Genomic DNA, 72,089 nt, shown 5'->3' with positions numbered 1-72,089 from the left:
TACCAGAACCCTGAAATCATGACCTGAGTTGAAGGCAGGTGCTTAACTGACTGAGCCACCCAGGTGCCCCAAAAGTAAGAAAGCAGTCTTTTTATTACAAAGGCACCTGGGGAGGTTTCTTCTGCTTCAATATAATTTCTTCTTAATCTTATGTACTAAATTCCTCTTAAGATTAGTTTATCCAAATATTCTCTTGCTGTTTTCTGAGAGGCCATGTTTTACACCTTTTATACATCATGTACAAATGAGCTCAGATGAATGAATCCAATCTGTTTCATTCCATAGCCTGGGAAGAATTTGAAAAAGTATAATTAAGATTTCTGTCCAAGAAATCTTTGCCTATTTCAAGAACATGAAGATTTTCTCCTGTTTTCTTGTAGTAGCTTTATTGTTCTATGTTTTAAGTTTACCTTCGCTATCCATTCTAAATCACTTCTTGGGAATACAGTGTGATCAAGGTTTTTGTTTTGTTTTGTTTTGTTTTTCTCCTTATGTACACCTAAGATTTCTAACACTGTTCAAGATCCTTTTTCTTTCCCCATTTAACTGACTAGGAGTCTTGATGAAATCAATTGACCATATTTATGTGTGTCAAAATATGAACTCTTTATAATGTCCCATGATCTATTTTCTGTCCTCATTAAAATATCATACTGGCTTGATTACTGTGATTTTATAGCAATTATTAAGATAAAGTGGTATTGGGGGGCACCTGGGTGGTTCTGTTGGTTAAGCATCTGCTTTCAGCTCCATTGATGATTCTGAGGTCCTAGGATCAAGCCCTGCATTGGGCTCCACACTCAGTGGGGAGTCTACTTTTCCCTCTTCTTCTGCCTCTCTCTGTGCTAATGTTCTCTGTCTCTCTGAAATAAATAAATAAAATCTTTTTAAAAAGTTAAAAAAATAAAATGGTATTGGTGATTTAAACTAGTTCTCTTTTTTCAATACTAATCTGATGCTTAGAGGTATATAGCTGGCATTTTCTTTAAAATTTTAGAATTTACTTGTGAGTTTCTTCAAAAAACTGCTGTATTTTGCAGTAGGATTATGTTGAACCCAGAGAGCAATATAGTCAACTGACATCTTAACAATATTTAACCTTCCAATTTATGAATATGGTACATCTTGCAATGTTTTTAGGTTTCACATAAAAGTACTAACTGTAAAAAAAATTATAATTTTTAGTATCAAAATTATACGTACTTATCAAAACACACCATTGAGGAAATAAATAGGTAAACTAGCCTGGAGAAAATATTTATAGCATATACATCTGACAAAGGACTGAGACTGAGAATATATAAAGAACTTCTATAAATATCAAAGTATAACTAACCCAATTAAGATGGGCAAGACTTGGGTACTCCACATCAGATAACATATGAATGAATTAAGAGCATATGAAAATTTATTAACATCATAAGTCCTCAGAGGAATTTGAATTGAAATCATGATGAAACACCCTTTCACACTCACTAGGATGGTGAAAATGAAAAAGACTGACAACACTAACTGTTGATGAGGATGTGGAGAACTGAAACTCATATATTTCATATATTCAGTTTCATTCAGGGAATGGAAATGGTGCATCCACTTCAGAAACTCTTTAGCAATATCTTGTGAGATTGAACAAATACTTATTACACAGCCCAGAAATTCCACTTGGGTTTTTTACTGAGATAAATGAAAACATTTGTCCACAGAATCACTTGTATAAGAAAATTCATAATATTCTTATTCTTAATAATCCCAAACTGGAAATAACCCTTCATCAAAAAATGAGTAGATAAACAAATCATGCTATATTTGTACAATAGAATATATTCAGCAAATAAAAAGAACACATTACTAGCTTTGTTTTGCCTGCTATCATTATGGATCAATTTGTTCTAGAATTTTATATAGGTGGGATTGTACATTATGTATTTTTTTAGTTTAATTATATGAGATTCATCCATGTTGATGTATTTTTCAATAGTCGATTCCTTCATTGATGAGTAATATTTCATTGAATGGATAGACCTATGATACCTGGTTGATCCATGTATTTGTTGATGAGCATTTGGATTGTTTCCACATTTTGTCTATTACCAGGAAAAATTCATATACAAGTCTTTATTTTGACATATCCTGTTATTTATTTGGGATAAACACCTAGGTATGTAATGGCTTGATCATTTGGTAGATGTATTTTTTAAAGAAACTGCCAAACTATTGTTAGCCAGGCCGCTTACTCCCCCAAAACCCACAAAAAACCCAAACAAAAACAAAAACTATACTTCAATAAAACAATTAATTCATTAATTTAAAAAAGGAAAAGAAAACCAGGAGACTTATCACTGAGTCATTCCTTGCTTGAGTCCTATAGCCTCTAGCTCATCTATCTTTTCTCTCTACATTTTGGTCTTCTCATGTTTGTTGTATATATGTCTGGGAATTTCAGTTGCACCCAGTGGTAGAAATAGGGAAAAACACTTCTACTCCTCTACTTCTTCCTACATTTCCTGTTTTTGTTTTGGATTTTTTTTAAATCAAAGTTGGTTCAATGACATAAATTAGGACTAAGATTATTAGGGGAAAAAGAAAAAGAAAGAAAGAAAGAAAGAAAGAAAGAAAGAAAGAAAGAAAGAAAGAAAGAAAGAAAGAAACCTACCAGACTGTTTCCCAAAGTGACTTAACTATTTTATATCCCCATGATCAGTGTTTGAGAGTTTCAGTTGCTCCACATCCTTGCCAACAATTGATATGATCAATCTTTTTAATTTTTGCCTTTCTTGTGGATCTGTCCTACTGTCTTATTGTAGTCTTAGTTTACATTTCTCAAAATGACTTGTATCTGTTTATTTGCCATCAGTATATCTTCTTTGGTGAAGCATCTCTTCAAATTTTCCTGTTATTGAGTGGCAGGAGTTTATTCTATATTCTAGATACAAGTCTTTTGTTGATATGTGTTTCAAAAATATTCCCCATAAACATTGAGTTGCTTTTTTATTGTTATGACAGTGTCTTTTGAAAACCAAAGTTTAAAAATTTTGATGAAGTCTAATTTATTGATTTTTCTCTCTTTTTAAAGACTTTATTTATTTATTTCAGAGAGAGAGACAGAGATAGCAACTGAGATAGCACAAGTGGGGAGGAGAAGGAGAAGCAGGTTCGATGAAGGGTGATCCAGGGACCCTAGGATCATGACCTGAGCTGAAGGCAGAAGTTTAACCACCTGAGCCATGTGCCCCTAAACATTTTTTCTATTATAGTTTAGGCTTTTTGTGCCACATTTAAGAAACTTCTGCAAAACCAATGTCCCTTTTCCTTTCCTCAAATAATTTTATCTCTTACATTTAAGTCTCTGGTCTATTTCTAGATAATTTTTATAAATGATGTAAGGGTTAAGGTATATATATTTTTATCATACCATTTGTTGAAAATATTATCCTTTCCCCACTTAACTGCATTGGCATCTTTGTCAACGATCATAACAATGTACATGTGGGTATAATTTAGTTCTATTCCCCTGGTCTGTTTGTCTATCTTTATATCACTAGCACACTGTCTTATTATGTAGCTTGATAGTAAATCTTAAAATCAGCTAGAATAATTTTCTAACAATTATTTAAAATAATTTTGGGTACAGTAGGTCTTTTGATTTTCTATATAAATTTTAAAATCAATTTCTATGAAAAACTTCGGTGAGCTCATGATTTCCTTTATCGTCTTTAATGTATGGACATTAGTTATATGGATTAGAATTACAACAACTGTTTTATGGTCTTTGTCTACCAATTTATCATGTGCCATTTACATTCCTGATTCTATTAATGTTTTATCCCTTTATTGTGGATTTTGCTGCTTCTTTCCATGCCTAATAATTTTTTTTAAATTTAATAATTTTTTGGAATGAAGAATTGAATTTAACCTTGGATATTTTTGCATTTTTATAAATATTCTTGATCATATTCTGGAATGTAATTCAATTGCTTAGAAACAGTTTGATTCTTTTACAGCTTGCTCTTAAGCCTTTTTAGGCATAACCAGAGAAATCTTTAACCTAGGGCTATTCCCCGCCCCAGTACCCTACTCATGTATCACAAGGTTTTTCCACTCTAGCTGATGAGAACACAAACCCCTCCAAGCTTTCTGTGAACCCTACAGATTATTTCATCTGCTCCTTTTTGGTAGTTCTTTACTTGGCCTTAGGTGCTCTGCTGAAGACATGAGAGGAACTTTGCAATCTTTGAAACTCCCACCATCCCGTTCTCTTTCTAGTTTTCATCCATCCGTATACCTGTCCTCTCTGATACTCTGCCCTATAAATTCTAGTCACCATGGCCTTTCTGAGTTCTCAATTCTCTCTCTAAATCAGGAAGACTCTAGGCTCTGTTTGGGTTCTCTTCCCTTGTATTGCAACCCGGAAACTCTCTTCAGTCACTAAGTGGGAAATAGTAGATTTAGTTTGTATGTTTCCTTTCTCTAAAGGATCACTGTCCTGCACTACCTGTTGTCTGAAATCTGAAAATTATTCTTTCATACATTTTCTATGGTTTTTAGTTATTTCAAGTGAGAAAGTAAATCTGGTCCTTGTTATTCCCTCATGGCTAAAAAGGAAAGTTGGGTTTTTAGATTTCTTGATTTAATACTTTCTCAGCTTCATTAAGATAGATATTAATTTACCCAATTTATGGAGTTTTTAGTAGACTTTGTTATTGTCAGGAACTTAATCGTACCTGATTTGCAAGTTGAACAGGTTATCATGAGCTTTTAGATTGAGATTCACTGTTGAGAATTGATTGAAACTGGTGAGTGCAGATTAATAATGAAAACAACACTGATAATATTAAGATCAGAATTAAATTAAATTAGCACTAATTATAATTTCTATGTTATATTTTTTAGCTAAGGAAAAAAAAGCCTTATGAATTTTACTAGCAGTGTAGTTGTGAATATTTGTGTCAGAGAGGGCTAATGCAGTGATGTTAAGTGAGATAGTAAAGCGAAAACTTATCCCTCCAATGTTCCAGAACTGGAGTCTTAGGGTAATTGTCTGAATAAGAAATACTATTCTAAATCCTGACAGCACTAAGAATTTATGAAGTCGTACTTAGAAATAATGTTTTTTCAAGTTTAAAAGTAAGAAGCGATCCTGTGGTTAATACTTTGGGTCAAATTATTGGTCACTGTGGTAGATTGTTTGTCAAGATAGCCCCAGTTTGTTCACATATTCCTCTCTCCATGCCTCTGAGTACTGTTTTCTCACACTAACTTGGGCATTGACCATGTGGCTTGATGTAGCCAATGGATATTTGCAAATGTGATGTAACTAGAAATTTGAAAAGCACTTGCACATTGGTTCTTGGTTTCTTCCTCCCCTTGAAGACTGCTGCTCTGTTTGTAAACTTGGGATAACCTACTGAACATTGATAGATAACATTAAGGAGAAATAAGGGACCCCATATGACCTGATAGCTGGCTTTAGTGACTCCTGGCTAAGGTTAACTCTGTAGGCCCAAATTAGCTAAGCCTAGCTCAAATTGCATTCTATAAGATTGTGTGCTGAATATTTGGTTGCTATTTAAACCGTTAACTTTTGGTGTGAATTTTTATGCAGCAAAGCTAACTGATAAACTTTTTTAGTTGGTGTGACATCAGCTGAGATAGGAAAGTTTCCCCTTCTTCCTGTGTGTAGCACAAATAGTACTGGAATTATGTCTTAGTTTGTTAGGGCTGCTATAGCAAAAATACCATAGACTGACGACTAAACATTTATTTCTCACAGTTCTAGAAGCCAGGAAGTACAAGATTTGGTGTCTGGTGAGGGCCCACATCCTGGATCACAGCCATCTTCTCACTGTGCCCTCACATGGCAGAAGGGGCAAGGATGCTCTCTGCGGTCCCTTTTATAATGGCACCAATCACATTTATGAGGCTCCGCCCCCATGACCTAATCACATACAGAAGGCTACTTCCAAGTACCATCATACTGTGGACCAGGTTTCAACACATGAATTTTTGGAGGAGGACATAAATATTCAGTCCGTAGTAAATTAGGTGGATGCATCTATTTGAGTTGCAGCTTTTACATTAGTAAAAGGCTGCAGCTCAAAGGCTGCTCAAAGGTAGCCTAGTTTTTGACCCCTTCTCTAAAATACGGGGAAATAGAGTTAGGCATTTTGTTTCAATGAACTGGAATTCAGTGCTTTTTTGAATATGCTCTTCCCTTGATACCTATTTCACATTGATGCCAGTTAAAAACCTGAATCTGGATTAGCTATTTCTCCATGGAAAACCTTGTTGTGGCTTCCAGTGCAAAATGTAATAGGTCATTGATGCAAACATTTGTTTCCTGTGCTCAGAGCATCCATTTTTACTTTTGATCTTTTGAATAGTTCCCTGAATTTTCCAAGCATGAGATTTGGAAAGGAATAGCCTATGCTTGGCTCTGAGAATGAGTTTTGATTGGCTTAAGCTAATTAGCATGTCCACAAATCCCTGCCACAGTGACTGGCTCAAGGATGGGCACATGTGCCAAGTCAACTCATGGCCAAAAGGACTCAATTCTATGACTTCAGCTGCTGTTAAAGAAGCAGACTCTTTATTTTTGCACTAGACTCTTTTATTTGCACTAACCAGTAAGCATGAAAGCATGAAGCAAGGCCACCAAAAGGAGCCAACCTGTAGAAACAGAGCTCAGAAAAGAGAGAGGGAATCCAGATGTGGTCACATTGTTTTAACTCCAGATGCACCATCATCTTAAACTGTATTTACCATGGGCTATTCCCTCAGGTGAATCTGTTTTTCTCTCCCTCACTCCCTTCTTCTCTCTCTCACTCTGCTGTTTCCTTCTTCCTTTTTCTTCTGTTTTATTAGGTGTTTTGTAGAAAAGCATACTAAATAATTAAATTTCTCATAGTTTTAACCCAGGTATTTCCCCACGCTTTAGTGACATTTGCTTATTCATTTCCTTCAAACTATCTGCAGTAAGCAAATAATATCATAAATAATCATTTAATGGCATTTGTGCAATCAGAATAAGTAGTATGAAGGAAAAGTGCAGGATTCCAATAAAACCTATAATGGGAGAGCTAATCAAGTCTGCATGTGAGGGAAGGCCTTCTCTGAGGAGGAGCCACTTCTGTGGAGACTTGAAGTCCTAGGGACACTTTCACTCCTTGTCGGTTTTGCTGGAGGAAGGGTTTGCCTTGTGTCTTCCAAGCCTGGATGTCAGGAGAGGTAGGAGTTTTGACAGTGTGGATACTGAGTGAGTAGGCAGGGACAGAGCATGTCAGAGAACACTCTTAGAAATGGACATAAGGGATCCCTGGGTGGCGCAGTGGTTTAGCACCTGCCTTTGGCCCAGGGCGCGATCCTGGAGACCCGGAATCGAATCCCACGTCGGGCTCCCGGTGCATGGAGCCTGTTTCTCCCTCTGCCTGTGTCTCTGCCTCTCTCTCTCTCTCTCTCTGTGTGTGACTATCATAAATAAATAAAAATTTTAAAAAATTATAAAAAAAGAAATGGACATGATACTCAGACATTTGGAAATTCTATTCTGAATGATAAGCTCTCCTCTCTGCTTATCACTCTTTTGAAATACTTTTAAGAAAAATCTGTTCCCATTTTCTTTTTAGATTTCAGCTGCTTTTTGGGGATGTAGAAACAAACATAGCAGTCTTCAGTTTCAAGTAGAAGACAATATGCTCTTTCCCTTCTCTGGTAGCTTCTTTTTATCATTACAGTTTCTCCTTTGTCAGGAGAGATGCATAAAACTGATGGGAAAGCCCAACTTTCAACAGGACATCTTAAAACACATTGATGGGCAGTCAGGTTCTATCATGAAGGAAGCATCTGTCAGCTACTTCCAGAAAATGGGGGTTGCCTTTTGGCAGGTAACTAAGAACACAATGCCACATACTAACTTCTTTAATAAAGGATGCTGGATTTAAAATAGAAATTTCAGCAAATTGCACCACTTTAGCAAGTAGCAGTTAGCATCTTCCAGTGCTGAATACAAATATGACTCCACTCAGTGAGAGCTTCTGAATGTGTCAGATTTGGAGGGCTCCTGTGTAAATTACATTCTAAATTTAAATGTTCTGGGAACATAGATTGGACTACTCTAGGGGATTTGCCTTAGAGATAACCAAATCTGAGCAGAGGTTTCTATTCTGCCAAATGGGGTCAGGAGCTTTCACATCAAATTTCATTTGGGTGGTTCTTTTTTATTTCAGAATTATTTTTACTTTCAAGGTGTATTTGTAATTTCTTCCCAGCCACTGAGTAAAATAAGTTTAAAAGACAGGACGATGCACTGGCTATTCTGACCCCTGTCACTATGGGAGAAACCAATGCTGAACTTTCTGAGTTGTAGAAGTTTCTTTCTAATCCTATTTTGATTCCCTGTTAATGTGGACCCAGTGGGCCTCAATATTTATACCTATTCTTTCAAGATATGCAGGTCTGCTTATGTGACATGTAAAGTTATCCATAGGAACTGTTTATTTATATGGTGACATGTATGCAAGAATTGGCAGTGGAAATGAAGTTTTTCTTGAACCACTGAGTAAAGAAAAATAATATTTATGTGGGTCATTTATGTATAAGAAAAGACTTAGTATTATGGAAAATGGGCAAACATAATCTTGGGTGTTTAATGATAGTGCATGAAACAAATAGAAAGGATGTTTATGTTTTGCTGTTATTTCTGTTCCTAGGTTGGATATTACTAATTGAGATAGCAAGGAATGCTTTTTCCTCATTTTAATTCTTTGAGTAGACATTTACCCTCATGATTAGGTAAATTTTAGGAGGGGTTAGAAGAATGAAATGGTTCAAGGAATTTTTAAATTGTTATTATAAATGTCCGATTATCTCTTGAAACTCTCAAACCCAGGGGGAGAGTTTGTCTCTTCTCTGTTAAAACATGTTTTAACTCTTCCAGTGGACTGATATGGGCTGAGCCATCTAGTAGTATGGTGTTTGACCTACCAAGTTTTGGGTAGAATGCTAAGGTAACATGTAAAACAAAATCACAGGCTACCTGTGATTCTAGAAAATTAAACTTTTATTATGAAATTCTCATTGCCTCGGGGGGAAAATTATATTTGATGGCAGAGCAAGACTATTAGAATCAGTAAAGCAGACAAATTTGAGGTCATTTTTACTAGTAAGATTTGTTAGAGTGAAATCAACAGAGCCTAGTGGCTGTGTCTTTATTAACAGAGTCAGACTTATTAATTTGAGCTCATTGTGGTAGGAGTTTAATACACCTTGGATGAACAAGTAAGTACATGCATAGATGAATTAAAGAGTAAATTACAAAAATATTTAGTGAAAAGTGTATAGAAGATTTTGTTATGATTATTTTAATATAGAAGTATGAAAAGCGTTAATAGGATTTACTGTCAGCTAAAGGCTTTCTATATCTACTTTCATAAAAAAATTAAAATTATATTTAGTATACATTTCACACTTGGAGTTTGGTATTTTATGCGGTATTATTAAAGCCCTTGAAAGAAATTGTCTCTTCAGCAAGCCAAAATCTTGTACACAATTTACTAAGTTCATAAACAGTTTTATCTGCATAAATAGTACAAAGTATTGCCTTGTTGAAATGATCATAAATCACATGAATGATTTTTATTTTTTAAAAAACATTCTCTTATTGGAAAGGATTGTGAAATAAGTTGGATAGGAATGACTATTCTTTTATAGACAATTTAAAAGACATGGGGAATGCCAAGACATTTGCAAAGACATTTGTATTCCCCAAGACCCCTGACACATCAAACTTAAGCCAAAGCTGGAATCTAGAACCTGAGCCCAAGCATAATGGACACCCACTGTTATTTCCATTCTAATACAATCATCTTTATTTTCTCTGTTAACAGCACTTTTACTTTTCTTTTTTTGGGGGAACCTCTCCTTCCCAATTCCCTACATGAGATTCCATGATGGCTCCAAACACTTCCCACCTCCTTCAAACCTGCAAATGGACCATTTGTAGCATTTCACCAGCATAGTGTCATGGCCAAGGGCAGGTATTCATAGACCTTTCCCTAGAATGTTCTAATGCTGGGTACTGGTCATAGTGAGGCTGTGTCCTTTCCAGTTTAGTAGTGAAAGTAGGTAATTGGGAGCCTGCTCTCCTTGACATGTGGTCATTGCTAATGTATAAGAGGAGAGGATACAAGAAGATTTTGGTGAAAAAGAATTCTTGATTTTATTTCCTGTCCTCTTTCCTGCCTTTGTGAGGCATTGTTATGTTCTTCCTTTGATTTGTGAACATCTCTAGTTTTCTTCTACTACATTTCCTTTCTTTCCCAGTGGCATCAGTATCAAACTATCTCATTTCTAAACTCAAACCATCACTATCTAGCTGTGGGTGTGGACAAGTACCTTGAGCTCTCTAAGCCTCATTTCCTCATCTGTCAAGAAACAGATAACAATAGTCATTGCTCCATGGGATATTCTCTGAGAGCTAATATATGAGAAATACTTAGCTAGATGCCTAGAATACAGAAAGTTCTCAATAATCATTCTTTTTCATTGCTTTCCTCAGTATTGTTTAAACTAGCCTTGTTGGATTTTTGTCACTTCTGACCAAAGGATCATTTAGTTTAGTCAAATATTTGCTATCTTCGTTGCCTTCCATGTAAATGCTAGATTTGTAAAATCTCAATTAATGGCATATTCTAGAGGCCTAAACTATAAGAAACTCAACTCTAGGGAACAAACTGAAGGTTGCTGGACAGGAGGTGGGTGGGGGGACAGGGCAGTTGGGTGATGGGCATTAAAGACGGTACTTGATGTAATGAGCACTAGATGTTATATGCAACTGGTCAATCACTAAATTCTACCCCTGAAACTAATAATACATTATATGTTAACTAAAATGAATTTAAATTAAAAATTGATAAAATAAAATAAAATAATATTGCATTAATTAACTTCCAGTATTTTCCAAATGGGAATTTCACACAAGGTCAATGAATGGCTATCCCATTTCACATCCAGTCATGGCATTTTAAAAAAGGACATAAAATCTTTTAATTACTAATTTTTTATCTAACTGGGGCATTAGAATTTTAAAAAAATAGGCAATATACATAATTTACCTAGTAGGCAGAATAGGAACTTAGCATCTAGCCTTTCTTTTTTACAAAGTCTCTCACTGATACACTGCCATGGAATAGCATCACACTCAATAGATGCTGTCTTCACTCTGGACAAACTATAAAAATATCAATGCAGACATTGTGTTTACATGATTTTTCCCTTTAGGTCCACAGACACAACATGTATATCACCAAAAGAGGAGGGAACAGAAGTGATGGGAACATAAAACATTAAGCAGAGCTGTAGAGAGAATGAGACTTCTCTTTGACACATATTGTACAACATTTCCAAAGTCTTGGAAATATTTTTGATATATTTAACTGGTAAAAGATTTTTTAAAAGTCTGTAGCTCTTTTCTTTTTTCTTTATCAGTGACAATACATGTCTGGGCTGACAGTACTCTGCACACCTATAGCTTTAATTACATGTCTGATATGTCTCCATCAGTCTGCTTGCACCATTTCTATTTTTATGCTGGCTTGCTTGAAAAAAATCTTTGAAAATAATATTAAAAGATGGCATTTTATACCCTATTCTGGTTCCTGAAGTTAATGATTTTATACACTGGAAAGACAAAAATGCTTTCTTACTTAACATCAACTTCACCCTCTTGCTTCTTTCTCTAACTGTAAACTTGGGACATAGATTAAAAAGGGGTCAAAGAACCGAGTTGTCAAGGAAGAATGATGATGAAGTTTAGCTAAGCTTTGGGATGGATATTCTAATTTTTCTCTTAGAAGTTAATGTACACTGACATATAGACAGCCAGAATAAAACAAGTTAACGATACAGAAAAGACAGGGCTAAATTAATCTAATGTGTTTATAATGGACTCTTGTCTCTCTTGAGGAGATGAGTAGATGTAAGAGGGTGTGTGTGTGTGTGTGTGTGTGTGTGTACATAAGCATCTGTGAAATCATATGTATTGGGAAAGGAAACAAGACTATATCACTTTTTTAAGTAGTTTTATTTTTTTAAAGAAAAAATAAACTTTTTTCTGAATCTACTAACTCACATGATCTGTTACAAAGCTTTGTAATGCTATCTACTTGGGAGAGATAATTTACTGAATTATATATGCAAGAGGTGATTATTTGCCTCTAAGAATCATCAGTGTATCTGAAATTGCAGAAGTTTATTATGTTTGAAACAAGTCTGAGTTTCCTGGTGAAATTTTAAATTGTTATTATTACTTTTTCTTTCTTTGCTTGGGAAATAGAGAACAAAAAATTTTATGGAATATCCTATTATTAGTATAAACTATATTGCTTTTCAGGTTCTAATGAGGAATTTGAAGTTTCACCACAAAACAGTTTTGTGACCTTATTAAAACCACTTACTATCTTATTCACTGTGGTTCTCAGTTCCCTTATCTATAAAATGGACTAAAAAAATCAGTCAATCAAAAATTTTTTTAATAATGATTAAGTAAGATATTACATGTAAGTGATCTGCCTTCATTCTGGCACAGACTAAGTGCTCAATATAAGAAGCTTAGAGATTCTTAGAAAGCTTGAGTTACATAATTTTTGGAAAAAGAGTTTCTCTCTTCTTGCTTTAACATGACCTTGTTTGAAATGGCTCTCCCTTTGGCCTAAGGTGTCAGAATCTGCACTCTTAGGGAAATAGATCTGTTCAGCCTCCTTCCTCTTTCTCCTGTGTTGCTCTCTGAGAAGGGCTACTTAATGGTCATCTTCCCTTTATTCTTGCTTCCGCTTAACTACTAGTGCCCAAGCTCCAGGTAAACTGGAGTCGGCTTCTTCTCTGAGCATCCAGCAACCAGTGCAGTTCCAGCCATGCTTAGATAGTAAAGCCTTAAAAAGTCCCAGTGGCTTGCAACTCATCAAATGTGAATTTTTGACAGATGGTTTTTATATTTCCATTTTGGGTTCTGTGTATCAGCTGTTGTCATCAGGACTCTTGTCCTTTTCATTGTATTTCTATTCCTTGGGCTTCATATGGAGGTTTTTCCACAGATTTCTGCTTGGAGTTACATAAGGTTTGGCAAAAGACTATATCCAAACTTTGAATTGTGAAATCCTAGTTATAATTTAAACTTAGATTTGCAATAGAAACAATGTTAAAAACATTTGGCTCATATTATCTGAGAGATCTTTGAAGGCCTTAGCCCTAGATTGAGTTCTGCACCTTAAGACTCACTGGTTCATTTTGTGCAAAAGAAAGGAAGATATAGAAGGGTAAGGAAGTGGCTGTTTCCTTCCGATATAATTTCAGTCATGGCCAAGATTTTAATGATCAGGTTAAATGTTTCTTGACACCATGCCACATTCCACTCTGTACTTTTCTTCTGGTGCCTTTCCTTCTTTCACTTTGTACCTTCCTTCACTTCTGAATAAATATTTCTTCATTCTATATCACTCTAGTTTTTCCTTCTTCCCTTCTTTCCTTCTATTAGAATTTCTATTGCCTCAGTTAATTTGTTACTAAAGAGATGACAGGGGCACCTGTGTGGCTCAGTCTGCCTTTCTTTGGCTTAGGTCACGAACCTAGGATCCTGGGATCAGCCACATGGGGCCCTGCTTCTCCTTCTCCCTCTGCTGTTCCCTCTGCTGCTCCCCCTGCTTGTGCTCTCTCATTCTCACTCTCTCTCAAATAAATAAATTTTAAAAAATAGAGATGATAGAAGCATGGTTCAATAACAGTAATTCACATACTATCTTTAATACCACTTCATACATATTAGGCATGGTTCTGAGCAATTTCTGTAGAAGAATTCATTAGTTCCACAGATATCCAATGAGGCAAGTCCTCTTATTATCACTTTTTACAGGTGAGCAAATGAACACAGAAGAATATAAAAGTGTGTTTATAACAAATACCTTGTGAGAGTAGAACTGAGATTTGAATCCAGGTTGTTTGATTCTAGAGTCAAAACATTTAACCATTGTGTTATCCTGTGTTAGACTGAATAAATTATTGTCATTTTAGGCATATCAAGCAGTTTGTGGAAGATATTTTGGGGTAAGTGGACTACCATGTCATGCGTCCAGCCCAAACCTAGACTTCAGGATCAAGTTCCTTTTTGTGTTCCTATTTTCATATCATTCAGTTTCCATTTCTGAATTCAAAGAATTGCTTTTCACAAAGCTTGAGTGATGGGTGATAGGAAATCTCACACCAGGTGGGCAACGACCTTTTAAACTTTTTTTGCAAAGTGAATGTTTATAAATCAGAAACTGGCCTGGTTTTGACCTTGAGCTCAGCTTCAATGACCTAAATTTCAGATATAGTAATTGTTGATATCATTAAATCTACTTATGCTCTTAGAGGCTTTTTAGCAATAGTAGAGGGAGTTTTTTTTAATTTTTTTATTTATTTATGATAGTCACACACACACACACAGAGAGAGAGAGAGAGGCAGAGGGAGAAGCAGGCTCCATGTAGGGAGCCCGACATGGGATTCGATCCCGGGTCTCCAGGATCGCACCCTGGGCCAAAGGCAGGCGCCAAACCACTACGCCACCCAGGGATCCCTGAGGGAGTGTTTAATAATAAAACAGCCTAATTTACCTGGAGGAAAATTTATCTCTGTGGACAGAGGGCTTTGCAGCCAAAATATACTACTGTAGCAGAGAAAGATGAAGAAATAAGGGACTGTACTGAAAAAAAAAAAGATTCCAATTTCCCCTTTCTAAATTTCAAACACCTGTTGAATATATTCAATTTATGATATTTAACTCCCTCTGAATGACCAAAGGCAATATCACCTACAAGATCTAGTAGACAAACTCTTACATATCTATGAGTTACCCTGATTGTCTTTTTTAAAAAAGTTACTGTTTTAGTAGTTTTATAAATCCTGATTGTAGAGGAGAAACATTGAATTGTAGAAATCCAAACACTTTGGCAATTATGCTTTCTAATACTCACAGCTTAATTATGTATTAATTGGGGGTTGAAGCAAGTGACTTAAGTAAATGCATCAGTAACTAAAATATTAATAGAATAAGCCTAGATGACATTGGATGTGGTAATGCATTAAGATGAAACACCAAAAACAGGATCCATGAAAGAAATAATTGATAAGCTGAACTTTATTAAAACTAAAATACTTTCACTCTGCAAAAGTAATATCAAGAAAATAAGGCAAGCTACAGACTGGCAGTAAATAATTACAAAGACACATTTGATGAACTATTATCCAAAATATACAAAGAACTTTAAATCTCAACAATAAAAAAATAAACAAGCTGATTAAAAAGTAGACCAAACACCTTAGTGAACCTTAACCAATATAGGTATACAGATGGCAAATATGAAAAGATGGTCCACATCATATGTCATCATAGAAATGCAGATTAAAACCACAGTGAGATAGCACCATGCGCCTATTAGTATGGCCAAGCTCTAGAACACTGACAACATCAAATGCTAGCAAGGATGTGGAGCAGCAGGAACCCTCATTCATTGTTGGCGGAAATGCAAAATGATGCAGCCACTTTGGAAGACAGTTTAGCAGTTTTGTACAAAGATAAACATAATCTAACCATATGATTCAATAATCACACTCTCAAAGGAATTGGTCACTTCTGTCCACACAAATACAGATGTTTATGATGGCTTTATTTATAACTGCCAAACTTGGAAGCAACCACAATGCCCTTCAGTAGGTGAGAAAACTGTGATGCAATCAGAAAATGTAATATTTATTCAGTGCTAAATGGAAATGAGCTATCAAGCCATGAAAAGTCATGGAAGTACTTTAAATACATATTACTAAGTGAAAGAAGCCAATATTGAAAGGGCACATACAATAAGATACCAACTATATAGTGTACTGTAAAGGGCAAATTTATGGAGACAGTGAAAAATCAGTGGTTTCCAGGGGTTGCGAGGTATAGAGAGGAGTAGAGATGAATAGGACACAGAGGATTTTTAGGGCAATGAAAAATACTCTGTATGATATGCTATGATAGATATATGTCATCATACGTTTGTCCAAATTCATAGAATGTACAATACCAAGAGTAAGCCCTGGTGTAAACTATGGACTTTGATTGATTTTGATGTGTCCCTGTAGGTTCATCAGTTATTAGAAATGTACACCTCTGGGGGTGGGGGTGATCATGGGAGAGATCAAGCATGTGTGGGGGCAGGAGGTAACTGGAAAATTTCTATGCTCCTCAATTTTGCTTTGAACTTACAAACTCTTCTAAAAAAAAATAGTCTTAAAGAAGGAGCAGCCATGAAATAAATACCTCAAATTGAGATTTGGAAATAAACAAGATATATATATATATATATATATATATATATATATATATATATATATACAGAAACTGGCTTCTTGGTATAAAAAATGGAAGTTTTGTTAAATTCCAGCAGTGTTTAAATACATAACCAAAATTTGATTTGTTGTAGGTCACTAATTAGATCCAATACAAATATAAAACCATCAACATTTAAATGATTAGTTTTATTTAGATGGTTTCATCAGTAGTCTCACAATAGGCAAATAAACCTAAAAATTATGAGTCAGGATAAAGCTAGGTAGAAACATAAGCTTGATGTTCTTGAGAATCACAAATGAAGTATGGCTACTTAGGGTGTTTTGAAAGATTTTCATTAGGAAAGTGACATCTAAATTGCAACCTACCCTCAAAGAACACATAGGCCAGTGTGGGACACAGACCAGGAATCAATGACGAGTGATTGGGTTTGATAAGGATTACCACAAACAGTGGTGATGAGAAAACAGAGTGGGAAGCAAATGTTTTTTGTCTAGAAAATCTCCACAGGCCTCGTAAATATTTGGGCTGGGACACAAAGGGTAAGTACGAATTTGCTGGATGTCAATTTGTGTTCCCTATAATTTTACTAATATCAGGGGTTTCACAGAGCAGATACATAATAAGTTTTTAGTAAGTTTTATGCCGTGTCACCCAGACCTTCAATACCATTCCAAGGAGTCATTCTTTTGGAGCTTTCTTTACTGAGGAGAGCTTGTATTCAAAAACTTGTTGTTGAGGGTGAGAGAGATACAAAAGGCCCAGTTTTCCTGCCTCCATCTGAAGGTTTCTCTCTGGAGGTGAAGTTCTTCCAGTGCAGGGCTCTACATGGAATCTAGGATCATCAAAGGCCTAAGTTGTGACTTAACTGTTCAGCTTCTCTTTCCATCCAGTGCTGTTACCTTCACTCCCTCACAAGTTTTGATCTTCAATAGATTCCTGCCTGCAACTATCCATCACAGAGTTTGCTTCCAGGGAAACCAACCTGCAACCACTTCTCAATAAATACTTACTGATTCATTGGTTGCTAAGATTTATTTAGGAATAAAGACTGGAATAAAGCATACATTGTACTTATTACTGACTGCTACAAATATTAGAGGTAGATTATTAAGACAGAAATCCATATGCCTCAGTAGCATTCTTTTTGTGTTGTGTGTTCTGCGCATATCTTTGTACTGTTTTGAGTAAAGTTAGGCCTCCTTATTACTTGTAATGTTGATGTTTAAGGATAATTAAAGTAAATGGCTCCCATCCTGTCTAGCTCCCACCTCAAGCTCTTGAGTAGAGTTTCAAAAGCAGCAAATGACTAGCTCTCCTCTGATGGGTAATTTGGTTTTATGCATTATGAATCACTTCCATAATGCTGGTGAGGCATAAATGGAATCTGCACTAAAGGGATCACCACGGGCCTCAAGATGAACTTCAAACTACATAATTATATTTAGGTGTGGCCACAGATAAACTTTAGTGATTGGTTACCATTCCTTTAAGTGTCTATTTTTCTAGAGACAGTCTTCCTTGTCATGGTTTTGGGATGTCAAATATTTTGAGTTTGTGATAAAGGAACTCCAGTTTTTAAAATTGTTGATATCTCATTGCAACTTCTGATTTTAGTAGTTCTACACTTACTGGAAATGTTAGTGCTGATGCTTTTTGATCGCATAATTAGAGACGGCCCCCTGAAGCATTGCTATTTGGCTTTCCTTTCCAAGCTTTCTGGAGATTTTGAGAGAAGATGTCTCGCCTCCCCTAGGTGTGTCTGTCAAACACTGTTGATTGTTATTCAGTGTGAGACTGAGATGACTGATAAAATAAATGAGTAGAATAAACACCAGAATTAGTTTTTAATTTCCTTTTTCCCTTGATTGCTCACAGTGTGTGTTTGTAAAGGCATGAAATTATGGCACCTCTTTTGTATCAGAAATGCCAAGAGCTTGTTTAGTTTGCTGTGCTAAAAACGATGATTTTCAAGACTTATTACAAAGAAGGTAAAATGAAAGAGAAGCAAGGGGGAAAATAAAAACAAAATGGTTTTGGTTTTGCTTTTCTTAAGCTCTCTTCTGTTTGGTCATCTTACTTTTTTTTTTTTTTTCCTAATGAATAGTTTGTAATTAGAGTTCAGATGTGCATTCTGAAAGCCTCAGCAGTCTTCTTCCCCCCGCCTTTTATTTACCTCCCCTCCTTTTTCCTCTTCCTCGTCTCCTTTTTCTTCTCTTCCTCCTCTTCCTCCTTTTCTGGTGATATTTTAGAAATGCCAATTCAATCTGGGTTAATGATATTAATGATTAGGAATTGTGGATGCATCTGGCAAGAAAGATACTATTGCCTTTCTTTTTCCTGGTCCATATTTAGCTCAATTCATCTCTAATATGTTAATGATGAGATTAGTCTGGACTCTGCTAGAAAATTTTTAGGGTCTTTGATTTGGTCTTTCCTACTGTTGTACTAAGAGTCTTGAATAAGTCACTTAGCTACTAATTTATCAATTTTTATATATTTGGCACCACCCAGGTTCTAGGGATTTTGGAACACACTAAGAATAAGATGGGAACAAAATAGCCTGGCATTTCCCTCACAGACACTGCAGACTAGAAAGCATAGAGAATGAGGAGTATATAAGCTAAGATGTGTCAGAAAGATAGATAGGGCCCTGATCCTATGGTACCTTCAAGATATGTTAAGAACATTGTTTTTATTCTAAAATGGTTAAGAAACCTTGGAAAGATTTTAAGTATAAGAATGATTTGATCAGGGATGCCTGGGTGGCTCAGTGGTTGAGGGTCTGTCTTTGGCTCATGGCATGATCCTGATCTTAGAATCGAGTCCCACATCAGGCTCCCTGCATACGGAGCTTACTTCTCCCTCTGCCTGTGTCTCTGCCTCTCTCTGTGTGTCTCTCATGAATAAATAAATAAAATAAAATCTTTAAAAAAAAGAATGATTTGATCAGATATGTTTTATGTAAATGTGGAGTCTGGCTAGATAATGACCAATGAATGAGGAGGCATATGATCAAAAAATGGTTGCAGTGAGAGACAATGACAGTGTAGACTGAAGTCTGGCACAGGTAGTAGTGGTGTTTTTGAAGATGAAGAGAAATGGACAGATTTTAAAAATTTGAGGTATCCTCAGTGAGACTTGACGAAGGAGAAAGGGGATTAAAGAAACACCTTTGATTTCTGACTTAGGTATTGGAATGGATAGATGGCTCTGCCATTTGTTGAGATGGAAAAGTATAAATGAGAATTAGGTTTGAAGAGGAAGATAAATTTAGTTCTCAGCATGCTAAATTTGAGATGCCACTGAGGCATTCAAGTGGGGATACTAAGGAACCAAGTTGGAATTTAGGTTTGGAACTCAAAAGATCTTAGCTGGAGATATATAAGAAGCTGATAATATATGAATAGTAAGTAATGCTTTGGGCATAGATGTTGAGAGTATCCTGAGGGGAAAAAAAAGCATTGCACAATAGTCAGAAGGAAGAGAGTGTAGGCAAAGGAACATATGTCCAAAGCCTAAAGAACATCAACATTTCAGGAGGAGGGTGTGCATGTGTGTGTGTGTGTGTGTGTGTGTGTGTGTGATTGTGTAAATCGCAATACGGGTATCTATTAAAGTAAGAAAGAACTGATATATTCAGAGATTTGAGGAGAATTGAGGAGGTCTGAGAAAGGTCCTGCAGAAAATAGATTAAGAATTATCTAAGAAATACCACAGAATTGTTTAGGTGTTTAGACCTATTGAGGTTATTCATCACAAATTTAAACCAGTTTAAATCTGTGTAAATTTTTCATACCAATGTTTGACTTCTTAGGCATAAGAATGGAGAAAAGAGGTTTGAAATGGTGTAGGATTTTCTAGATGGGTTTGACTTAAAAAAATAGAGCAGGAAGGAAAGATTAGATTTGGCAGAGGAGTTTTAAAATGAAGAGTATGAGTTCTAAACTTGGATTAAAAGTAATTAAAGGCAGGAGGAGAATAAAATTTTTAGGCAGAAGTATAAATGAAGTGGAGGTGCTGATGATTCCACATGACTTTGAGTAAGCAAGATAGAACAGGAGATGATTGTCAGAAAAAAGGATGCTTAAATTAGTGATTCGGGAGCAGAGAATTTGGATAATGAAGAGACACAATTATGACTATGGATGCTGAGGTGAGTGGAAGAGAAATCTTCAGGCCTGAGAAGGTCAACAAACTGTGAAGTGTGGGTAGATATTACAATCACACAAGATATCTGCAGAAATTGGTTAGTGTAGACTCTAAGTCAGGTGCCAAGAACTTTATAAATAAGAAGAATGGCATGAAAGTAATTCTTCTGTGATACCAGCAGATCAATAATTGCAAGGAAAACGCTAATAATATTTAAGATTTACTGATCATTTTTTCTCTGCTATGAATTATTTGCTTTATATACATTATGTCTATTAACCTTTACCATAAACTAAGGACCTTATTATCCTCACTTTATTATAAGGGAATGATTACCCCCCATTGAAGAAACTAAAATCATAGGGAATGTTAGATTAAAACCAGGATCTGTCTGACTACAGAACTCACAATCTGATTCATTATTTTATACCACCTATTCAACAGCTATTGGAAGGATTAATTGTGATATGTAAATGTGGAAAATATAAGTGATTGTTAAACTCCAAAATAAATACTAATGTGAAGTGTGAGGCATATTTACTACTGCGGCTGCTGCTACTACTACTACTACTACTACTACTACTACTACTACTAGTATTTGCTTTTCCAAGCTAATTTCTCCTCTTCTGCATACTCAAGTAACTAAACCCATGCTTGGATGAACAAGCTCATTAGTCATGGCCCATTAGTCTACAGCCAGAAAATGTCTTTGGTCAAAACAAGTAGAGTACTTGGATCCATAAAAAGAGTCAGTGACAATGTCTCTTATATTCATCCCTATGGTGTACTGAAAGCCCAATTTACATATTTTTTAAAGAAAACCTTGTGATGCCATAGAGCTGGTGAAGATGAACAGGTCCTGAGTTCTAGAGAATGTTTTCTCCCTTCTAATCACACTAGTCTGAAAGGCAAAGGGACTCTCCATGAAACACCAGAAAACAGTGAAATGCACACTGTTTTCATAAGCTGTAGGTATGACTATAGGGTATAGATGGCAGATTAGAGCGGGAAGAAATGAGGAGAGGCTTCATGGAGAAGATGAAGCTAAAGCTGGACCTCGACTAGGTGTCTTTAGGATATTTTTACTGATTTGTACTGGAAATAAAAACTGTACCAGATTTCTTCAGAATATTCTAGATGCTCTAGTATAGATTTAAAAATTAGTGAAAGGCTACATTTATGTACGATTATTAGAAATAAATAGACATTGTATCTTATACTACTGTATAGTAGTATTCTTGGTTTCAAATAGCATATCATAATAATACTACAGTTTTGAAAATGAAGAATAGAAACAGATGAACCAATATATTTTTTTTTTGTATCTAGACTCTCTGAAACTACTGGTTTCAGATAGATAGACAGATAGATAGATGGATATCTCTGCTGGGTATTTACCTCAAAGATACAAGTGTAGTGAAATGATCAGACACCTGCACCCCAATGTTCATAGCAGCAATGTCCACAATAGCCAAACTGAAGAAGGAGCTATGATGTCCTTTGACAGATGAATGGATAAAGAAGATGTGGTACTTCTTTGGAATATTACTCAGCAATTAAAAAGGATGAATACCCACTACTTACATCGATATGGATGGCACTGGAGGATATCATGCTGAATGAAATAAGTCAATCAGAGAACCATAGTTATATGGTTTCACTCACACGTGGAATATAAGAAATAGTGAAAGAGACCATAAGGGAAGGGGGGGAAACTGAATGGGGAAACTTTAGAGAGAAACACAAACCATGAGAGACTCCTAACTCTATGAAACAAAGGGTTGCAGAACAGCAGGTGGATGTGGGATAGGGTAACTGGGTAACTGGCATTAAAGACACCACACGGTGAAATGAACACTGGATGTTATATGTTGGCAAATTGAATTTAAATAAAATTTTTTAAAGATATGGGTATATCTATATATATATAAAATATATGAATTATATATGTATATATTATACATATATACATATAATATGCATATAAATAATATACATATTAATGTATATTATACATAAATAATATGTATATTATACATAAATGATATACATATATAATATGTATATATAATATATATGCATATATAATATGTCTGTATGTATATATGTAAAATATATCACACATATATACATATATGCATATATGTATATATATATATAAAATGCATTTATATAAATATGTGTATTTTTTTTCTTCAGACTATCCTTCTTGAGAGGAGATATAAGAGAGGGAACAGAAGAATGGTCTAAGAAATAGAGAAGTAATTCTTACTAAAATCTGCCCCATTTCTGGAAATAGAAAATCCCATGACCTCTCTGGGTCTGCAGTACATCAACAAAATGAAAGATTAGATCATGATTCTATGTTTTTGATTCGATGTTAGAGCATCTATGAGCCTCCTTTGTCCTGCCTCGGCCTGGAGTGATACTGAGAGGAAACAACCCCTGTACCTCATGTCATGATTTTCCTGAGTTTCTGGGATATTGCACAAGGAATTTCTGAAATACAGATAGATATTCCCAATACATAATCACTCCTGTTTAATTCAATGGCTTGGCTTGGATGAATTTGCCACTTGATTGACTTTCTATACAGAAAAGATGTGTTCACTGTGACATTGTTGTGCTCTTTATTGAGATGTCTCTCTCATGTAGAGCAAGACTATTGGTGATGCATATTTGCTGCTTTATGGTGACAACTGCACAGGTATTCCATTATGTAGCTCATTTTTTAAGAGCTTAGACCTTTTCAGTCAAGGTCCACTTTTGGCAAATCATGACACGGGCTCTTGGTTAAGGATATTTAATTTTAGAATGTTGGCAGAAAGCCTCACAGTACTCTCTCACTTTCCCTGTCTCTCTTACACACACACACACACACCCCACAAACAAATTAAAAACAAAGACGTGAAACCACTACAGATACAACATCTAGTACATGTGTATGCTATAGCTTCACAAAGAATCTGAATTAAAATTAAATTTGCCAGACCCCTATTTCTCCATTGTTTTAATGATGATGGACACATAAATGAATGCAACATTTGAAGGACTTAAATTTAAACGTTCAGAGGCTTTATTCTCTGAGCTATTATTTCATTGGGATTTGAAGCATGAAACCTAAAAAAAGTGTTTCTTTCCCCTTGGAAACAGGCACATGACTCCCATTAACTCCAGAATGGAGAATTACACATGAGAATGAGGACAGACAATGGACAAATAAGTATGCAGGTTCAGTTGCCAGATTAACCCAATAGCCTATGATAGATCTTCGAGAGCTTTTATAGTCCATAAGATCAATAATCCATTATAGCCCATACTGATGACTAAATGACTTCAGGGATTGGCAATGGCATCTGAAAATTTTTACCTTGAAGCCATGGCTTGTAATAAATCTTAAGTTCCTCTCAGACATCACCACCTGGTCGCAATAAGGGTGTCTTAGCTTCAGCACCTTGAGGAAGGCTGGCAAAAAATAGGACTCAATACATAGATACTCAGTGAAAGGATGAACAAAGAGAAAAATATTCTTTCCTCTGTACTGAGATCTCTTCAGATTCTCACTTCCTCCTGGGTGTGGCGTATTCGATCTGCCTGCTACCTGGTTATTCCTTCTCCCATCTCTGACCTTCTTCCCATGCTCTGCTGAGTATACCTGCTTCTCTTCTTCTCTTTTAATCATGGTGTTTCTTCTGCCAAATCACAATACATTTTGTCATTGGACTTGCTGATCAATGACGCTTTTTGAAAGAGAGGGTTTGAGTTGTTGAATCGTAATCTGTGGAAGCAGGATATTGATAAGGGCTCTTAGCCTTTGGAAGCGTCATTTCTAAAGTGAGAGGCAGAAGAGACAAAAGGCCAGTGTCCAGCACAAAGCAGGTGTTCAAATATGACTCAACAAACATATAAACAAATAAAAACAAAAATGATAAAGCTAATATGTTTAGAACATCTATCTGTGGCATGATAGTGAAGGTCTTATTTACATTTCTTTTTAGTCCTCCCAAGAATACTAAAAAAGTATATCTCGGGGGCCCTGGGTGGCTCAGTTGGTTGGGCATCTACATTCAGCTCAGGTCATGCTCTCGGGGTCCTGGGAGTGAGCCCCACATCAGGCTCTCTGCTCAGTGGGGAGTTTGCTTCTCCCTCTCACTCTCCCTCTGTGCTCTCTCTCCCTCTCAAATAAATAAAAAAATATATATTTTTAAGTATATTCCATCTTCATATTAAAAATCAGAAAACATTAAAAGAAATTTAAGAACTTTCTCCAGACCACCCATCTCAGGTATCTCTGAACCAGAACTCTAGTCCAAGTCAGTCTGACACAATGTAGTTTTTTTTTGTTGTCATGTTGTTCTGGATTGTTTTTTTTCTCCCACTATTTTTATGTCCCGACTTTGGAACAGTAATTACACTGGCAGCACGAGGCAGTGTGTGAGCCTTGCTTGTGCTTTCATAGAATTTATGATATCAGGCACAAGCTATGCCAAGTCATAGTAACAATGGCTAACCTGTTTAGGGATATCATATCTATTTGCTTACATTTATACTTTAACATATATGATGCTATTTGATCATTATAACAAGCCTGTGAGGAGTGAGGCATGTATTTCTCAGATGCCAAAACTAAGATCCACAGCACTGACACATCATAATCATAATGACCCAAATCCATAATTTACATTAGAATTCACTCCTGGTATTGTACATTCTGTGGGTTTAGACAAATATACGGTGACATATATCCATCACAAAAATATCATATGGAATATTTTAACTACTCTAAAAATCCTCTGTGTTCTGGCTATTCATCCCTCACTTCCCCAACCCCTGACAACTAGTGCTTTTTTTTTCCACATGTAAGCAGAAAATACTCTTTACAGAAAAGTACCTCTGAAAAGAAAGGAGCTATGTGTCATGAAGTCAATAGCAGGCCTTTACTTTTCTTTAAAATAAAAGAAGTTATTCATTTATATGCAACAGGGGAGTAGTATGAATATACAGAAGGGAATACGTCAATTAGTGGAGTAGGAGTCTAGAAGAATTGAGAGTACAGTACAGTCTATATCAGGAGGTTGAATTGTCCTTCAGGAGTTTACTATGAAAGAAGGATTTCCATGCTAGTCACTTTCCAGACCTCTTTCTCTTTCTCTCATGCATGTGTGTAAGCTCATGCATGCGTGCACACACACAGAGTCGCTCAGACCTTCTGTCTATGTAGAACATGACACTCTGTTGCCACATTTGCTAATAGCATTCAAAGGATTATTGACCTTTTGGATCCTACTTCTCATCTGACAATACAATAGAATAAAGTTTGTTAACAAACACGGCTTCCATCTTTGTATTTCACTTGATCCCTGTGGCTTGAAGAAAGTGATATGTAATTCAGAGAGTTTCATTAAAAACCTTTCAATAGCTGTATAGATAGATAGATTGATTGATAAATAGATATCCATTATATATATCTATGTATGTTTTCCTTTGAATAGCAAAGGAAACCACCAGTTAAATGAATAAGCAACTTAGTGAATGGGAGAAAATATTTGCAAATCATACATCCGACAAGCTAATATCTAAGATATATAAAGAACTCAAACAACTCAACAGCACAAAAAATATTCAATTAAAAAAAATGAGTAGTAGATCTGAATAGACATTTTTCCAAAGAAGATATATAGATGGTCAACAGGTATGTGAAAGATGCTCTATATCATTAATCATCAGGGAATTGCAAATCAAAACCACAGTGAGATATCACTTCACATCAGTCAGAATGGCTATTGGCAAAAAAGGCAAGAAATAACAAGTGTTGGCTGGGATGTGGAGAAAGCGAACCCTTGTGCACTGTTGGTGGGAATGTAAATTGGCACTTTGGAAAATAGCATGGAGGTTCCTTATGATCCAGCAATCCCACTCCTAATTATTTACTCAAGATCAACGACAACATATGTCCACATAAAGACCTGTATATGAATCTAAATAGCAACCTTAGTCATAATAGTAAAAATGAGAAACAGCCCAAATGTCCACCAATATATAAATGTTTAAATAAATTATATAATATCTATACCATGGACTACTACTCCACAATAAAAAATAACTATTGATAATGTAAAACCATGTGAATAAATTTCAAGAATTATTAGGCTAAGTGAAAGAAACAGGGCTCAAATCTATACACTGCATGGCTTAATTTATATGACATTCCAGGAAAAAGAAAAACTGTAGAGATGGAACACAGATCAGTGGTTGACTGAAGTTGGGCCTGGGATTAGTTTACTATAAAAGAGCATTGTGAGGGAATTTGAGGAGTAACAGAAATGTTCCTTATGGAACTGTGGTGATGGTATACAACTCCTTGCATTTATTAAAACCTATAGAGCTGTGTGTCACAATGAGGGAATTTTACTGTATGAAAATTGCAAACTATTTTCCAGGTCATGAGAGCTACCTAAAATGAAAAGCAGACTATTACCAAGGAATCTAACTATGTTACAAATGACTCATAACCAGACTGAAGGGAATAAGAAAAAAAGGAACCATCCCACATAATTTTGAAAAGCAGTATTTTGATTAGAAACTAAAAGCTAAAGACAAACAATTAAACAAAAAATTCTCCACCAATCGTGTACTCTAATTGGTAAAAATCACTTCTCAGAGGGGTATGTTTTAGTAATTCCAAAATTACTTTATATATATACTAGGGTTGAACAAATAAATAAATATATTATAGATATTAGAAGCCATATTTCTCACCATCTGAGAAAGAAATTACTAAAAAGGACAGGAGTAAAGTCAGAATGAACCCTGTGATAATGAATCAGAATTGGTATTAGCAATAAAACTCATTCTTCAGAAGAAATGAGTGCTCCCTGTACCCAGACCTTGGTTTCCATTGGTCTCCATTACAATGAATCAAGGCTCCTTGGAGAATTTAGTGACTCCCTGGAATAAGCAGAATGGAGCCTCTTAGGCATCTCTGGGGTAGGTAGCTCCCATTAGCTAAGGGCAATCCTGAGATGGGTGCAAGTATGAAAACAACAACAACAACCAATCTCTTCTCTGTATCTATGATCTTTCTACCATCTCCAGAGTTTTACCTTTTACAGAATGTCATATAAGTAGAATCATATGGTATATAACCATTTCACATTGGCTTCTGTCAGTTAATAATATGCATTTAAGGTACCTCCATATTTTTCATGTCTTGAAAACTTTTCTTTTAGTGCTGAATAATATTCAATTTTCTGGATGTACTACAGTTCATCCATTCACCTACTGAAAGACACCTCAGTTTTGGCAATTACGAATAAAGTTGGTATAAACATTTGGTATAAACATACATGTACAGGTTTTTGTGTGGACATAAGTTTCCAGTTCATTTGGGTAAATAGCAAGAAATGTGATTGCCATATTATATGCTAAGAGTATGTTTAGTTTTTCAAGAAACTTTCAATGTTATTGTACTGTTTTACATTTCCACCAACAATGTAGAGAGACCCTATCATTCTACATCCTCAATAGCATTTGATATTGTTCATGTCCTAGATTTTGGCCATTCTAATGTCAGGGCACTTTATTTTCTTTTTTTTTTATTTTTTTATTTATGATAGTCACAGAGAGAGAGAGAGAAAGGCAGAGACACAGGCAGAGGGAGAAGCAGGCTCCATGCACCGGGAGCCTGACGTGGGATTCGATCCCGGGTCTCCAGGATCGCGCCCTGGGCCAAAGGCAGGCGCTAAACCACTGCGCCACCCAGGGATCCCCCAGGGCACTTTATTTTCTTACTTGAAATGGTAACACTAATATGTAGTCTCCTGACACTAATTCTTGTACTCACTTTACTACACCAGATCCTGCCCCAGGAAGATCATGATCACTGGCACTACAATGCCTCTGAACCCTCAGTTATGCTACTGTTTTGCACCCTACCTTTCCTCCCTTCAATATTACAGAGTTTGAAGTAATTTCTAATTATCACATTGCTGGGAAAAGAACATACGCTAAGAAGTCAGAAGACTTTAAACATGGCGCCAGGTCATGCAATAATAACCTGTGTGATTCATTTAAAGAAATGTAACCCTTCTGAGCCTCTATTTCTCCATTAAAAAAAAAAAAAGCATTTGTTCCACACAATATGGTGAGGTGAAGATGAACTGAGGTAGAACATGTGCCTTCAGTTACTGGAATCACCATGTCAATATAAGATAGTGTCATTATTTTGAAAAAGCAAGAACAGGGACACCTGGGTGGCTCAGCAATTGAGTGTTTGCCTTTAGCCTTTAGCTCACAGTGTGATCCCGGAGTCCTGGGATTGAGCCCCACATCAGGCTCTTCACAGGGAGCCTGCATCTCCCTCTGACTGTGTCTCTCCCTCTCTCTTTGTGTCTTTCATGAATATATAAAGTTTAAAAAAAAAAAAAAGAAAAGAAAAAAACGCGAACAAACCATGATGAAATGTTTCATGGGGGTTTGCAGTTAGAGTACAGATTTCCTGTCCTTGCAGGAAAGGTCAGGATGTTGCAGGCCCAAGCTCCTAATGACTCCCAATGCCCAGGGATCTTAGGTATAGGAAATGTGTCTGTTTCATGGTTGTTTCTTTTGCATAGAGAAAACCAGGTAAGTGGGTGTGGAATGAAAGGAATTTGACTCCCTGGAGGATAGTGCTAGTTCTGTTTCTGCTAAGATAAAACAAATGTTTCTCAACTGGATTCTAATTCAGATAATGAAAATTATCAGAACAATAAATGGATGATATAATAAAAAAATGATACAATAAAAAAGTGATATAATAAAAAATGGAAGGAGGGCTATATGGAATAGAAATGGAGAAAAATAGAAAACACTTTTGCCCTCCATGTTAACATTTCTATATTCAATAAGATTCATTTGTGAAAAATCATGGACCTAGAACACATGATTTTCCTGTTGAGGGGATTTTACACAATCTCAAAATCAGCCCTTTGATCCTAGAGAATTTACAGTTTTGTTATAGAGATAAGATATATTTACAGAGAACCATGAAAAATAAAGCCAAGATAAATAAACGTTTTGTTTATTGTTCACTACTAATAAATATTGTAATGGGTTTTTAAATGTGTGCATATATGTATGTATATATGTTCACAATTCTTAAAATAAAAATCACAGTAACCCTAGTAAATATTGTAATTACCTAAATTACACAGAAGGGAAAACAGGGTTAAAGAGGTTAGGTGATTTATTCATAGTAATCCAACTAGAATATGGAAGATCTCAGATTTTTTTTTTTTTAAGAGAGGGAGAAAGAACAAAAGAGGTGGGGGAGAGGCAGAGGGAGAGAAAAATATCTTAGGCAGGCTCCACACCCGCTATGGAGCCTGATGAGATAGGTACTCAATTTCATAAGCCACCCAGGTACCCCAAGAAAGATCAGAGCTTTATTTTATTTTATTTTATTTTATTTTATTTTATGTTATGTTATGTTATGTTATGTTATGTTATCTTATCTTATCTTATCTTATCTTTTCTTATTTTTAAAGATTTTCTTTATTTCTTAGAGAGAGAGAGAGCACATAAGTGAGGGGTGCAGAGGGAGAGGGAGAAGAAGAAGCAGACTCACTGATTAGCAGGGTCCAGGATCATGACCTGAGCTGAAGGCAGACACTTAACCAACTGAGCTACCCAGACACCCCAAGATCTGAGATTTAAATCCCAGTCTGCACATGGCCAATTGTGCAAGCTCTGCCATGCAAGTTTTGCAAGTGAGTAAGTGTAAAATTCTGGGCTTCTTACTAAAATATCAATGACAGTAAATGGTATGGGCCATTAGTGAATGTTTTCAACTTAGGTTTGAAAAAAAATAATACATTTTATATACAAGTTAGTAAGATATTCATATTGTCAGGAAAGGTATGAGGACATCCTTTTAATAGAGAAAAAATTGCCAGATTATCTAAACATTTTCAAACTTAAGGATTTTTTTCTGAATTTAAATTATATCATTTGAATTATGGCCATCTTCCTTATTTAATATGTACTCATCTAATCCTCAAAATCAAGTATTACTATGTACTAGCCATGCAGTATTTAGGTATAGAAATAGACTGAATAAAACATAAAAATCACTGCCTTGGATATCAGAAAGAGCCTGCCTTTGATGGGCAGATGTGGGAGACAGGCAGACCATAATATCTGTTTCTCTGACTCTTTCTTCTTAAGAAACAGCCTTAAGACCCTTGTGGGGTGGTAGTGTAAGAGAATGATACATCCTCTTACCCCTTACCCCTGGAGGAGGAAGCCCATATGTTTCTGAGGAAGGATAGGAAACCCTCCAAATTTTATTCACTGTGTCATAGCATTCCAAAAACATTGACGTAACAGATGTAGAGAAGTATTGGGCTCATGCCTAGAGACTTCACAGGCCTTAGAGGTAGCCTCTTGCGCCAAAGCAACTCTTAAAGATACAGTTATACCTCAGGTCATGTGATGGCACCTTGCCACTCAATGGTATTATCAATATGTTGTTTATACTTGGTGACCTACATATGAAATAATTTCTCCCATTGCCAAAATATGAGGATCTAGGAAGCAAGAGGTAGAAATGGGAGTGGCTATGCTTACCTCTAGTCAATATCTTTGAAACAGTTTCATTTCTGTTTTCATGGTATTTAAAGTTTTTTTAGAAACCATTATTCCCTAGAGAAATTATCAGCAGATATAGGAGAAGCTGCATGAGTTTTTTTAGCAGCTTCTTGGACACGATCCTGTATATGATGTATCAATGGTGTTATACACCATTGGGACCATTGGTGGTTGCTTCCTGGAGATTCTTGACATTTGCAGTGCCTTCTGGGAAGCCCACTTCAGTGCTGTAAGTAGCTAGGCTCATTGGTAGCTACTCCTCTGACCTTTGTTCTCAGCCCTTCTGATGGTTGAATAAACCTGTAATTCTGTATTAAGCCCTTCCTTCTTGGGCCATCCATAATGGCTTCTGTTTTGCTGCCTGAGCACCAATTGATAAAGGGTCTTTGTAATTGGGATGTGTTCCCAGGGAAAGAAAACAAAACACCAAAGTGTGTAGAGCTTAGGGGATTGGTGTGAACTGGTGCACATAACAAATTGGGGAAAAGCAAATGTGCATGTAGTCATGAGGCCTAGTCCAGTGGAATGACACTCTAAGGAAATCCTCATATGATGGATATAATAAAGTCTTTACTTATAGGAAACACAGTAGTAAATCTTACCCATTATAGAGCTGTTCAGTTTTCAAAACAATTCCACAAACATTAACTCTCTTCAATTTGGGTAGAGGTCATAGTGAAATATATATCCTCTGTTCACTCCATTCTACCCAATCATCTTATCTCAACACCATAGAAACTCTGTGAGTGGTAGGGTTGGAACTATTATGTCCTTTACAGATGATGAAACTGAAGCTTTGAACCATTAGATTCTTTTCATTCACTTATTCAATGAACAGATGCACACTGGTCATTCATTGTGTGACAACCATTGTATTAGAGACCAGGGATAAAAGAATAAACAAGACAAACATCTCCTGACCCTCATGCTGCTTACTTAGTGAGGAGCACTGGCAGGACATAAATGATGTTTAGTATGTTTCCCTTTCACAAAAGGGAAAGCAAAGGGTACTATGGAGTGCTCAGCCTAAATGAGACCCAGGGAAGGCCTCTCTGGGGAGCCAATACCCATCCTGTTACTAAGACCTGAAGTATGACTGAGCAGTGGGGCCTGGCCCATACTCCCACAGGCAGAAATGGAAAAGCCTGGAATGCATTTCAGTTTCAGGTTCCTGAACTTTTTTGTTGCAATGCTCACTTCCCTACACAAGGTTGATGGAGTTGCAACTACTTTCCTGACTCTGAAGACAGAGACTGTGCAGTAGCTGTATCAATCTGGAAGTAAATAGCATCTCTAATCCTCTACTGTTAGGTTAGTTTGGCTATTTTGGCTGTTGTGTCCTTATAAAGAGTATAAATCTCAACATAATATTTAAAATCTATGTCAGGGCATGGGCAGTTCTAATACTTCATACACACTCATTTCCTTTCTAGGGCATGTAAAAGGAGAGTAAACTATTAGGTTGAATCATATGGAATTGCTGGTATTTAATCATTTTGACTTCAAAAATGACAGTTTCATAGGATTTTTACCTAATACTGAACTACCCAACCCGGTCCAGGATTGGAGTGTTCTCAGTAAATTTTTTAACTTCTTTTACAGACAGAAGGTATACTTCATTAAAAAATAATTGCTGTAGATAAAAACAGTATTAGACCCAGATAATCATGAAGTCTGAGAGAACTCACAACAGTTTGATAGCTGCCGTTATAGTTACGGAGAGAAAGCACTTTTTAAAAAGTTGTCTAATTACAAATTGATTTGACCAGGTCAGTAATTTGAGAACTAAAGAAGATCTACAGGATATAATTGACCATTCTGGTTGAATCGATAGCAAATTGACTTAAAAACAGTCTAAATTATAGGGAGAACCATGATGGCACTTAGAAGCATACTTTCTAAATGTAAATTGCCTGAAAGTTTGAAATGAGCCTTTGTCCCATTATTATGGGAAGCAAGTAAACATTTTAATTTTTAGCATTTAGTGCTAAAGAGTATTTATAAGCAAATTATGTAATTTTAAACTTTGCATTTAGAAACTTCCATTTTTAAAAATATCATGTATTTATTTTACAAACCCTATTTGCTGGGAAAGTGGAAAAACATATTTCCACATGTTGCTGATAAAACTTGAAACTGATAATCTCTTTGAAGAGAATTTGGTAATATGTGATGAAAACCAATGAATGTTTATGTCATAATTTTCAACAGTGATATCACCTCCAACTAGGAGACAAATTTGTGGTGGGGGGAATCTAATTATTTTAATTCTTTTAATGTATGAAGTGTGTGTGTGTATATGTGTATATTTATATATATATTAAAATTACATGAGGGGGTGATCAGGAATATTAAAATTACATGAGGAAATGATTAGGAAAAAAAATCTTAAAAAACCCTTTGGTGAGTAATAATGAAAAAAATGTTCAGAAGCATTGACTTACACCTGAAGTCAATAGCTGAAAAAATATATTAACTTTTAGAAAATTATAAAAATTTAATTTTAATGAGAATGCCTAGAAGATGTGCAAATATAGGGCTAATCTTCATAGTAATGCTATTTATAATAATAAGTAATTGGAAGATATCTAAATTTCCAAAAATAGAGGATGATTAAATAAATTGTGACATATTCCTAAAGTAGAATGATATGCACTCACTGTATGTGAAAGAAATATGTGTGGTATAGAATATGTTCACTATTCTGTAATTGAAAAGAAATTTCATTCTCTTGTCACTTTGTCAAGATGTATATTAGCACTTATACACAAAACAAAACTGACTAAAAGCGTTCATACAAGGATGCTTTAGAATGATTGTTAATGAATGGGAAATGGCAAATAATTTTGTCTTTTCATTTCTCAACTGTTTTTTTCTTTCCTTTTAATTAAGTACTTTTTTCTATCCATTCAATACACATGCATAATTTGAAATTTCAAATAACACTAAGTGGATTAAAAATAAATAAAATTTTGCTTTTCCCCCACCTCCTTATTCAACTTCCCTGAAGCAACAACTCAACTTTTTAAAGCTATTTTTCCTTGTGATTACCTCCATGTAAGTTACTTGCTATTTCTTGACTCTGTTGTTGATTCCAGATGTATTCTATTGACTTCTTATAAAATCACATTAGGATTTATCTTCCTTTTGTTTCACTCAACAATCACAAACACTTCCCCTTCCATCAACCATATCAATATATTATATCATAAACTTTGAATGCTCAGTATTCTGTGTTGAATTTATTATAGTAAAAAATAATGTTTATTGTTAAACTGCATAGTTTACTATGATTACATAGTCTTTCTTATTCATACTTTTTTTTCTTGAAGCTAGTAATTGTCTTGTTAATTTTTCATGAGCCTAATCTTTGTAACTTCTCTGATAGAAATATAGAACTCCTCTTTCTATGCACAGATATAATAACATACCAGTTTTGTTGTTTTGTTGGGTTTTTCTTTTTTTTTTTTTTGAGACTTCATTTCTGGAATCTTCTATCTTTCTATATAATTGTTATGAACTGATGGGGATTATTCACGGCTGTTGTAGAACTTTTATTTATTCCTATTCTGGAAACTTTCTTTATTCTCTCCTACTTGAAATAGTTTTGTTTGTTTTTTCCTCTCCATTTCTTAGCTTGCTGCTTTGTGTTAGTAAAGCGCAATCTTTAGTGGTTCCATGTCAAAGGACACATAGGAGATAAATTATTTGAAATTATTCATATCTGAAAAAACAGTCATTCTGCTCAAATACTTGATTTATAATTTGGTTCGATATTGAATCTTAGAGTGTTGAAATAATTTTCCCTCAGAAGTTTGAAGACATACTTACATGTTCAGCTTCCACTTTTGGGGTTGAAATATCCAGTGGCATTATAATTACTAATGTTGCACATAATACATTTTTTTCATCTAGGTATCTTTAGAATATTCTTTTTGACTTTTGTATCCTGAAATTTCACAATAGTGAGCTTTCTTGAACATTTTTTTTTCATTTACTGTGTTGGATATTTAGTGATCTCTTTATTCTGAAAAATATTATGTCCCAGTTATGGAAAACTTCATTATTTGTACTTTCTCTCTTTCTTATTTGAGTTAGATGGTGGACTTCTTGAATTGAGCTTTTGATTTTCTCATCTGGTTTCTATCTCTTTTTATTTTATTTTTTCTGGTTTCTGGAAGAGTTCTCCAAGTTTATCCTCCAATCCTCTATTGACTGTTTTAGTCATAGTTCTTAATTCAAGAGCTTCCTTCTTATGCTGTTACTTTTTTAAAGAAATTAGCATATTCTTTCAACTTTGTATATATCTTTCTGAAAATAGGCAGATTAATTTTTGAAGTTATTGCTTGCTTTCCATATTTTTTATTTGTTTCTTATTTCTCTTCCCTTTTGCTTCTGTCTTTTAGGTTAGAGGCTTTCTTGAGATAGGAAATGTCTTTATAATTAAGTTGGAATTGCTAAAAAACAAAAGGTTATTGTAAGATCTTTATGATGGTACAGAGCTTCTTAATTCATAGGCTTCACTGTGAATAGATGGGTGGAGAACTGACTTTTTGTTGAATCACTTCTGAGCGTATCAGTGGGTGCTTTTTCTCAATACAAATCTTCCATTTTCTTATCTAGGTGTAAGGAGTCACCAGAGATCTTGGAGGAAATAAATTCCATCTTTCTTTCAGGTGGCAGAGGGGATCTGGTTTCTAATAACTTCTTATACAAATTTTTAGCCTATTCTCCTATTTATGATCTCTCCATATCTTCTTGCATTGATAAATAACTGGAGCCTCTTGTTCCTGAGGTTCAATTTTGTATTTAGGAGAAAAAAAATGAGTTTCTTTCTGCCTTCCTCATCTGCCTGCACACAACAAATCTAAGAAAGTTAAAGACTAACTGTGCACTAGTTCCTCTTTCTTTCTTTCTTTCTTTCTTTCTTTCTTTCTTTCTTTCTTTCTTTCAGAATTTTGTTGAAAATTCTGCTTTGCTATTCCACTCTGTCTGCTCTCTTTAGCATTGTCGAGTTATAACATGGCAATTTCTTTAATATAATATTTGTGGGATTTAGAAGGAATACGTATATAAGGTCTCGTTTTTAGTTTACTACATTTATCTTGAAGTTCTTCATAAATATTTTCTTTATTTTTTTCAAGAATCATGTTTTACTTTGGTAATTATGATAGTAATAAATAAAAAATATAATCTTGTTTCAATTATAATACCTAATACCACTCCACAATGTCTATGAAGCCATAAACAAAGACATAGATAATCTCTGCACATTGCTTCTCTAATAGCCAATTATGGTCTTCATCGTGACTGGACCATCCTTCTCTACTCACTCATTGATTAGATTCTGCCATGCATTTCTCTCTCCTACCAGAATAATTGCATAGGGGAGGGTGGCAGGGAAAATGGACTAAACTTCTGTTTCCTGTTCTCTCTCAGGTAACTCCCAGTAGTGGAATACTTACGTTCATAGTGTTCCATGTTCATCTTGAGGAAACACACTGCTGTACAAGGTTTAGAACTTAGGCTTTCATGTTCAAAAACCTGTTCATGTCAGTGTTCCAGAGATGGGTGCACCTGTGGAACAGTGGCTTGTGACAACAAAGCTTCAGGAGAATAAGGCCAGACTCTTAAATTATAGTGAAAACTGTAATTGCTTAAGATAATAAATAATAGGACAAGACTGAGGTATTTTTTTAAGATTTTATTTATGTATTTGAGAGAGAGAGAGAGATGAGCAGGAGCCTGATGCAGGGCTCGATCCCAAGACCCTGGGGTCATGACCTGAGTTGAAGGCAGATGCTTAACTGACGGAGCCACCCAGGCGCGCCAGCACTAAACTGAGTTCTACTTTCAATCCCCATGAACAAGCCACTATGGAAACCAAATTATTGGAAGTTTACTGGTCAAGCAGGAAATCAACAAGAGGAATTAATTACAAGATTTGAATATTTAATGGTAGGAGGCTGAGATAACCTGATGTACTATTATATCAGTAAAGAAAACTCCAGAAAAATCCAAAAATCATATTGGTTCCCTTGAATGGCACCTATAAAAGGCCCTACCGACATTGCTTGAGTTTCTTGCTCCCTCTGCCCCTCTGCTCATGCTCTCTCTCTATAAAATAAATAAATAAATCTTTAAATAAATTGTAAATAAATGATATAGAAAATCAGTGAATGTGTTTCTTCTCTCCTCCTGCCTCCATGCTTCTACACTGTCTTCTCTTGCATCTTTTTGATGTTCTACACTGTTCCCCATCTGTTGGTGGGGGGAAGCTAGATACCAAAAAGGTGCAAGGTGCTTTGTGAAACAGATATACAAAGAGAAGAACAAGAAAAAGACATACTGGTTGATCCAGGGACATTTTGTAGAGGAGGAGTGGCTGCAGAACCACTCGGGTCCCTCATTTTCCTGAAGCTCTGCAGTTACTCCTAACTGACTTTCTGCAGAGTCTGTACCGTCTTGATGTTAATTCTTATCAATTTGTTCCCCATTACTAACTCCAGGTTTTATTCCCTGATATTGTTTGCAAGTTTCTTTATAGCAATTGACTAGCTCTGTTTTAGATTACCTCCCCCCAGGTACATCAACTCTCATCATTCTGCAAGTTGAATCTTGTTACTATAACACTTGCTGAGGATAAAATGTACCTTCTGCCTTTCTTAGATAAATGATTTTGTTTCTCTTATAAGACACTATTTGGGCCCAAGACGGTATTTCAAATAAACAATCTTGCTATTTCTTCTAAATTTGGGCAACCTCCAAATTTACAGTTTTGTCAATGAACTATAAAGAACCCAAGAGAAGGTACCTGAATCCTTGCTTTATCCTTTGGCAGTTGCTAAGTGTGGTGCATCTGCTAAGTGTGGTGGGTCTGGCATAGTTGCAAAGACTCCACTGGAGTTTCAATGAGAATGGGAACCAGGGAGCTATTTTTAGAATCTAAAATTAATTTAGTAATCAAATGATTACTGATTTCAAAAACAATATTTATAGTCATACTAAGATACAAAAAAGGAAAACATGTCTTCATTGTGTATTTATACAAAGTTAGAAATATGTGTACAGAAGCAGCTTAATTTTTCAGTATGTTTATGGAAAAATCTAGCACCAGTCTTCTTTGTCAGCTATTTATGGTGGATTAACTTCAGAACCATTTTCTTTTCCCACAAAACCCAGTGAAGATTTTTTTAAGGTCCATAAAATAAAAGGATTGTGTTGGAGAACCATGGGGATTCTGATTTTTCTCCTTAACCTCTTCTTTTACTTTATTTATTATTAGATTATACAAATGTTTTACTCACCCATTCAGTCAACAGTTGTTATTGTTGTTTTGAGTTCCTACTATGTGAAAGACAGGATGGACACAGATCTCACTTTTGGGGTGCTTGAGGTCTTCATAGTAGATAGACATTACACATATAATTTATCATAAATATAGCATAAGTCCAGTAAATATGAAAAGATATAAAAGGGGACCTACTTCCCTACCCTTTCTACCCAAAGAAGGCTTCTTTGAGGTAATGATGTTTAAGCAGAGCCTAAAGGATAAGGCATTGGTGATTAGGACATTTGTTGGGAGGCAGCTTTCCAAGAAGAGGGAAGAGAAACATGTTCACAGACCTCTAAGAGGCCTGATGTCTTGCAAGGGATGGGGAGAGTGGCAAGGAAAGAGGCCAGAGAGGCATGGAAAGCTATGTAAAGAACTTGCATTAAGGAGGACACATGATGTAAAGAGCACTGGGTGTTATACTCAACTGAAAAATTATTGAAAACTACATCTGAAACTAATGATGTACTATATGTTGGCTAATTGAGTTTAAATTAAAAAAAGGAATTTGAATATTTGTTACTTTGTTTTTAACTTTCATTTCTGTTGTATTTTGCCATTTTCAAAGTACTTTCATACAAAATGTCACTTTTTTGACCTGGATTTTGTGAATTCAGGTGGGATGATCAGAGGAGACAATAGGGGGCTATCCATACTTGCAACATAAATCTAGTTACTTGAAAGAATTTCTTGGTTGCCAATTCATTTTTAATAGTGAGAACCTAGTTTAGGTCCTAAATTAGCACTCTGTTCTCTATAATAATAGCTAATATTTATATCTAAGTACTTTATGTATGTATTAATGCATTGATCCTCTTATCCTTACAAGGAAGATACTATTACTACCCAACATTTTAAAGAAAGAAAAAGGAGGCATGAGCCCAAGATTGCACAACTGGTACATATTAGAGGTGAAATTTGAATACAGATGTCTGGATGCAGAGCCTACCTGGTGAACTATGATGTGATACATTTTTGGTTTTTATTCCTGTCTAAACTCTCATGCTTTCCTCTTTGTTAGAAGCCTGATCTTTATCTCTTCAAAAAAAAAAAACAAGACAAAACAAAACAAAAAACCAAAGGATTATTCCACATACTCCCATAAAATCTCAGATTTTCTTTTAGAATTACAGGTTTCAATTAACCCAAAGAGGGAGAAATTGACATATGATGAATATACATATATATGCATTCATATTAGTGTCAAGATGAATTATAGTTGATTTATCTGTTAAAGAGAAGATGCATTTTTTGTAAATGAAAAGGTTAAGTAATAGAGGTTCACACATATTAAAAATTGTTTATTCTCTCTTCTGATTTGTTCTTATTATACAAGCATAGTAGTTTTCCTTTGTTCCAGGGTCTCTGTGAGTCAGAGGTAAGTCAAATGTGCCATGGATTTTCTATTTCAGGACACTTTAGAGTATACTTCTAATTAATATAAATCATTCTTCCCCACCTGCCAGTGACTTCTTCCAAATCTCTCAATTTATGTTTGTATAAGGATTAGCAGAATATAAATGGTTTTATTAAAGTTTACCAGTTTAGAAAAAAGATGTGATTGAAACTCAGTATGATTATGGGAATCCTGGCATTATTCTCTGAAATTATGTTTATATAGTCAATCATTATTTGATCAGTAGATATTATTAAGCAGATATCACATTACAGATTACTGTGAAGGCACTGGAGAATCCATGATGATCAAAATAATTATGGTCTATCGCTTTATCGATATTTGAATTTAGTAGGACAGATGGACGTTAACGGTTATGAGTATAATAGCTAGTAAATAGAAGTGTAGGGGAACATAAAACACATTGAATACATTGATCTTAGATATTTTTTACCTCTAGCATTCTATCATTCTACACCTCAGTTATACATGAGTAAGGAGATACATGTTCTCATCTTTGGTCTATTAGTGGTGTTTGTGCAACCTGAAGAAAGTCAAGGAATCAGAATATTCAAGGCACAAGGGACTGTAGTATCTCTCTGTACTTTGCTTGCCCTTGTTTACAAAAAGATAGGTAGAGGATGGCCTAGATTAATGGTTCTTAGACCTGGTTGTGTGTCTATTACCTGGGAGAATGTTAGAACATAGTTTGATGGATCCCCTTACTTTCCCCACAGAGCTTCTGATACAGAATCTGGTCTTGGAGCACACTCTGTGAACCATTGACCCAGACAATCTTTAGGAATATTTTTTCTCTGAAGTGCTATGCACTACAAGAAATAGTGCTATCATAAAGTTTCCAAAAGCCAGTCTTTTAGTTAAATGTTTTCTCTGATGTGGTGGTTTTATTATCAATTTTTAAAAATGCTAGTTGTTTTATAATTCCAATCATATTTTAAACTATTAAGAATGAGTACATAAAGTCATATAATTCAATGCCAGGTATATGTACCCCTCAAAACTTAAAGCCCACAAGGTCTTGAAGAGGTACTTTGGAGACAATCCAACTAGAGTAGGGTCAACATAAATTTATAATATGAAAAGTCCTAAGTCATATTCACTTATGTCAATGATAAGGAACAAAAATCCGGCATCCGTCAGCCCCAGGAAGAGGAAAAGTGTTAAATTAAGAAGAAATATTTTCAAGTTGATATCACAAATGATTTTCAAAATCTTTGAGTCAAAGTATTTGTAATGTCTCAATATGGTTTTTGAATCTTTCTTAAAATGTATGTAAGGATATAGTAGCAAAAATTGTGTAAACAAAAATAAGTTCTTATAATGCAAAATATACTGAAGTAGTAAAAGGGAGTTATACATCTACATAGGCCTAAGGGAGGACTTCTCTGGCAGGTTCTAGATAAAAGAAATTGATGATCAATACATGAAAATCAGAAGTATACTATGTTAAAAACAAACAATATGGTAAATCACTCTTTGGGTTCTAATTTTCTGTTTCTTTATTTTAAGTATTTATTTATTTGTTTATTTATTTATTTATTTAAGAGAGAGAGAGGCAGAGGGAGAAGCAGGTTCCTCATAAGGAGCCTAATGCAGGACCTGATCCTGAACCCCAGGATCACGCCCTGAGCCAAAGGCAGACACTCAACCGCTGAGCCATGTAGGCATCCCAGATTTTCTGTTTCTAAAATGAAAAGTCTGGACTTGATGACTCCTAGTATCTTTTCTGGCTTTAAGTTCTTACTACTCTTTGTGTTAGACATAAAGCATTAATATTTATTTATTGGATTATGTCATATTTGATGATAAGCCTGCTGGCCGGCAGCCTTTGAATGAAATGTATTTGGCAAGAATACAGGCAATGGTGTACAAATTATTGTAAATTGCCTTCTCCTGCTGAGATAAAGGCATCATCTCTGCCCTTGTTTCTCTCACATTGAACTTTCTTCTGTTTCTATTTAGTCATTAATGATCCAAAGATTTTATAGAACAGACCAAAATCCAAGACAGATCTCAACTTGGATATTTTGTTTGCATGACTATGATGAAAGCCACAGTTGTAAAAGTAACTGGATTTGTTTGTTTGTTTGTTTAATTTTTATTTATTTACTTATGATAGTCACAGAGAGAGAGAGAGGCAGAGACACAGGCAGAGGGAGAAGCAGGCTCCATGCACCGGGAGCCTGATATGGGATTCGATCCCGCGTCTCCAGGATCACGCCCTGGGCCAAAGGCAGGCGCCAAACTGCTGCGCCACCCAGGGATCCCTGTTTGTTTGTTTTGTAATTTCAGAATAGCATGGACTTGTGACCTCTCTTTCCACTTGGCAAGATAGAATTACCTGGAATATCTGGACATTTACATTATTCCACAGCTAGCCAAATGTAAGTGGAATAAATGGAGGACTTTGGCACAGTACAAATCTAGGAAGAAAAGGTGGAAGATCATAGAATGTCTGAGTGGTAAAGGATATTCAAGATCATCATAATTATTTAAACACTCTTTATGTAAGTGAGGAAATTGAGGTTCATAATTTTTTTTATTTTTTTAATTTTTTTTTGAGGTTCATAAAATTTTATTATCTTTCTAGAATCATATTTACATGTTTTATGGGGTTAACTTGCCATACTGATGAACCTAAATAGGATGCAGCACCATAATAGTTTAAATCATACTAACCAAAAGAAAGATGGTGTAGCTTACTTAATATACAGACAGTAGCCTTTAAGGCAAAATTAATTCCTAGGTATTTATCACTATGAAGCCAAAGCATTTTTAAATTATATACATGAAATGACATAATATTAAAATATATAAAGCAAAAACTTGACAGATACACACAGAGAAAAGGACAAACTTACCACCATTATGGGAGATTTCAATATACTTCTCTCAAAAATTGACAGATCTTATAGATAAAATCATTAATAAGAGTAAGGAAAATATAAAAATTCAAAAAAATATTCATAGCACAGTTCACCCAAGAATATTTTACACATTTTTCTCAAGTGTATAATCATACCTTCCATATTCTATGCCATAAAGCAAGGCTCAACAGGTATTAAAGATTGCTCTTTAAACTTTCATTTTCTGACTTTAAAGCATTTAAGTTATAAGTCAATAATAAAAAAGATGACATAAAAGTATACATTGGAAGATTTTAAAAACATACTTCAAAATTACACATAAGTCACGAAGTTTTGTACCCAATTTTCAAGCTCCAATCAATCTCAATGTAATACAAATAATTCCAGAGACTAGAAAAAGTGAGAACATTGGTCATATTTTATCAGGGTCATAAAACCTTCAGAGCAAAACCAAACAATTAGAGTGAAAGTAGGAAAAATACTGATCAGTCTCACTTAACAAATATAGATGGAAAGTCCTGAAAAAGAATCAGTAAAAATATATCAAAATATATCAAATATATATATATATATCAAAATATATCAAAATACACCACTATTGGGCTTACACAAGGAATGCCAGAATTGTTTAATATTAGACAATCTGTTACTTCAATTTTCTATTTTAACATCTTATCATCTTACTACATGTAAAAATATCAATTCAACATCTACTAATGATTAAAAACTCTTAAGTAGGGTAAGAAGGAAAAATATTTATCTCTATAATGGATAAATATATCCTTATAGCAAGGATCATATTCAATGATGAAATTTAAGAAGCATGCTCTTTAAAATCAGAATGCGGCCTGTTGTTATTTGCTTCTCCTAGGTTTGCAGTTAGACGAAGTAAAAGTACAGAACTTAGAGGAAGATATGTAGTGGAATTTATAGACAAACTTTAGAAATACAGAGTTCAGCATTGTTCCTGGTATATAAGCTCATTATACAAAAATCACTGACAGTCCAACACACCAGAAATAACCAATTTATAGCAGGAAAAAATTCCATTTGTAATAACTACTAAAATTCCATGGTGTGAAGGAATGAACTAGGATTCATGGACTTATTTTGGAGAAAGTTGCAAAATAGTATTGGGAGTATTAAGACAGAAGAAAATGAAAATGATTAATAATACACATGGATAAGAATACTCAAAAATGTCAGAAGATGACAATTCTCCTAAACTTGATCTATAAATTCAATCCAATGCAATTAACCCATCAACTGGTTTTGGTTTGGTGGAATTAGACAAAGTGATACCAAAATCAATGGATGAGGAAAAGGTCAAGAACAGGGCTTATTCAAAAAAAGCAAAGAGAGACTCATGGGTAGCTTAGTGGTTGGGTGTCTGCCTTTGGCTCAGGGCATGATTCTGGGGTTGGGATGGAGTCTTGCATCGGGCTCCTTGCTGGGAGCCTGCTTCTCCCTCTATGTCTCTGCCTCTCTCTCTCTCTCTGTGTCTATCATGACTAAATAAATAAAATCTTTTAAAAAAAAGCAAAGAAGGGAAATCTGTCCTATCAGATATCAATGCCTTTGACACATTTTAGGATTTAAACAATGTGGCAAAAAAAAAAATACAAATAAAAAATAAATAAACAATGTGGCATATGTGTTCATATGCACAAACTTGTACAAATTTCAAATTTTAGATTTGGTGCACAAATTTATCAATAGGAGAAAATAGAGCTGTGTGCATATATAGCAAGATAGAGGAGGAGAGCAGAGGCACAGCCTACCCTGGCAGTCCGGAGTATTTTGTGACTGACTTTGTTTAAAATTGTTTATGCATGATAAAAAAAAAAAAAGAAGAAGTTAGATCCAGTTTTATTATTGATTTAAAAGTTTTTTCTTTTGCTTTCTCCAATGGAAGTCTGTACCCTTGCCTCCCTCCTGGTGGACCAGAAACATGGTACACATCTGTATGGAAGCTTAGTATAAAATCACAGCATTATATGTTGGTGGAAAAAGAATGTGGATTAGTCTATAAATGGTTAAGGGATAATATTTTCACGTAGAAAATATCAAATAAGTATTAGAAAACATTTTTATAAATTCAGAGTCAGAAATGATTTTTTTAGACAAAATCACACATCATTACGGAAAAGACTGACATCGTTAACTCTGCTGAGAACAGAGGGGAAAAAGAAAGATGTTACTGACAAAAGATTAGTATCCAGAATGTATTAGAAATTCCAGTACGAAAAAGACAAGCAATCTAGTATAAAATAAGCAGAGGATATAAATAGGCAAGTCACAGAAAATGAACCAGAATAGCCAAAAACATAAGAAGCGATACACAACCTCACCAATTACAATTAAGGACTCACTAATAATTAAAGATATGTAAATACAAAGGAAAGCAGAATATTTTAAGGTGATCGAATTACCTGAATTAAAAATTTAACTAAATTATTAGATTTACAATACTAAATTTTGATAAGAATATGAGGGAATGAGAATTCTCAGAGAATATTGTTAGGTATGACTGCTTTGCAAAACTCAAAGTATAAATTGATACAACCACTTTGAAAGACATTTTAACAATTTTTTAAAAGATTTATTTATTTATTTATTCATGAGAGACATACAGAGGCAGAGACATAGACAGAGGGAGAAGCAGGCTCCCTATGGGGAACCTGATGCAGAACTTGATCCCAAGACCCCAGGATCACACCCTGAGCCAAAGGCAGACCCTCAACCACTGAGTCACCCAGGAGACCGAAAGACATTTTAATAAAACCTAGGAAAGTGGAAAATGTACCTGCTCTATGACCTAGTAATCTCATCCCGAGAATTATACCTTAGATCTATTTTTATTTTCAAACTTTTTCTTGAAATCACAACATACAGTAAAAAAAAAAAAAATCCATGTTGCGTCAATGTAAATATAAACACACAGATGTGATGTAGTTCACCAGATATTACTAGCTCCCTGCCTTTTTGATACAGGATCTTTATATAAGGCCTCTCTGCTCACAATTCTTGGTCCCATTAAGCCTAGATGAATCATATGATGAGTTTTGGCCAGTGAATTGTGAACAGAAGTAATGTGTATCACTTCTGTGCTAAAGCATTTAATTGTCTGCAAGATTTTCTATATATTTTTTTTCTTTCTGCCACAGCAACTAGAAACTTTTGAGATGTTGCTTGCTTACTCAGCCTGTGTCCTTGAGTAAGAACACATAGAATAGAGCCCTCAACCGACTCAAAATGGACATATAGACTGACTAATAAATAAGGATTTGATTTTACAAACCACTAAGATTTTGAAGGTTTTGAACTTGCAGTATTACATAGCCCATACTGAATATTAACAATATTCTTTCTTTTATTATGTACAAGAACTAATACAACTGACCTAAAATTTATCATATATTTTTTTTAAAAACCACCACATTTATTTACTCGATTCTATACTCTAACCTGGACCCTACTGGGAAGGTCATATTTTAGTCTCCCAGGTCATTCATAAAGAAGTGTCACCTGGAGGTTAGATGGGATATCTGATCAAAGTTGGATTTCTTCCATGTGCATCAATCAAAATCGCTGAACTATCTGGGAATATAGGAAACTCCAGCTCTTCATGTAGCATAAATGGATTTCTTCACATTGTAGCTTAGGTCTCGGAGAATAAAAGAGGAATATGCCAGACCTCTTCAAAGCCAGCCTTCAGAACTTGGAAAACACACCTCATCCCATTTTATTGGCTAAAGCAACAGAAAGCCTGGCCATATTTAAGGGTAAAAGGAATAGATACTGTCTCTACACAGGGAGGAGGCATGAATATACTGGGCCAGGAGGAAATGTTGATGATCATCTGAATGGACCATCTACAACATTATGTGTTATGAATCCTGATATTCTATTCTATTCTATTCTATTCTATTCTATTCTATTCTATTCTATTCTATTTCATTGTCTTAATCTATTTTGGCATTGTTTAGAATGATGTTCTTGATAGAGGACATTGACTTGATAACACTCTAATGGGTTTAACACAAACAATGCCCTAGAAAAACCAGTACATATGGACCATGATTATAGAAGAGTGCTGTAATGTCTACTGAAGCGTTGTTTGTAAGAGCAAATTTTGAAAATATCTCAAATGTCCCTCAACATGGAATTAAATGTGTAACATAATATTTGTTCATATGCTAGAATATTGTTTATTGCTTTAAAATGACTGAATGATAAATACATTAAAAGCCAATATATAGGTAGATAAGTAGATTGATGGCTAGATGTCAAAGACAATGCTGAATGAAAAAAATCACATTTTAAAATAAAACATACAGTAGTATTTACCTTATTAAAAACATGAAAGATAAATAAATAAATAAATAAATAAATAAATAAATAAATACAAACCTATAAGTGGGCAGCCTGGGTGACTCAGTGGTTTAGTGCCTGCCGTCAGCCCAGGGCGTGATCCTGGGACCCAGGATCGAGTCCCATGTCGGGCTCCCTGCATGGAGCCTGATTCTTCCTCCCTGCCTGTGTCTTTACCTCTCTCTCTGTGTTTCTCATGAATAAATAAATAAAATAAAATAAATATTAAAAAAATAAAAACATGAAAGATAATGCCACATTATTTATGGATATGCAGATGCACATGTAAAAGACTTCATACCAAATTAATAAAAGCAGTTGTGTTTGGAGAGGTAGGGAGTAGAATGGAAATGAATAGAGAAATAGAATTTAAAATTCTTATCATATTCTTCCATTGTTTCAGTTGGAATTAAAAATAATAAAATGTAGATGAAATCAGAGAAAGAGACAAACCATAAGAGATTCTCAACTATAGGAAACAAACTGGGGCTTGCTGGAGGGAGGTGGGTGGGAAGATAAAGTAACAGGGTGATGGGCTTTAAGGAGGGAACATGTTGTAATGAGCAATAAGTGTTATATGCAACTGATGAATCACTGAACTCTACCTCTGAAACTAATCCTATATGTTAATTAATGGATTAAACTAAAATTTAAAAAAATAATAAAATGTCAAAATTTTAAAATTTGGGAATGTCTAATAATTTTGATATTCAGTTTATTTTATTTTTTATTTATTATTTTTAGAGAGGGAGTGTTCACACTATGGGGGAGGGGCATAAGGAGAGGAAGGAAGAGAGAATCTTAAGCAGGCTCCATGTCCAGTATGGAGCCTGACATGGGGCTCGATCCCATGACCCCAAGATCATGACCTGAGCTGAAACCAGGAGTCTGATGCTTAACTGACTGAGTCATCCAGGTGCCCCTGTTTTTCCAGTAGTTTTAAGAATTTGAACAATGACAAAGATCAGAAGAGTATTATAGAAATATATAAATAATAGTGGAGATACTTCTTTTTGCAGATAATTATTTTTATTAACTATATTTTGACTCATCCTAGTGGGGCCAGAGAGTCTAGCTGAAGCACTGACGCTTTCAAGAATTTGAGAACCTCAGCTGGTGGGTATTATTCCAAAAATATCAGTTGCACAAAGGACTTAAAACAGTTTTGAGTTCCTTAGAGGGAAAAGGGGTCAAAAGCAAGGAAGTCAATGTCAGCTATTAATCAGTGAATGATAAGGTGTCAGAAATGGGAGACAAAGCAATCATGAGCTTTGTGGGTCAGGTAGGGTAGGAAATGAAATGAAACTGAGTCAGAGCATTGTCAGAAATGAAGATCCACAGTTGGAGAATGGGACTCAGCTGCACTGAGTTTTGTGAGAGGATACATCTTTGAAGACCTTGGGCTGAGCCTGGCAAAATCACATTCTACACTGTTTCCTTTTCTTTTCTTTCTTCTTCTTCTTCTTTTTTTTCTACAGCGTTTTCATGAGTCAAGTGTTTGCTGTCAGAGTGTCTCTGGAATACTTTGTTCAGCAACCAAGTTGCTATTCTGATGGGAATTATCAAGGTGGGTGTTGAGAGAGACTCACATGTTCAGAGCTCTAAAAAAAGTGGCAATGTAGTGATTTCCTATCCAGGTAAGATACAGGCCACTTGTTCCCAGCAGACAGAATTGGCAACAGTGAGTGAAGGCAATCATGTTAGTTTGCAGCTGGATCTCATGGACTCTGAGATGTGGCATCTGCCAGTGGTGTTTAGTCTTTCAAGGTGAGAGGGAGGTCATTTAGTGATCAGTCTGAAAAAAGACCAGGGGCAGAGGGAAGTTGTCCATTTTCTCTCTTTTTCTCAAGATTTCTGAGAATTATGTTGATACCAAAAGGTGTGCCCAAGGGAACACGAATTACTGGCGAATTACCAATCAAGGTGAAGAAAGAGAAAATGTCAGGTAAATGTTATCTGTGTGTTGTTTACTTAGACTGTTCCCTGAGGGAAGAGGGCTAAATCATTGAGATTGAGTGAGTGGTTTTGCAGCTCTGTAATTCCTCTCTGCTGACAACTGTCGTTGTAACCTTGTATTTGACATTTAAAAAGCACAGTGCTGAAGAGACATGGTGAAGGTTCTAGAATGCTTGGTTCTGCTTTGCCTTACTGACTGCCTCCACCTGAATTTATCATTAATGCACATTGCCTTTCCTGCTGCAGTCCAAGTTTTTCCCAATTTGTGATTTTTCCACTGGGATTTCTCACTAATATTTTCTATTGTTATTTTATTAAGGCATGAATCCCCAAGCATGTTTTGGGAAGGAAAGTCCCCTTGTCCTTAATTCTTGACATCATTTCAGTAGTAGTGGGGGAATTATTCTCCAGTAAGCAGCATTCTCTTCCTCATGGCTTGGGAAAAAAGAGTGGCTTAAATAATTTTCAAAAGAAGTCTTGTGATCTATTTGCTGGTTTATATATAGTAGTTCTGGTTCATTAATGTATTAATTCATGTAAATAATTATTAAAGATTTATTGACTACCTACAACAAGTGAGAATTTCACTGTAGTGTGTATAGGCACTGTGATTTACTTAATAAATAAACACATCCATGAGAAAATTGAACTATTTCTTACAACTCATGAAATCAGTGGAAGGAAGGTGCTTTAAGAACTCCAATTTGTAACCCATGTCATGGGATAAGAAGTTGCTTTCATAAGGAACAGATATCCAGACTGAATGAAGCCTAGGAGAGAGATGCAGCTTTGGCCATAGGAGCTATCTTTATGAGTTTGTTTGATAATTCAACGCAGGAAACTTCACCTTCTAGGAAGATAAAGTAGATGACCTTTTCTCTATTCCTCTCACTAAGTAGAACTAAAATCCCTGGATATTATGTATAAAACAAATATGAGGAGACTCTAAAAGGTAGTGAAAAGAAGACAGACTGCTAGGAATATGGGAACCAAAGGAACAATATGGTGGTGAGTTCTCTCTCTCTCTCTCTCTTTTTTTTTTTTTTTTAAGATTTTATTTATTCATGAGAGACACAGAGAAAGAAGCAGAGACATAGGCAGAGGGAGAAGCAGGCTCCCTCCAGGGAGCCTGATGTGGGACTCGATCCCAGGACCCTGGGATCATGACCTGAGCCAAAGGCAGACATACAACCACTGAGCCACCCAGACGTCCCTCTCTCTCTCTTTTTTAACCTCCTGTATTTTGTGACAGGCACTGAGGAGGCCACTTGATCTGATGAGCACTGGGTGTTATACTATATGTTAGCAAATTGAATTTAAGTTAAAGAAATGTAAAATAATAATAATAATAATCTCCTTTATTTTGGGTTTAGAGTTGACGAATCCAGTATCTCCAGAAACACGGAGGGATTATAGACACAAACAGCCCCATCAAAGGCCCGCTCTTCTAGCCAAAGGGACATCTTAGTAGAAAATGTTTAAACATCAACTTCTACTGCAAACACCACAGAAAATACTCTGGCTCCACCCCACCTGCACCAAGCTGTGATACTATTGCTTAAAAAATGACCTGGGTCTTTCCCTCTGAGCCTAGACTCAGCCTCCCACTCCTCAATACCATGCTTCAGGCAGATGATGCCATCCTACCTGTACTGACAAAAGTGGTCAACCTGTTAGTCTGCGCCTCTCTGTATCTCAACCAAAACAGCTGTTGCTTTTAGCACCTACATGGGGAGCTGGCCATGCAAGTGGTTCATCTTGTTTCCTTTAGCACCTCTAGGATACATCCCCCATGTTTTACTCTTTGTTCATCTTTCACACCTGTTCTCGTTTCAAGTGATGGTTATTTGTGAGATAATTTATGTTTTTCAGGGAAACTTAAATTTTAAAACAAGGCTTGAGAATTCATGTCTTAGAGGCACAGAAGTTAAAACAATCTCTAGGAGAACCAGAATTAGGTACATTTTTATTTTTATGGATACAAATACAAGAAGATATCTTATATTTCATGTTTTTAATGAGGACTTTAGAGTCAGAGAAATAAAAGTGCATTTATTAAAAATATGTTGAGAGAGGACCATAGTTTTTGATTATTCTCTAACTCGTTTTGGGTTTATGAAACCTGCCCTAGGCTGTTTCCTTGGTGTGGCTAACTGTGTGAGTGCTTGCAATATCTATTCCTTCCTCCCCTATTTTACCAATAGAAAAATAGAAACTGTTTTAAGATGGTAATGAGGGGATCGAACTAAAATTCCTTGCTGTCCTAGTCTTTGTGGCAAACAGCTTGCAGGATAGATATGAGATATGATCAACTCCAGTGAGATGTAAATGGGATTACACAGGACTTTCTGAGAAAGATTGATCTTCAAGGCTCAGATGCTGTCTCCTCTTCCTTCCCTTCTTCCCACCTTGAATGCAGACTTGGCAGCCTCATCTGCAGAAGCCACTTACAGATCGTGATGGAAAGGTCAAGAGAATCAGACACATTTACTCTAACATTGAAGTATTGAGCCGATGCCAGGAGCCACTTACTTCCAGACTTTCATTTTATGAGAAAAACAAACCCGTATTTTTCAAGCCAATGTAGTCAGTTGCTTTTTTGGTTTTGGGGTTGTTTTGTTTTGTTTTGTTTTTGTAGCTTGCAGCGGGATAATAGACTGGGCTTATTGTAAATGTCCACAGGAGATTATACTCTTTTCTAAAAGATAGAGGGACTTCTCAGCTGAATAAAAATTGAGACAAACTTTCACAAAGGAAGTTGAGAATGTGATCACAGAATAGGGAGAAATATCTAAAATAACTCCAAGTCAGAAATTAGTAGGCTGACTCCGAGACACATGTAAATCATATTGAGTATGTGAGCATATAACCTCTCTGCCCTCCCTAGGAGAGATTTTATAACTTTTGTCATATTTCAAAGAGTTCTGAATCTCTAGCAAATTTAAGAACTGCTATAAAAGTTCTGGCATCCACCACTAGAAATAACTAATAATTTGTTCAATATTAAATCCTGTAAAATTAACATTTTTGAGCATTTTCTGCTTTTCAGTACTGTGCAGAGCATTTTCTGCTTTTCGGTACTGTGCAGAGTGTGGCATTGACCTTTTTTTTTTTTTTTAATCTCATTTACTCTTTAGAATAACCCTCTGATGAAAGGATCTTTCTACTCTCATTTACTAGATGAAGAAAACTGAGACTTAAAGAGAGAACTTGCCCCTGACCCTCAAGCAGTGTCTGTTTTGCCTTGTTTGACTTGTCTCCTCAACACCAACAAATGTAAACACTAAGTAGTGAATATTTTCAATGAGTAATAAGTGCATACTGCTTCTGTACATACTATACAGCTTTATTGAGCACTTATTATCCTCTGACCTCATTCTGAGGTGTGTTAGAACATTAAATAGCCATAAGAGATTTTCCTTGTACTTAAGGAAATAGCAGTTTAGTGCATCAAATTTGATGTAAACAGGTAATCTGAATGCTATAAGCAACATCTAACTTAATAAAGGACAAAATTCTAGAATTGGTAGACTTTGAGCATAGCAAACAAAGACAATAGCAACTGCAAAGCACAGGCTCATACAAAAACAAGGATGAGTGAGTAAGAATGAGAGAGTGGTTAATATATAAAATATAAGGAAAACAGTGGCAAGAGAGGAGTTAGATTTATATTAAATTATGAAGGGTGTTATATAGTGAGCTAAGAAGTTGGAATTTTAGGATTTTATTCTCCCGCTAATGAGGAATTAACATGGATAGCTAAGCAGTTAAGTTAAAGCTCAAATTTGTTCTTAGCAAGGCAATTCTGGAATCAGTGTGGAAGGAGGACTACCTACAGAAGAGACACAAAACAGAATATTACTGTAGTTGTCTCGGCGTAAATGTCGAGGGCATTTGGTTTGGGACTCAGAGTGGTTAGATATGGATGAGTTCTTAGGTGGGATAGTATGTGACATATTATGAAAAGCATAAGAAAATAAAATAGCATTATTGGACTTGCAGCACTTTGGGTCATTTACAAATATGCATTGAGTGGCAAAAAATTTGAGTTGCCCAGCATGCATGGTACCAGCTGAAATGGAATAAGGTGATGTTCGACCTTCTTTTAGCTTTTATACTGCAAACAGGTATCTTTTTCGCAATCCATTTGGTGCCACATTTCTCACATTTTGTGCTTTTTGTTGTTGATTGCACCATTTAAAATGGCTCCCAAGCATAATGCTGACGTGTGGTTTAATGCTCCTAAGTGCAAGAAGGCTGTGGAGTGCCTTAGTGAGAAAATGTGTATCAGATACGCTTTATTCAAACATGAATTTTAGTGCGTTGGGCCATGAATCCAGTGCTAATGAATCAATACTATCTATTAAATATGGTGTCCTTAAACAGAAACACACATAAAACCAGGTTACATATTGACAGGTTGACAAAAATGTGGCCAGAGGCTTTCAGGAACCTAACCCTGTTTTTCCCCTTGGAGCAATGGTTCAGCATTTGCTAATTCATTGTTCGTAGCAATTTCATAGAATATAACTACTAATAATGAAATCAACTTGCAAATATCATAGAATGTTCAACCTAGAAGAAACATTTGAAATGATCAAATAAATGCCATTATTGCACAGAAGAAACTATAGTCTGAAAATGTACAATGAAGTACCCAGGACTGTATAATTATTTATCAGAAACTGGGCATAGCATTAGGACTCTTAATTATGTCTTTAGTGGTTTTTGCACTTCACAAAAATATAAACCTTTAAACAGAATACTGCCATGGATAGAATGTTTAAATCTAAATATTAGCTGATTTGATTTCCTCTTATTAATTGGAAGGAGGTCTATGATAAACATGAATTACACGTGAGATATAGTTTCTCCTCTGCTTCTTTGCCTTCATCAAGACTGATAATAAACTTGTATGATTTCAGTCTAAACATACCCAAAAACTGAGAGCCCTTCAAAGATGACTAGAAGGAACTCTCATGCACACACACCTGAGCTAGTGAAAATACCACAGTTCTAATACCAACCATCAGCATTTTTGGAAGGTCATAATCTAGTATAGGCGTCAACCAACTATGACCTATGGGTCAATTTTGTCCCACTGCCCATTTTTATAAATAAAGTTTTATTGAAACTATCCAATATTTGTTTATGTATTGTATATGGCCATTTTCATGCTGTGACTGTATAACTGAGTAGTTGTAATAGAGATTGCATGACCCTTAGTATTTACTATCTTGCCCTTTATAGAAAACGTATCCTGACCCAGGGTCCAGCATATAGCATGATCTTTGGTGTCAGTTTTCCATGTAAATGGTTTGTGATGACAGTCTTTGAAAACATTTCATCAGTTGTTTTGCCCTTAACTTGTGGTTTAAGATATTACATTGAGGAGCCTTAACAAAGTGTCCAGGTGACATGAGAGGATTATCTTTCACTATTTGGTGTCATCCAAAAATCTGAATCAATTTAACAAAAGTGATCCATAACTCATTTTAGCACTTACTGAGTTACATGTCAGTCACTTGACTCCCTCAACTCAAGGACTACAGTGGTAAGATTCTAAACCTACAATGCATTGCTTGCTTTAGCCCATCCTTACCAGCTGTCAACACTACCTGAACCAATTGTTATTGTGGCTGTCAGAGCTGACATTCGAAATCAGCAACAGGACAGAATTAACTTCCCAAGTGTCTTTCCTGTTGCATAAGCATATGTAAGAAATGCTTTTATTTAGCTTAGTGACATTTGCTACCCAAGTACTGACAAAACATCGTGTCTAAACAAATGTTGATTGCACAGATTCATCTTCCCATGATAATGAATGTTAAACGCATAGAGATAATTATATAATAATCTCAAAACCACACACAGTGACTTTTGCTTAATGGAATTACTTGGCAGAGTGTTTTAATTTTGTAACCTGACACTTCGATGAAAAGAATACTGTGGTAAACATTTTAGCAGAGCTTCTTCTATATTCAGATTCTTGTTGAAATGAACATTGTATGGAGGCTTTCTGAATGTTTAAAAATTTCTTTTTTAATTAGCATATTATGGCTGAATTAACACATCATTTCAGTTTCCTGTTAGTCTCAATAGATATCTTCAGTAAAGAAGTTTTAGTGCCTCAAATGGGTCTTTTATTAGAATTAAGAATTTTATAAAATCTTTGTCTTAGAATCTGCTAGGTGTGATAGAGAGAAGTGGAATAGTAGGGCTTGGGGTAATCAGAAAAAGTATGAATACTGCAATTCTTTCCTGGATATAGATCAGAGAATATTTTTTCATAGACTTTTTTTTTTTTTTTTTTAAGAAAGAGGGGAAGGAGGGGCAGAGGGAGAGAGATAGAGAATCATAAACAAGGTGCCACCCCAAATGCAGGGCTCAATGCAAGGCTCGATCTAACCTGAGATCATGACCTGAGCTGAAATCAAGAATCAGGTGCTTAATCAACTAAGCCACCCAGGTGCCCTTTTCATAGACTCTTTCTAAGGATTATAGGAATAGTAGAGCAGGAATGAAAAGAAAAGCATAACCATGGGCAAGGAATGCGGAAAGATAAGATGTTTTAGGTTCTTTTGGGAAAGAATGACAAGCGTATAGGTCAACACTGAGGGTGAACGTACACAAAATTAACTTGATATGCATTAAAGATTCAAATGTAAGACCTAAAATTGTAAAACCTAGAAGAAAATATCGTAAGTAAGCTCCTTGACATCAGTCTTGGCAATGATTTTTTGGATTTGACACCAAAAAGCAAAGGAAGTGAAAGGAAAAATAAAGAAGCAGGACCATGTCAAATTTAAAAAACTTCTTCACATGAAATGAAAATCAACAAACCATATATCTGATATATATATGCAGACCATATATCTGATAAGGGGTTAATATCCAAATATATAAGCAATCCATACAACTCAATAGCAAAAAACCAAACAACTCATTAAAAAATAAGCACTAACCTGAATAGACATTTTTCCAAAAACATACAAATATCTAAGAGGTACTCAACATCACTAATCATCAGGGAAATGCAAAGCCGAACCACAGTATCACCCCACACCTGTTAGGTGTTATCAAAAAGAGAAGAGATTAAAAATATTGAGGCACCTGGATGGCTCAGTGGTTGAGCATCTGCCTTTGGCTCAGGTCGTGATCACGGGCTCTTGGCATGGAGTCTTGCATCAGGCTCCCCGGAGGGAGCCTGTTTCTCCCTCTGCCTATATCTCTGCCTGTGTCTTTCATGAATGAATAAATAAAATCTTAGAGAGAGAGAAAGAGATAACAAATACTGGTGAGGATATGGAGAAAAGGGAACATTCATGCACTGTTGGTGGGTAGGCAAGCTGGTACAGCCACTCTGGAAAACAGCATGGACTTTCCTCAAGAAATTAAAAATAGAATAGTCATTTGATCTATCAGTACCACTTATAGGTGTATATCCAAAGGAAACAAAATCATCTTAGAGGAATACGTGTACTTTCACATTCATTGCAGCATTATTCACAATAACCAATGTATGGAAACACCCTAAGGGTCCATTAACTGATGAATAGATAAAATGTGACAGATAGATAGATGGATAGATAGATAGTAGATAGGCAGAGATAGATATGTACATACGTGGACAGCCTGGGTGCCTCAGTGGTTTAGTGCTGCCTTTAGCCCAGGGTGTGATCCTGGAGACCCAGATAGAGTCCCATGTTGGGCTCCCTGCGTGGAGCCTGCTTCTCCCTCTGCCTGTGTGTGTGTGTCTCTCTCTCTCTCTCTGTGTCTCTCATGAATAAATAAAGTCTTTAAAAAACAAAATATGTACATATAATAAGATATTATTTAACCATAAAAAGGAAGAAAATCCTATCTTTTATGACAACTTGTATGAAACTGGAGGATATGATGCTAAGTGAAATAAACTAGACAGAGAAAGACAAATATCACATGGCATCACTTATATGTGGAGCCCCTGCAAAAAAGTCAGGTAGTAGGAAAGTGGTTTCCAGGGTCTTGGGGCAGGGAAAATAGGGAAAGGTTGGTAAAAAGGTACGAACTTTAAATTATGAGATGTAAAATGTCTGAGGATCTAATGTGTAACATGGTGACTATAGTTGTTACATTGTGTTGTATTATTGAAATTTAGTAAGCAGAGCTTAAATATTCTTACGAAAATTTAAAGAAACAAACAAATATGTGAAGTGACAGATGTGTTAATTACCTTGATGGAGGGAATCCTTTTGCAACACATACATATATCAAATCATCACATTGTATGCTTTAAATATCTTACAATTTTGTGGTCAGTTATACCTCATTAAAGCTGGGGGGGCAGAGAATGAGGGTGAAGACATAGGTTGGGCTAGGCTATATTTATAAAACAGATTGTCTTGTGCAGAAATGATCACTTTTAAATATGACATACATTTAAGAAGTATAAATGAGATTAAGTAAGGATACAGAAGATGCCTTGGCATTGGGAAAAGTGGGCTATTTGAGAAGAAGCACAAAATATGAAGATGGGTGTATTTAGAATATGAGACTCTACCTCTAGCTTCTACAATTTTATATTGGGTTAGTTGACCTATGGTTCTAGTTGTAAATCATCAAAAATCATGACAAAATGCCTAAGGGCATGTGTAGTTGTGATCAGAAAGGACTGTCCACTTCAGAGCTATTCTCTTCTGTAGTTTCAACTAACCTTAGCTGAGCCTAAACTTTTTACCTGTTCACAGGCCAATTGTGAAACCTGTAACCATCCTGACAATAATCTGTGATTTGGGGATCATTAGCACATGAATTTGATCATTCCAACCATCTAGCTTCGAGTATGTGGAGTGCTGATCTTCATCTTCTGAAGATCCATTGCTCAGTTCCTAACATCATGGCCTTTAAAGTCAGAAAGTTATAAATTTTATATCCAGCTTTGTCATTTATTAGGTCTATGACTTTGGGTGCTTCACTCAACCCCTTCCAAACTACACTTTAATTACGTTAAGATAAAAATAATAGTTCACAGGCTTGGTTTTCTGATTAAATGGGGGGGAAAAAAAGAAACTACCTAGAATATAGGAAGCATCAATAAATAAGTATATAAATAAATAGTTTGACCCTTTGAATATGATCTTGGGCTATATTAAGGGGCATGTATTCCATATTCTATAAGCAAGTAAGAGAGATAGGCAAAGAAGAGCAAAATAGCCAGTCTTCCAAGGTGCTCTTTGAAGCTAGAGTTGAACAAAAACATGGGTTTTTTTAGATTGCTATATTAATTTGATGTTCTCATGGCTTCAGCAGAGATCTGTTGCTTTTACACCATATCGTTTCACCAGATACAGTTAGTAAATCTGCGGGATTTACCAAAAGATGACTCTGCAAGATGTAGACATATAGAAATTTTAATGTCTCTGCTCTCTTTACAAATAGATCTAGACAGCAACTTGTGACAGTGTTTTGCTGAAGTGACCCTTAAAGCCAGTGTTTATCACAACTCAGCTTAATACTGCATGATGCACTAATAAATACATTTTAGGACTATTCCATTTAAGAAAATAAAATCTATAAAGTTCAGCGGCGAGACTGTGACTCAGTCTCTCAAGTGTGATGTTTGTGAAGTAGCTTCTTAAAACAAAACACAGGAAAAGATTTCATGGTCAAGTTTAGCCACTAGGTTTCTAGGGAATTAGAACTGTGCCTTGATGTCGATGTCAAAGTGTTGTTGTTGTTGTTGTTTTAAATTCTTATATGTGTATCAAGTAAAAAACAACTTGCACTTCAGTGCTTTGTTTGCCTTATTCTTTTAGAGCTTTTTAGTTAGGCTGCCTTCCTTTGGTTCTTTAAGAAGAATCTCCAAACTTTCAGTTTGGTGAAACAATGTTTTCATATAATTTTTTAAAAAGAGAAATTTTAGGATTTGAAGAAGATATCTTCTCAACCTCTGTTTTATGGCAGAGATTGACCTATACCAGAATTTTCAAAATTGACCTCTCTAGAACTCTAGCTGCTCCTTAATATGCTTTATGAGATTGAAAGTAGTAGCACCATCAAATTTAATTTAGAGATTATGTTCGATTCCTGTACAATCTCATAAAAATTATGAGAAGCTTCATGATAAAGAATCTTGTTTGCTCATTTTTTAAAATTTAATTTATTTATTCATGAGAGACACAGAGAGAGAGGCAGAGACACAACACAGGCAGAGGGAGAAGCAGGCTCCTCGCAGGGAGGCACTAAACCGCTGAGCCACCTAGGCGTCCCTTGTTTGCTCATGTTTAACCTATTGTTTAACTCAATGTTAACCCCAATTTTCCCTCCCCCCCCCACCAGCTACAATATATTGTCATTATGTGAAACTGTTGTTTTGTTGGATGTACTTTGGGAAGCATTAATATACCCATCATTGACAAAGAATCGCAGAAAGATGAGGATGAGTATTTAATTAATTACCTTATCACACAGAATGAGGTGGCACCCTTAATTGATGATAATTTTATATCTACCTTTTTTTTAATTGGTGCGGTCGTTTTCTCTGTGATGTGGGCTGCATTTTGTATTGGTGAGCCTACAGAAAGGGATTAACTTGTGCTGAAAATAACCCTTCTTACACATGAAAACGAGGAGACTTCTCCCTTTAGGCTGTCTCCAGGCAATTGTCCAGAAGGCTTCCATCCCCTTAAGATTTCCCTTTAGTCTTTTTTTCTCCTGTGATTTTCTCCACATCCTTTTAAAGCAGGTACTGAAGTACAGCACTGATGTTCTCTATTTTTTCAACATCACAACCCATCTAAATTATTTTGCATATTGTTTCCAATTCTATATTTAGATGGTTGTTTTTAATTTCCAGACTGAATCATTTTACACTATCAGCCATTGACTATTAGCATGTTTGAATAGATAATTACTTTATCAAGTCCACTTTGCATTTAGCTTCATTCTTTTCTGGTTTAATTACTTTAAAAAAAATTGTCACTTTTTGCAAACATAATGAAGGCATCCTTCATTTAAGACACTGATAAAATTTTCAAGCAACTCAGATCCCAGATTCTACTCTCTACCTCCACTCATGCTTCTAAAAACTTTCCTCAAGATAGCCCCAGTCACTCACTAACCAATCTTTGGAGTTAACCCCAGTATTGAAGTTTTTGAGTACAAGTTGTGAGTGTCAGCCCTCTTTACATCTTGGGTCCATGAAGTGTCTGTATATGGTATGTTTTCAGTGCATGGCTGTATAAAGACAACATCAACAAACCAAATCAGCATAGCATGATAGAACATATCTTCAGAGCTAGCTAGTAAAAACACCACTTGGGAAATGACAAATGCCATATTACATCCCACAAAATGTATGTATTATTTCTACTTAATTACAGAGTTTTCCTGTTATAATAAGAAATTAGTTTGTCACACAGCTCCATTTGCTCAGGCCCTATTATCTCCCTGCTAAATGTGTACTCAGCTAGAAGGCTACTAGCTCACATTTTTATAAAATTTATTTATTTTTTCATATTTTAACATTGCTAAAATCAGATGAATCTTACAAATGATGGCATCCTAGCATTGGGTCGTAGTTTAATTGGCAGAAGCTTTTCTTCTTAGTGATGCTGTGATAATGATGAGTAAGATTCAGTAAAGATTTGATGAAATATAGTATTCTAATGCTCCTGGTATGTAGAGTACCATGCTTTGTGCCTGGCATGGTGAAGTTCTTAGAGAAGAATTAGAATAATGTGAATGTATGAGTTGTGTCATGGTTACAAAGAGTTCCCACGTACGTTGTATCACTTAATTAACACAGTGGTGGTGGAATTATTATTAGCCTAAATTTATACCTGACAAAAAATACACACTTAAGTGACTTGCCCAAGGACATAGATTCAAAAGGGCAAGAACAATGTTTATTTAGAGAGCATAGTATAGTGTTTGGCATATAGTAGGAACTTCATACATATTTGTAGAATGAATGGAAGGATGAACTTGTATTTAGGTTTAACTTATTCTAATTTAAATATTTTTCCCTTTCCTTTATAACATTGGTCCATCTCCCTCATCTCCCTCTAGTACTTTACTGTCTCTCATAAATTGTGAACTCATTAAGAGGCAAGACCAAGTGAAAACACATTTAAAAACACTATCATGGAGTGTCTGGGTGGCTCAGTTGGTTAAGCACCTGAGTCATGATTCTTGTCATGATCCTCGGATCCTGGAATCGAGCCCAGTGTTGGATTCCCTGCTCAGTGAGGAGTCTGCTTCTGCCTCTCCCTCTGCCTCTCCCTCTGCTCATGCCCATTCTCTCCCTGTCTCTTAGATAAATAAATAAAATCTTTAAAAATAAATGAAAACCATATCATGACAATGTGTTGAAAATTCAGAGTTGGAAGGATTTTAAGAGATTATTTGCTCCTGTCTTCTTCATCCTAAAGAAAAGTAAACCAAGGAGACGAGAGACTAAATGATTTCTTCAAGTTTATATGACTAGTAAATGGCAGACCTCAGCTTTGAATCAGTCACTTTGCATTATACTACCACCATTTCCTTTATATGCTTAGTCTGATGGTTAAGGTCAGGTAATCTTTTGTCTTCAAGATTAGTTTGAGCTTCCAATACATGTGTCCAATTGCTAGAACTCTCTCCTTGAGTGCTAGTCAGGGGCTTCAACCTCAGATTTTGCAAAACAGAATTCATTATAGCCCATTCAACTTTGCTTTGCCTCCTGTATTCCCATCTGGGCTAATGGAAAACCCAGTTTTTCAGTCAATCTGGTGCAAACATTTTAGAATCATTCTTGATTTCTCCCTCTCCCCAGAGCAGAGTAACTGCTGAGTCTTGCTAATTTCATAAACTACCCCTTACTCACATCTGTCTCCTATCCCACACATCATGGCCTGGTTTTAGACCATTGCCATCTCCCTCCTAAAATATCATGGTGGCCCCTACAGGGTCCTTCCTCTCCTGAGTCTTATCCTCTGAAATTTATTCTATAAATTGTATAGTAAAAAACTATACGTATGAATCTGATCTTGATTCTCTTCCCTTCCAAATCTTTTACTTGTTCTTTTTCTTTAGATTTAAATCCAAGTCCTCAATATGACCTATGAATTCTTGCAATATATGGCTTCTGCCTAACTCTCTGCTCTGTTTCCCAATTCAACCCATACCTCATAATCATGCCAGACATTCAGGCACAGCGATTAGAAGCTCTGCTCTGGAGTTTCACAGATAGAACCAATTCCTGGCTCTACTTTACTAAATGTTGAAGTTAATTTTAAGTGACTTAATTTCCCTAAGCCTCAGTTTGCTCACTTTCAAAATGAGGCTAATATTAGTTCTATTCTATTGCTTGTTACAAAGAATAAAGGTGATAATCTTTGTAAAGGATTGGTTATATACCTGACACATGCATTTTAGCATTCAATACATATTAGCTATTATTATATTTTATAGTTCTATGGTTTTATTCATGTAGAGTAACTTTTTAGGAATATAACTCCTTTTGTCTTAACTTGGAATATTCTTCATCATCATTGAAGACTCGATCCAGTCCTGATTCAACTTGAGAAACTTCCTTAACACAGCTTTCCTGAGCAGGGTTCTCTTGTGCCTGTGTACATCTTTATCATAGCATTCCTTGTTCATGCTCTACTTGTCAACTTATATATTTGTCCAACTATACTGAGTTCCTTGAGGGCAGCAATTGTGGCTTTTAACTATGTCCTGAGAGTCTAGCATGGTATCTGAGACAGAGGAATCACTTGATAAATATTTCTTGAAATGATGATTTAAAGACCATGAGGGAGAGTATCCCTACTGTATCCTAGCCCCTGACTTATATATAGGAGGCAAGCTGATAAATATCTGTTGAATGGATGAATTAGTAGATTTAAAGAAGAATAAATACTCCTGCAACTAATACAATATTGTATGTTAATTATACTTCAATAATAATAGTAAAGAATCATAGGGAGTAGGTGTGGTATACACATATAATGGAATATTACTTAGCCAGGTGTGCCTGGGTGGCTCAGCGGTTGTGCCTGCCTTTGGCTCTGGTCGTGATCCCAGGATCCGGGATTCAGACCCACATTGGGCTCCTGTGAGGAGCCTGCTTTGCTTCTCCCTCTGCCTGTGTCTCTGCCTCTCTCTTTCTCTCTCTCTCTCTCTCTCTCTCTGTCTCTCATGAATAAATAAATAAATCTTTTTTTTTTTTTAAAGAGAGTATTACTTAGCCATATAAAAGAATGAGATCTTGGCATTTGGGAGAATATACATGGGACTAGAGGGCATTATGCTAACTAAAATAGGTCACACAGAGAAAGACGAATACCATATGATTTCATTTATATGTGGATCTAGAAAACAAAATAAACAAATAAACAAAAAAATTAAACTCTTAAATACTAAAAACAAACTAATGTTTGCCAGAGAGAAGGTGGGTGGGAGGATGGGTGAAATAGATAAAAGAGACTAATAGTTACAAACTTCTAGTTATAAAATAAATATGTCATGGAGAAGCAAAGTACACCATGGAAAATATAATCAATAATATTGTAATAACATTTATGGTGACAGATGGTGACTACACTTACTGGGGTGAGCCCTTAGCAGTGTATAGAATTGATGAATCAATATGTTGTATGTCTGAAACTAATAGAACGTGGTTTATCAACTATACATTAATGAATAAATAAATGAACGGATGGATGAATTTTTAAAAAGATGAATGCTTCCTTTGCTAGTTTTCTTCTTCCATGTATAAGGGAGGAAAAACTTTTCCTTGACCTTCTTAGGGTTTCTGGCTGAGCCTAAACATTAAACTGACAAAGATAGAATAACAGGGAAAAAAACACATACATTTACTTAATATAAATTTTACATGGCATGAGATTCCTCATGAGGAAATGAAGACTCCAAAAAGCTGTTAAGCTTAACCATTTTTATACTAGGTTTGATGCAGAGTGGAAAATTATGGAAAAGCCAGATAAAACCAAAAGGGGATGAGCTAAGTCTGGGTAGCGAGCGGGGGGAACTCAGTGAGGCCTGCTGTTTCGCCTCTGTTTTTGGAGATAAAGATGCTGCTTTCCTCTGTGTAAAGGGAGGATGTTCTCACATGGAGGTCTTACAACCTGCTTCAGTGGAGAAGTGGGAGAGGCTAGAGAGCTCTTCCTGCACCTGCCATTGCTCAAATTTCTTTAGCTAAAAATATTCTCTTAACCCCATCTCATGACATCTCAAAACACTGCTATTAATCTCTGGCCACCAATATTCTCTGTTTCATGTTGAGATTCTTGTACAAATGGTATCTGGTTACTTTGGTTACTCTTATTTTAGGAGGTGACTGACACTTCTGCCTGTGACTTTAAGGCAGTAATCTGCATCTGATAAAGATGAGGACTACTGTGTCAGGAACATTTGGATGTGCCCTTAGACACTCCCTCTTACAGAATGCTCTCTTGCCACTGCAATTGTGTTTCCTCCTGTACCTTTGTGTTTTCCTTGCAACCTCATCAAATCATCATGTCACCTCTACAGATGCCGAACTGCTCCTGGGTCTTAGCCAGATTTTGCTTCTGGTGTTAACCCTAAGCCTAGGCATTTGCTCCATCTGCCAGAATTTCTTCTCTGAAAACCTGAAGATCATATTTTTGACATGAAAATATGCTAGAATTACAACTGAGGTATTCAATATCAAAGTATAATTTGGTGCTGCTGTGTGGCATTGTCATGAGAGCAATCCAGGGAGGATGACCTCCTCTGGCCCTTCAGGACTCTGGCAGTTTCTCTCTCATCCCAAATCATTAGATCTTTTCACACTTGCCTAGTTTATGCAGTCCATTCCCCCCTGCCACCAACCATTTGTGGTTTTCTTTTTTCTTTCTCTCTTTCTTTCTTTCTTTCTTTCTTTCTTTCTTTCTTTCTTTCTTTCTCCTTCCTTCCTTCCTTCCTTCCTTCCTTCCTTCCTTCCTTCCTTCCTTCCTTCCTTCCTTCCTTCCTTCCTTCCTTTCTTCCTTTCTTTCTTTCTTTCTTTCTTTCTTTCTTTCTTTCTTTCTTTCTTTCTTTCTCTTTCTTTCTTTCTTTCTTTCTTTCTTTCTTTCTTTCTTTCTTTCTTTCTTTCTTTCTTTCTTTCTTTTTTTTTTTATTTCCCCTTCTTGGGTCCTTTTGTGACTATCTCTTTCCCTTTGCTTCTCACAGGGCATCATTGTCAGCAAGTTTTATATGCCATTTGTAGTGTCACAGGTGCATCCATCCAGATTTAGATTATTTTATAAGTGCAAGTAGAGGAATTGGGACTAAACTTGTAAAATTGCTAGAAACTTGGGCAGTCAGATTAGTTTAAAATACATGTTAAAACAGTAAATTTGCAAAATTAATTTCTTTGGCACCGTAATTCTTTGGCATCTCTCTTTTACCTCCATATGAGAACTTGATAATGGAAGCCTTGAATTATGAAAAAACAACATAAAAAACTACTGGGTATCAGGCGCTGAGCCACACAGCTCATGAATGTAGCAAGAAAGTTTGCATTAATATTTGCAGATGATTGACTTTATGAAAGAATACCAAATGACACATCCACCTTTCCTAATGCTCTATCATCTTTTAGCTACTCAAACACCAAGCTCTTCACTACCTCAAATCCTTTGTCTGTACTGCTATTCCCCCTGCCAGGAATGTTCTGTCCTTCATTCTCTGAATTGGTAATCATTCATTTTCATGACTGTTATCACCTCAGAGAAGATTTGCCTGACTGCTCTATCTTAAACCAATTTCCCTTTATCACTATTATCACAACTCTTTTCCTTTTTCCTTCAGAAGCCCCACTGTAGCAAGCAGTTATTTTGTTTATTTGCCTGTGTATTTGGAGTTGTCTGCCTCTTTAAGTAGAATATAAGCTTTGTATATTCTCCAGAGAAAGGAGTTGTGAAATAATAAGAAGACTATATTTGTCTCTGTTAGTTCTAGCTAACATTTGGTCTTTGAACCTGTTTCCTGACGAAGAGCTCCTAAAACCGTTGTAATTTCCTGAGTGATGAGGGTGTCTGGTGCAGAGCTCCTAACTGGCTTGGAATTTTCTGGGTGCAAGAAGCATCGTTTATTCTAATAAGGCAACTCTTGGGTTGTTCTCTGGAGAGTGCTGGTGACCAGAAAGTTTGAGCCAGGATTAGAAACTTGGAATTTTCATCCCCACCCTCCATTCTCCAGAGAGGGGGGAGCAGGACTAGAAATGAGGACTACTATAATCTACTAATAGATTATACCTATATGATGAAGCCTCCATAAAAATCTTCCAAATCCCAGAGTTTAGAGAGGGTTGGTGAATACATCCATGTGCCAGGAGGGTGGCACAGTCCATCTTCACCAGTACAGAGTACACCATCTTCACTCCTGTGCTTAGGACCCTTCTGGATCTTATTGTATGTATCTCATTATCTGGGTGGTCATCTGTATCCTTTATCACAATCTTTACCATATAATAAACAGATAAAAATGTAAGTAAGTGTTTCACTGAGTTCCATGGGCTGTTCTAACAAATTATAAAACCCATGAAGGGGCTTGGAACCCTGATTTATAGCTGTCAGTCAGAAGTATGGGGGACAAGCTGGGACTTGTGACTGGCATGTGCAGGGAGGACAGTTTTGTGGGACTTGAACCCTTAACTTGAGGGATCTGAACCTAATTCCAGGTATATAGTGTCAGAACTGAATTGAATTGTAGGGCACCCCCCCCCAGTCAGTATAGGAATATACCCCTATACATTTGGTGGCCAGGAGGAGTGGTGAACACAACAGTAGTAGTGTGAAGGGAAACTGCATTTTCTCTCTCTTTCTCTCCACTGTATTCCTAGTGGCCAGCCAGTAGTTAAGCTCAATCAATAAGAATGTGCTATGTAGTGTTTCAAATACTATACATGTAACTCATTTACTTTGACAACAACCCCCACCAGGGGGATATTATTATTATCTTTATGTTATACCTAAGGAAACTGAGACAAAGAAAGATCAAGTAACTTATTCAGTGTCACACAGCTAATATGTGGATTAGCTGAATTCAAACCCAGGAAATCGGCTCTGGAATCCATGCTTGTAATGAATACAGTAAGAAAGTTATATATGAGAAATTAAATAATAAAAAATGTTCTAATGCAAAAGTAAGTGATGCACTAGAATAACGGTGAAGTGTCCCCAAATAACTCTGAGACACTAGCAATAATTATGTCCTCAGTATCCTCTCTAAAAGAGTATGATTTCCAGGCCAGCTAAACTATGCAGTTGTAAGCATTAAGATATTGTTAAGGCATTAACATATCTAAAGAAAGAATGTGTCAATCATAATGGAAATTATTCTGCAATGGAGATAAACAACACAAAAAGGAGAATTAAAGAGGTGGTATTAAGCTAAGGAAACCCCCTCCCCTTCCTCAATCTGGGAAGACAGATGCTAATTGATCAATACTTTACAGGTATGTGTTCTTTCTTTTCTTTCTTTCTTTTCTTTTCTTTCTTTCTTTCTTCTTTCTTTCTTTCTTTCTTTCTTTCTTTCTTTCTTTCTTTCTTTCTTTCTTCTTTCTTTCTTTCTTTCTTTCTTTCTTTCTTTCTTTCTTTCTTTCTTTCTTTTCTTCTTTCTTCTTTCTTTCTTTCTTTTCTTTCTTCTTTCTTCCTTCTTTCTTTTTCTTTCTTCCTCCCCCTGTGGTAAAATATACATAATATCAAGACAACATTTTAACAATTTTTGAGTGTTCATTTTTAAAACCTCAGCTGAGATTTTGTGTAGCTAATGAGCATCCATTAATATGCATATGCCCCAGCCATACGCTTATTTTTAAATTTTTTGTTATACGTTAGGCTTCAGCAAGCATAATTTGAAAGATAAGGGTGGGGGAAAGATTGGATGGAGGTAGAAGAAAGGCAGTAAGACTGCTCTGCATGACAATCATAAGAGCAAACTCTAGTGTGGGTGAGTGGCTTTGCAAATAACAGAAGAGTTAGCCAAATATTTATCTTTCTAGAATGAATGCTTTTCTTTGGGAGGACATCTCAGATATACTATCCAACAGTGTACTTTGCAAGAATCAGAAGGCATTTTGGAGATTGTACTAGTGTAGTGATCTTTAAAGTAAACATAAAAAAATGTATTGTTTGTAGGTCTACGAGTCTAACATCATCACTAGACTAGCTTGCTTAGTGTGTTCCAGGTAGAAATACACTGCCAGGGAGGGAGGTGTGCAATGGATTCTGGGCAAAAGGTGTGAGGTTTCCTAAGAGTTATCATGAGAGATCTACACAGTTTTTAAAGAATAAAAATGGACCCAAGGATAAGAAAGCAGAATTAGGGGGAAATTATTTGAGATACTATGCAACTTTAAATGGTATAGTTTTGCAAAAGGAAATGAGAAACAATGCATAAAATTAAGTAACACTTCGCTCATTCATCACCCTCAAATGCCCAGGGTCTTGAAGTATAACACTGAGAAGGAATTTCAGTTTTTGAACAATAACGTGTAAGAAAGCAACTGGTGTACCCATTTAACTTGAAAGCCAAGGGAATGAACCAAAAACCATCCATAAATATTAGGGAGAGGGCCTTAAGAAAGAAGGTCCAACCAGCAACTGGGGCTCTTGTTTTCCAAGCATAGTCCGAGAGGGTGCACTTCCAAGTATACCATCTACATGGTTCCAGTGCTGAATCAATAAACATTAACACTGCAAATTGCACTTTATTTGAAGACCGCAGTATATAAGCAAACATCTGATTATCAATTACTTTACAGTGGAGCTTCCTTATATGAAGAAAATATACTGCTACAGAATTTTTATGTTTGGCCCACTTGGTAATTAAAATCCTGTATCAATTAATAAACTGGAATTTTGATAGTAATTTGGCTTGCTATGTAACTTGCCTACCCAGAGAGGCTTTACTGACCACAATCTCTTTCTTCTGTTCTCTTCGGATGTCTATTGCCTTTGAACATTGTAATTCTATTCTTACTCATTAGCTATGATTTTATACATCAGTACATATAGACCTGGCTGATATGAGTCACTTCCTGAAAAATGACTCCATTCTTAATGTGCTGAATAAATCTCGTTTCTGACCAGAGAGTGAGGGCAGACATGGGCTGTGATTTATCATTACCCTTGCTTTGGTGTCTTGGTAGTCAGTAAAACTGAAGCTCCTCAGCTGAATTTCTTTAGGTTTTGTCATGACTTGCCATTCCTATGAACTTTCTATCTGTTGCATATTAGAAATATTGTATGTGTAGGATTATATATTCTATTTGCACACAGAGGATTTCCTGAGCCTTAGAATACTAATTTTATGACACAGATGAAACCACTGAGGAATATGCTGCTTCCTAATGAAGCTCTTGTAATTTTTTTAACGTGGACTAGCACTGAATCAGTTCTCCATGCCCACACTAGAGGCATCTTTATCACACAGGGTGTTCCAGATTTTGAATATAAACAGGAAAGCCTCACTGAAGTCAAGCAGAGAGACTGGACTCTTGGTAACCTCTCAACCAGTCTTTTTGCTCTGCTTCTACGAGCTGTTGGAGTTGCCAGATCATGTGACCCATGGTCAAGACTTTTTGCTATACAACCTGGACTCTTATTACTGTTTTGCATTAATACTCATTTGAAATAGAAATTGAGAAATGGGAATCGGGGGTTTACAGTCCCATTACATTATTAAATCATTAGATTTAAGTTCTTTGGTCATTTTTTAACTTTGGATAATTTATTTTCAATATTAGAATTTGTAATTCTGAAAAATCTTGGTGATAGAAACCTACTTTTCTCAACTTTATATTTTAAATTCAGAGGAATTACACACACACACACACACAAATATATATATATATATATATATATATATATATATATATATATAATTAGGTTGATACTCTTTGAACACCTGCTGTTAAATTTGCTCGTGACATTTGTAAAACAGAATAACCTAGCAATTCCACTGGAATTACTTGTATATCTTAGTTATTGTTTATGCATTGATGCTTTCAAGTTAACTGCAATTCCAATATGTTGTGGGCAGACAGAACAGAGTCGTTAAACCATTAGAGTGTATTGTCAATTCAGATTTCTTGAAAAATTAGGTTCTTTATTATTTTTTGCAAGAGATCTCTATATAACTTTTTTAAAACAACTGGAAGACACAATTTGTGAATATATGTTACTCCATGCCTACATACAAATAAAACATTTGGAGCAAGTACATAAATATCTGTAAACTAATACTATAAGGTCTTGAGATGAGGTGGGAAAAGAGGCATAACAGGGGAATACAATTAGTCTACCATGAAAACCCATTTTTTGGAAGATAAATGTTTATAGCACATGATACAAGTTCCTTTTCTTAATGAAGAAAATCTTGCAATGAGGTAAAATAAAATGATTTCTGGTATACTTTAATAAGTGAGTATATATGAGGAGGTCACAGAAACACATTAGAATGAGTTGGCTCCTCTATACAGGGTTCTTGGAACAAAAATATCCCATCACATTTAGCTTGTGTTGCATATATTTGCATAACTTCCTTCTCTTTCTTATTAGTATTTTTTTTTCAAAGATGTATTTATTTATTTGACAGAGAGAGTGGGATTGAGAGTGAGAGCACAAGCAGGGGAAGAGTCAGGGAGAGGGAGAATCAGACTCCCCGCTGAGCAGAGAGCCAGACAACATGGGGCTCAGTCCCAGGACCCCGGGATCAGGACATGATCTGAAGGCAGATGCTTAACCAACTGAACCACCCAGGCATCCGTTATTAGTATTTTTTAAAGGAAAACTGGTCCTACTTCATTTCTGCATCTTCCATGGAGTATTACACAGTGCCTTGCATAGAGTTGATTTAGTATGTATGAATATACAAATGGAATTGTAAAGAACATTATTAACCTGTCATTGCCATCTTTAAACCACAGCTGGAGACTAGACTCTGGGGATATTATTACAGTGAGGTTACAGCTACTTTTCAAATAAATTTCTCCTTGCCATTAGTAGTAATTAAAAAAGAGGGAATATTTTCATATCCAACATGTTACAATGATCAAAATACCATAAGGTTGGTTTTTCATATGAGGAAAATTAATTCCAATGACATAATGTATCTACATGGATATTTGAATCAAATGGAAAAAAAAATTGCCTTTGGTTGTACTCCTGGACTGGATGGTACTTCTGGCTGGATGTTCATGTTCAGGTGTGTCTACAGGGAGGGTTTTTTGGGTGAACAAGGCCTCAGGCTGTGCTCTGTGATCAGTCAGGGCCATAAGCTGTCCCTGTGGTTGGGCAGGACTACAGACTGGGCTTTGTGATCATACAAGACACTGGCTGTTCTCTCCTGTCTGTCAAGGCTGCTGCCTGGTTTCTCTGGTCAGGAGATGCCCCAGCTATTTCCAGCAGTTGGATGGGCCTAAAGTTTGTGCTGTGTGGTAGGGAAGGATTGCTATCAGGGTTCCATTCCCTTGTTAGATGTGGTTGCACGTTATGCTCTGTTGAGCCCTGTTGAGCAACGAGGAAGGACTATAGACTGACCTTTATTGCTGAGTAAGGTTGTAGGCTGGATTCTGGCTGTGTTCACATTTAGGCTGGGCTGTGCCACTCAGGGGTACTGTAGGCTGGTCTCTGATGATGCCTAGGGCTATTCAGACTCTGTGGTTATGCAGGGCCAGAAGCTATAGTAATCAGCTGGGGAGGGCTGCTGGCTTGGCTCTCAGCCCTTGCAGGGCTATAGGATGAGTTCCATAGCTGCACGGGTTCTCTGGTCAGGCGAGACTAGAGGCTATACTTGTAGCTGGGGAGGGCAGTGGATTTGCTTCTTTTCCTAAGCAGAGTGATAGAAAAGGCTCCATAGGCAAAACTAAGTGAGCTCCCTAGGCATACAGGGCCACCCTCGGCTGTGAAGATGGAGAGAGCTGCTTGTATACTGCTGCAAGCAGCAGCATTATCCACCTAGGTCTGACTGCTGACTCCTGGAAGCCTCAAACTCTTTCTCCATCCTATCTG

Source organism: Canis lupus, chromosome 23 (genome assembly GCF_048164855.1).
Source record: "Canis lupus baileyi chromosome 23, mCanLup2.hap1, whole genome shotgun sequence".
NCBI lineage: Eukaryota > Metazoa > Chordata > Mammalia > Carnivora > Canidae > Canis > Canis lupus.
The sequence above is the reverse complement of the archived record's forward strand: the minus strand, read 5'-3'. Positions refer to the sequence as shown.